At 45.4% G+C, this 50,471-nt stretch overlaps 1 protein-coding gene across 1 annotated transcript; it reads left to right on the top strand.

Annotated features, from left to right (window-relative positions):
• Window positions 1-8,224: 8,224 nt before the first annotated feature.
• CYSTM1 (cysteine rich transmembrane module containing 1) lies at window positions 8,225-46,133 on the top strand. The gene is made up of 3 exons (XM_033154184.1): window positions 8,225-8,307; window positions 25,211-25,461; window positions 45,556-46,133. Exons 2-3 carry the CDS (start codon window positions 25,230-25,232, stop codon window positions 45,660-45,662), a joined length of 339 nt encoding a protein of 112 aa, XP_033010075.1. The 5' UTR covers window positions 8,225-8,307; window positions 25,211-25,229; the 3' UTR covers window positions 45,663-46,133.
• The last annotated feature ends 4,338 nt before the right edge of the window (window positions 46,134-50,471 follow it).

Genomic DNA, 50,471 nt, shown 5'->3' on the forward strand with positions numbered 1-50,471 from the left:
GCTAGCACATATTCTTGTCTCTATCTGCCTTTTTCTTTTAGAAAAGGGGGAGCCTGGCTCCGACCTGGCTGAGGTCCTTGGTGCTTTGCAGTTTTTCGTACTTCTTGCACGTACTGTGGTGGGGGCCAAGTATTCCTTTCACCCTCCTAGGAAGGTTTTTGGCTCTTTTTGCCATGTTCACAATCTGCGGAGCATAAATTTTAAGTCAAATCTTAGACTACTGCAGGGTGAGGAAGACCCCGGAAGATGATGAAGAACCACTGATCTGCAATCTCGACATTCTCCTTGTTAGAGATGGCAGATTTTTCAAAAGAAGTTCAGACTGCAATTTTATCCAGTTATTACACCACACTTTTGTCCCCATGTATTAACCTCACAAAAGCCCTTTGACATAGGCTAGACTGAGGAAAATTGATTGAATCAAGCTCATGCAGTGCATTTGGCAACATAATGAGAATTTGAACCTGGGGTTTCCATATTCAAACTCAAAACGCTTTAGATAATGTGTCACACTGGCCTTAAAAAAGAAAGAGTGCAATATAAACTCCACTTCTCACCTTTTAGGATAATATCCTGGATAGAATTTGTATCATAGCCTGTCTGAAAACCCGACTAGCAGGATTCAATGTGTTCTGCAATCTTGCCTGGGAATGGAATATCAGATTTGAGAGAGCAACTTACTACAAAATAAGCATCAGGATTTGCTTTTTGGTTATCAGCCTCACTGGAAAAGGCATGGGTCCCTGCTTTCTCTGAAAAATGCATGAACTAACCTGCTGTCTGTCCCCATCAATTTAATTATTCAGGAAGAGCATCCTGGGCACTCTCCAATGTAGCCATCAGATTAACTATAGAATCATAGAATCATAGAGTTGGAAGAGACCACAAGGGCCATCCAGTCCAACCCCCTGCCAAGCAGGAAACACCATCAAAGCATTCCTGACAGATGGCTGTCAAGCCTCCGCTTAAAGACCTCCAAAGAAGGAGACTCCACCACACTCCTTGGCAGCAAATTCCACTGTTCAACAGCTCTTACTGTCAGGAAGTTCTTCCTGATGTTTAGGTGGAATCTTCTTTCTTGTAGTTTGAATCCATTGCCCCGTGTCCGCTTCTCTGGAGCAGCAGAAAACAACCTTTCTCCCTCCTCTATATGACATCCTTTTATATATTTGAACATGGCTATCATATCACCCCTTAACCTTCTCTTCTCCAGGCTAAACATACCCAGCTCCCTAAGCCGTTCCTCATAAGGCATCGTTTCCAGTCCTTTGACCATTTTTGGTTGCCCTCCTCTGGACACGTTCCAGCTTGTCAGTATCCTTCTTGAACTGTGGTGCCCAGAACTGGACACAGTATTCCAGGTGAGGTCTGACCAGAGCAGAATATAGTGGTACTATTACTTCCCTTGATCTAGACACTATACTCCTATTGATGCAGCCCAGAATTGCAAAACTATCCTTTGCAACATAACTTATTAAATCGTGTGCCCTCACTTTTCACAAACCACCACCACCAATCATCAGATGAGTTGTTCTTGGCCATTCATGTCCACTTTAAAGGAACTAAATGGAAGATTGACCACGGTGAATTGAAGGTGGGTAGAAAATTAATATCTGCTCATATCACTTCATTGCTGCTAAAGTTTTTACAGGTGATTACCGGTATAGCGTTTCACCTGGAGAAGGAACTGGCAAACCACTCCAGTATTTTGCCAAGAAAACGCTTGCCAAGGAGAAGCTTTGAGAAGAAAGTGAGAGTTTCCAAGGCATGCTCTGGTTCATGGGGTCATAGAGAGTCGAACACAACTAAGACGACGAAACAACAAAAACAGTAGTGTTTCGCAGACCTGCAAAAGTAGCCAGAGTTGACCAGAAAAATGTATGTATGCATGCTATGAAAAGCAAAGCCTCTCGAGTCAGTTACAGCCCTCTTAAAACTGTTGTCTCTCTCCACCCTTAATGTGTCTTATTGCCTTCTACAAAAGCTGAGGTGGCTGCATGCCCTATTTTTAGGAGACCTGCTCCATCCAGGCACTTCGAAATCAGACCAGTCAGAAAAGCAGAGTTTGGTGGCCTCCCACAAAGAGTAGCAGCAGGTCACTCTGCGCAAGGACTGTGCCGTTCTAAGGAAGCCACAGCTACCTTCATGATTTAAATGTGATTATGGTGATGTGGGGGAAGCTTGTATCTCCTGGTTTTTATTATGGTGAAAATTGAATAAATGTTTTCCAAATGTCATGAAAATATAACTCCCATTTTCAGTCGCTGGAAACAGCAGGAATGTTTGTCCCAGGAAGTGGTGTTTTCAAAGGAGAGATGGGAGGCAGCTTGGATCCTCAGAGGGAAATACCATCAGCAGAAAATGTGTCATGAGCCCTGGCCAAGTTTTTCTCTGAGTAGACCCATTGAAATGAACATGACTAACTTAGGTTCATTCATTTCAATAGGTCTGGGTTTTAATTTTACCATCTGAAAATGCCAGTTAATGCTAAATAATAATAACAAAAATAAATACATAAATTTTATATAACTTCAAGTACTTGCCAATCATTTTTAACAATTTCTATGTAATTTTACACACAGTTTACATACGAAGCAAAACTAAATCATATTAATTTAACCATAATATCTTTTGAAACCCCAAGTCACGTTACAACATTTTAGCGCCTCTCATTTTTGGAATTTGAAAGTTGAAAAATTCAAACGCCCTGCTGGCCTGTAGTCTAAAAACTCACAAATTCTCTTCACAAGTTAATCCCAAAAAATAAAAAAGAGATAAATCCAACTACAATATATATACTTTATTGATTTTGGCCACTGCCTCCAAGGAGTCTGTTACTGGTTAGGCAGCCTTTTATAACAAAGAATAATATCTTGTCACCATATAAGAATGTAATGTCAGAAACACACTGACTGGTGTAATTTGCTTCCATATTATTTCCTGCAGTGGAAAGATGATTTCACCCCATGTTGTAAGAACAGAAACAAATCCACTCTACGTTGTAACAAAACTTTTCCAGTACTGTATCTGTTCCAGTATCTGCATGCAGACTAATAACCAGTGACTTTGTTGTTTTCAGTTACAGGTAGGTAGCTGTGTTGGTCTGCTGTAGTCGAAACAAAATTAAAAAAAAAAAATCCTTCCAGTAGCACCTTAGAGACCAACTAAGTTTGTTCTTGGTATGAGCTTTCGTATCTGAAGAAGTGTGCATGCACACAAAAGCTTATACCAAGAACAAACTTAGTTGGTCTCTAAGGTGCTACTGGAAGGAATTTTTTAATTTTGCATTTTGTTGTTTTCAGATTGTTCTTGTTGTAATAGGTTAAAGATTAGAGAGGGAGGATCACCCAAGAAGGGGGTGATGTTCCAAGCCAAGAAGCTCCTGGGATAAGGAATGTGACCCAGACTTACTGTAAACGGGCCAAAAGAATGAAATCGAAAGTTGGTGATAATATACAAGAGGAGCTGCTACAAACCCAAGCCAAGAAGAAGAAGAAGAAGAAAAAGAAGAAGGAACATTCTGGCAGCATCAATCCCAGCAGCTAAGAAGACAAACTGTGAATGCACATCTGTGTCTACAAAACATGGATCAAAGTCAAACTCACCTTCCTAGTTACCCTTTAACGTCTGTTGAGATTGACACCTGAAGTATTCCATAATTCAACCAGGAAGATTCCCTCGGCAATTCTGAGGACACACACGAACTGCCCCTGACCCTGAACATACAAAATAAGGAAGATCAGGTGAAGGAGGAGGGGGTGTCGAAAGTGAATAGCAATCTAAGGGGCAAAAATACAAAGTGTACGGCAACTCATAAAATGACCTTGTCTTGCACTTGTGGCAAAAAGGCTCACTGTGAATGACCAAGGTGAGGGAGAGAAGGCAGAGAGTGAGCCCCGGTTCACACATAACTGACCTCCACTCTTTCCCCTCCAAAAATGCTTGAACTAAGTCCTCTTACATAATGATGGCTAATACAGAGGCCCAACCCATGCAATTTAATTTCTCCATCAAGTGTTGCAAATAAAACCAGGTGCCTGGCTCACATATTCTTCCAGGCACATGGCAGGGAGGGGGGGCACCCACCTCCTCCTCTGTTTTTTGAAGGTCCCACCACCGCTAACCAGCAGAAGCAAGCAAGATTTTTTGTGTGCACTGAGGATGGGGGAGGAAGTTGACTCCAGTCTGCCGACGGGGCTTCCATGGATCAAAATTAACCAGCCAAACGTCGCCTGCAGGTCTCAAAGTGGAACATGTACATAACTAACAATGCAAGACATTTGGTTTGTCATACATTCGCCATCATCTTGAGATTATTCAAAATAAATAAATAAATAAATGTTTGTCTAAATTTAAATGAAAAAATAGACTAAAAAGCAATGGTCATGTGTGCATTGCAATTCATTTTCCTCATCCATTAAAAGTGTGTGCACATCTCTTGTGGAAGAAGACCCTGTTTAAAATTCAGAGCAAAGGTGCATATCACGGACTTTGCTGGCACGACCCAGACATACTGGTTGTTTTCAAGGCTGAGGGGACATCACATGAACCCAGTGATCAAATTGCTGTCATCTGAGCAATAGAAGCAGTCCATGTGGAGGAAGCAGAAAAAAAACACAGCAACTCTTCTAGGTCTGCTGAGTTTCCCTAATCGCAGCTGAAATCCAATAACTGCTTAATTTCCTTTAAAAAACAAACAAACCACCCAGTGATTTTGAAGACCCAATGCACCATGGTGTAAGAATAGAAAAACGCGGTGGCAAGATTAAAATTGAGGCATGAACTTTAAGCATCCAGGCTTGCAATAACTGCATTGTCTTTCTTATGTGTCCACCCAATATTCCTACTGAACAGAATTGCTGTCTGCATTTAGGACAATGTTTTCCAAACTTCTGATAACTGAGATGCATCTTTTTTTTAACCACTCAATTTAGGGTTGTTGCCAGACCAGTTAAGAAACTGTATTGCACAATGCAGTCAGGCTGAGCTCTCCCCAAAAGCAACTTCCAGTTTTGGTTTAGAAAGCTATCCATTTAGGATTGATTTACATCATAAGCCTTCTCTTATCTTCGCGGGTGGGACTAGAGTGGGCACTGCCACCTTGTGGCCATTTCCTCTCTCCACAACCACCTGAAACCAAGCAGGGGGAAAAAAGGGAGCGCTTTGGGAGAGTGCATGTTGTTGTTGCTGTTCAGTCGTTCACTTCAGTCGTGTCCAACTCTTCGTGACCCCATGGACCAGAGCACGCCAGGCACACCTATCCTTCACTGCCTCTCGCAGTTTGGCCAAACTCATGTTAGTAGCTTCAAGAACACTGTCTAACCATCTCATCCTCTGTCGTCCCCTTCTCCTTGTGCCCTCCATCTTTCCCAACATTAGGGTCTATTCCAGGGAGTCTTCTCTTCTCATGAGGTGGCCAAAGTACTGGAGCCTCAGCTTCAGGATCTGTCCTTCCAGTGAGCACTCAGGGCTGATTTGTTTAAGAATGGATAGGTTTGATCTTCTTGCAGTCCATGGGACTCTCAAGAGTCTCCTCCAGCACCATAATTCAAAAGCATCAATTCTCCGGTGATCAGCCTTCTTTATGGTCCAGCTCTCACTTCCATACATTACTACTGGGAAAACCATAGCTTTAACTATACGGACCTTTGTTGGCAAGGTGATGTCTCTGCTTTTGAAGATGCTGTCTAGGTTTGTCATTGCTTTTCTCCCAAGAAGCAGGCGTCTTCTAATTTCGTGACTGCTGTCACCATCTGCAGTGATCATGGAACCCAAGAAAGTGAAATCTCTCACTGCCTCCATTTCTTCCCCTTCTATTTGCCAGGAGGTGATGGGACCAGTGGGAGAGTGCATAGTCCTGCCTAACAATGTTTGTAATACTGTATAATATAATAAAGCCTGGGAGTTGTAACCCATCAACATCTAGGGACCTAAGGCTGAGAAAAGCTGATCTAAACTCTCATATCCCAGCTCAGTCCCTGAGATCATCTGCAGGTTGTCCTCTGAATTGGTGAGGCTCATTTGACATCAACATAAAATAGAGCCATTTGTGTCATCACCCCAGTCTTGTGGAATGCTGTGCCAATAGAGATTTAGCATGTGCCTGCTGTTTTACCTTTTAAACACCTGCTGAAAACTTTTTTTTTTATTCTGCCAGCTTCACGCAGGAAATTAAGAATGCATCTTCCCATAATAATTGGTCGGTGGTCTCTCATTTTAAATTTGTAGTGTGTTTTTATTATGTATATAAATTATTGTAAACCGCTTTGATATTTTTTAATGATATAGCATTGCATAATTTTAAACATAAATGAATGAATGCTGGGGAAAGACCTCAAGTGCTGATTTCTGCCTGTTTTGCAGAAAGTGGTGCCTGGAAGTGGACATACAAGCTAAATTTGAATCCAGCCAAGATGGAGGTGAAGCTACTGAGATATCCCAGTGGTCTTGGATTTATGAATTTGCCTGCCACCATTGACTGTGTGACCAGATGCAAAAGAGGGCCAAGCTCCTGCATGCACCTTTAATAGTTATCCAGAAGAGGAAATTTCTGCAGGTGTAGCTTGCAGAAGTTTGCAACACCCAAGATAGGAACAGGTTTTCAAACAGCGTCTCGAGTGTTGTAGTCCCAAAGAATACTTAGATTATGTAATTTCAGCCCCAAATACCCACCCAAACGCTGCCTCCTGCACCTTTTTCATGTTTTGGCAGCTCTTTTGTAACACTCCTTGGTTAGAGGGAACTTGCTTGCTACTCTAACCATCTGTGCTGCAGAAATAAACACGATGGGGGGGGGGATAAGATTCAGCTCCCATTTAATCTATCAAATCCACACATTCCACAACAATACAAGAACTGAAAACACAGCCAGCCTTCAAGATTCAGGATGATCCAAACTTTGTTTTGCTGTTGTCACGGTCCGTAAGGAAGAAGCACCCACCTGATAGTTAACCCTATCAGGAAGAGAAACAATTAACAACAGTTTCTGCAGTGCTCACACACACGCTTTGAGCCTCTCTAGACAGCTGTCCGAGCTGGACCATCAAGATACTGTCTAGGTTTGTCATTGCTTTCCTCCCAAGAAGCAGGCGCCTTTTAATTTCGTGACTCCTGTCACCATCTGTTAGTTCTGAGTAAAAATGCTCAGGATTGCAGTGTAAGGTTGCACAGTTACCTGGGAGTAAACTCCATGGAATACAGTGGGGCTTACTTCTGAGTAGACATGTAAAGACTTGCAGTGCAAGACTCCATTTACAACAAAGGAATCAACAGTCCCTGCGTTTCTTAGGAAATGGTTGGCTGCTGAAGCATTGCAATTAAATAATTTAAAACGGATTGGTGCGCTTTTCCTTTCAAAATTATAGGAAGGACTTCATATGCCAGGGCGACTGTTTCCTTCATTTGGTGCAGGTATTTTATTTTCAGGTTAAATGGACTCGATGTTTTTGCACCCACACCCCTTTTAATTGTTCTCCAAGACGTGGAGGCGAGGAGGAAAATTGGGACACTTGGGAGGGTCTGTATTGAAGGCAGTTGGACTAGATGACCCTTGGGATCCCTTCAAACTCAATAATGCAGTGGTTCTCAAAGGGTGTGGCAGGAGAGGATGGTGGGAAGGTTCAAGGACAATCAAAGAAACAGTTAAACATTTCAGGGTGGTATAGTACTGTATAGTATAAAAATATTTTTATCTGCAGGCAGCATATGGGTGAGAAGATGAACTTGCTTGCCTCAAATTAAACCTAATATAAATGAGATCACCCGGCAAAAGCAAGCTTAGAAGCCTCACTGAGTTTGTATAATAGTGTACCTAAGAGGCTTGATTATAGTTATATTTTGGGAATGATTCGTGTTCTTATGTGGCTGCGTTGTTTTATACTTTCTGGATGTCCCATCATGATCATGTTCTAAATGCTAGAGGTCTCTTCTTTTTGCTTCCCAGTGTATTTCTTTGGAATAAAGTATTAGCAAACTTGGCGTGGGAGCCAGCCAGCGAGCAACTTTTTTATCCTGAAAGAAAGCGAGAGGACCAGAGCGAAAAGTCTGCGCGAAGGGCTGCTCTTTTCTGCGCGTGCTCGCGGCGGCCGTGCGCCTGCCGTGACGCAACAGCAGCCCCCGCCCTCCTGGGCGGTCGGGTGACTTCGCGGCGGCGCGCACAGACTCTGCGGCTCTAGAAGGCGCTGCTGCCCATCGCGCGCCCACTTGCCGTCGAGCGAAGTCGCAGCAACAACAGCAGCAGCAGCAGCAGCACCCGGAGGAGGCGGCGGCGAGGAGAGCGGGCAGCGGACGAGCCTTTGCGCGGGGCAGGTATGGCCGCGGCTGGCTGCTCTTCGCGGGGGGCGGCGGGCGGAGCTCGGGCGCGGCTCTTGGGAGACCCTCGGCGTCCCTCCCCGGGCGGGCGCTGCTGGCGGCGGCGGAGGAGCCTCCTCCTCGACGGCAGCCGCGCTCCGCCAAGCCGTGGGTTGGACGGGGCTGGCGGGCGCCAAGCGAGCCCGGCTCCGGGGGCGCCTTTTCGGGGAAGGTGGGCGGGTTTTGGGTGGCGCGCCTTTGCGCAGGCCCCGCCGCGACGTGGAGACGGACGCCGCCCCCCTGGCCGAGCAACGCGCCCCCGAGACTCGCGCGCTTCTCCGGCCGGGCAGCCTCTGCTTCCCGGCAGGTGCATCTTCTCCTCCTCGCTCGCTGCTCTTGGCTCAGGGCCTCTCGGGGTTAATGGGTCTCTTTGGATCAGCTGCTAGGCGATCCTAGCCTGCCCGAGCCTTTGTTCCTTAGGGGCCTGGGAGGCGGTGGAAAAGGTGGGCGAGGTTATCCAAAGCAGGCCGGGCAGGTGGGTCCCGGAAATGCAGGTCTTAGCCAGTTCTCGCCTTAAGCTGGAGAGGAAAATATATCCCCACATTACAGCTCTTACTATGAAGCTCACTGGGTCATCTTGACCTAGTCAAGTCCTCTCAGTCCTCATGACCCCCCTGTATGGGAGTTTGGGCTGAGAGGAGGAGGAGGAGGAGGTTGGGAAACCTATACTGTATGTTGCCCTGAGGTCTCTGGGTTGGAAAAAACGACTACAGTTTTATTCAAAATAGACCTTTGACTGCAGCATGTTAATCGATGTCTTGCTAACTTTGGCAATAGTAGGACGATTTTTTTTTGTAGCAACAAATTAACATTTCAAGAATGTCTTAGAATCTACCGTAGGGAAGTCCATGCTGGTCCCGCTTCATTATTATCCACCTGTCTGAAAGTATGGCGCTTGTTGCAAATATGTCGATACCGTGCATTGCCCATAGAATGGGGGCAGGTTCTTGGATTAAAGGCCATTTTGCACTCGCTCCTCTCTGTCTCCATCCCTTTTCTGGTATTGGGCTATAGTTTATTTATTTTTTCCTCCCCACATGCTCTTGAAATTTATTTGATTTGATTTACATTCCACCTTTCTTCCAATGAGCTGAAGTGCATAGTTCTCCCCCGCCCCATTTTATCCTCGCATCAACCCTTTGAGGTAGGTTAGGCAGAGAGGTGTCACCCAGTGAGCTTCATGGCCGGGTGAGGAGGCCAGAGTGAGGCCCTAGGCTAGCACTCTTAACCACAGCAGCACGCTGGCTCTCTTTAGGCAGTTTCACATTAGCTTTGACGTCACGTACAGTTTCTGATTGATGAAGATTGTCTGACGCCTCCTTTCCCATTAACTCTTGAGTAAAGTTTCACTTCCTGATACACTTCTTGGGCCATGTGGAAGATGCTCACCTGTTAAATATAGTGTCTTGGGTGCTTCCATGATTTGCAGTAATTGTGTGAGTAATCTGTGAGTGCTCCAGTCCTGCCTCTCTTAACCCACTTAAAGGTTTATTTGTAGGCAGCTGCACTGAAAGTTTTCCACTGTAATTGAGTAGAGATGCACATTGCTGGTTGGCATTATCACGTGCCACAGTTGTCACACTGTCAGCCTTCCCCTTCGGAAGGTGCAGAGTGCTTCCTCTTCCCTTCCTTCCAGTTTCTCCAGTTCATTTCAAAAAGTTTGTGCAGGAGACATTACTTATTCCCAACATTCATTGCCTGCTTTTTAGCCGTTTCGCTTTCTGTGTGGTTCACGTTAAGATAAAGCAATCAAATTACAGCAGTTAAATAACACATTTAAAACCACATGGAATATGAAATAAGGCCCATGGATAAAAATAGTAAATTCAGCAATAGGTGAAATAGAACAGTATAAAACAGCAGGGGCAAAATAAAGATATCATGTGGGGTTTTTCCCACCTTGGGCACCGAATTGTGCCCTGGTGACTTTCAGGATTGGAACAAAAGTTTATGAAAGCAATATAAGTGCAGTATGGCCAGAGCCCTATTTGGGCATTCAACCATCATGCGGGGGTGGGGAGTGTGTAGGGGCATTCAGGTAGGGAGTGTGCTAGACCTGCCTTCAAAGCCCCTTCCACCCCACCTGGAATAGGAGGGTCTGGGCAGGGACGTAGCAAGGGGGGCGTAGCAAGGGGGACGTAGGGGGCGGTCCACCCCACATTCCATAATGGAGGGGGTGACAAATTATCAAGGAACAATTACTGCCCTACTAGGGCAGTTAATAAAAAACTTTTTTTTAAAAAAAAAACAACGCCTGCTCCGAAGGTCTTATCTTACTATACTAGGGATTATATAGCTATATATGAAATTTCATGCATATCGGTTAATATCTTGACCCTCCTCCACCAAAATAGCTGTTTATTTGGCTGTTTTCCTATGCCGCGAAGGCTGAAATTTCCCAACCCTAACCCTGTGGAAAGCCATCTAATTAGACTTTAATTTGATTTTGAGATGTTTTTAGGAGGTAATTTAATTATTGTTTGATTTTATACCAGTGTTATGTATCTGATGTTAGCCACCCTGAGCCTGACTTCGGCTGGGGAGGGCGGGATATAAATAAAAGTTTATTATTATTATTATTATTAATTGTTATTACTCCTTTGTAAGAAAATATGAAATAACGTAAAACCATTTTTGCAGGGGGGGGGAATCAATGGGGGGGTGACAAGAAATTTTCCGCACCGGGTACCACCTGACCTTCCTACGCCTCGGGGTGTGTGACAAAAATGTTTTTGCCCCCGGGTACCATATTACCTTGCTACGCCCCTGGGTCTGGGGGAGGCTGCTAGGTGTGTTTAGACTGTTGCACTGATAAGGCGGGGGGTTTGCCAGTACATGAAGACTGAATTCATTTAGAATCCCCCTTTGCAGACCTTCCTGTTGAATGTGGGAAGGTCTCCTGGGCAGGCCCCAGCCCGTGTTCCCTTTGAACTGCCTGAAGAAGGTTTGGTCGTTTTGTAGTTTTTCTTGGGTCCTCTTTCAGCTTACTCTTGAGAATCTCCTTAGCGATATGCTTATCTGCATGTTGATAGCTGCTGAAATGACACAGAACTGAAATCTGATCAGATTACCACTGTAAGCAAATGAGGTCATCTTATTTTCAGGAGAATTCTGAATGACTAAGAAGTTTCCTGTTATGCACTAAACTAAAGGTTGAGGCCCGGTGTGGAGGCAAATATGAAATGCTTGCTGGAAGAGTGCAAAGGATAACTGAGTTTGGAAAGTTCAGCCTCGGGGAAATAACTGTAAGAAGAAAAAGAATCTTGGCTAACTTGAAAAAGGAAAATGGCTGTGTTCATGATGGATATAGTTCTGTCTTCATGGCATAAGACTTCAAATATTAATGTGTGTGCAGGGATTGAATGATGCTGCCAAACTATTTAACATATTATTTAACACTAACGTTATTTATGACTCTGATGGGCTTGAACAAATGACTTAGAACTTGCTTACTGTAAGCTGAATTCCATAGGCCTTGTGGATCCCGTCCAGAGGCACAGCCCATCTAGTCCAGCAGTGCTGGGGGTGTTACCTGGTGATGTGAATAGAATCATAGAATCATAAGAGTTGGAAGAGACCCCAAGGGCCATCCAGTCCAACCCCCTGCCAAGCAGGAAACACCATCAAAGCATTCCTGACAGATGGCTGTCAAGCTTCCGCTTAAAGACCTCCAAAGAAGGAGACTCCACCACACTCCTTGGCAGCAAATTCCACTGGAATAGGGCTGGGCAACATCAGCTTTTCAACATCGTGATCTGGCAATAATGCACTGCCGCGTTGAAACGGAAAGTGGAACAAGCTGTGTTGGCCGGGAGCTGAGGTCAGCACAGCTTGTTCCTCCCACAGGGTGCTGGGGTCGGAGGAAGTCAGCCGGGCTGTGGTAGAGTCCGTCAGGCTCTCTTTGCAAGACTGCCTCTATCTACCCTTGCTTGGCGGGGCAGGCAGAGAGAAAGAGGTAGCCTGCCCAACACACACCCCATGCCAAGGTGGTGGTGGGTGAGGCAAGAGCATGTGGGCCTGCCTCAGCCTCCACTGCCTTGGTACGGATGGGGGGGGGAGTCTAACTGAGCCCCCCCCCCCCAAAAAATCTCTGCTTTGCTTGAACTGGAGGTGAGTTAGGGGCTCCGTTAGACTTCTCCATTGAGGGGCAGGCAGCCGTGCACCCCTCAACAGAGGAATTAAAATGAGCCACCTGCCCTCCCCGGCGATGTAGCTTGTTCCTCCCTCTGTGGTAGGGGGGCCAGAGTGAGGTGTCAGTTTCACCCGGCGGTATATTGCAAGTGAAACCGCCATTGCTCCTGAGTCCCTCTGCCTCCAGCGCCCGGCTGCATCTTGTTTCTGCTTCGGTGTGCTGGGCACTGGTGGCAGAGGGACTCGGGAGCAATGGCGGCACTGTCCCTTGCGATGTACTGCCGGGTGAAACTGCCATCGCGGTCTGGCCCTCGTACCGATGTACAGTATTGATACACCGCCCAGGCCTAGTTGTGAAGAGTGGTTTCAACCAGGCCTGGATCCTGGATTATTCTTACTAATCAGAGTTTAAACAAACCATAGTACCTAAATTCAGACATCAGTGTGAACTGTTGCTGGCTTCATTCCTTCATGGTTAACCTTCCAGGAACCTCCTGATGCTGCTGTTGTTGTTCAGTCGTGTCCGACTCTGTGACCCCATGGACCAGAGTACGCCAGGCACCCCTATCCTCCACTGCCTCCCTCAGTTTGGCCAAACTCATGCTAGTCGCTTCGAGAACACTGTCCAACCATCTCATCCTCTGTCGTCCCCTTCTCCTTGTGCCCTCCATCTTTCCCAACATCAGGGTCTTTTCCAGGGAGTCTTCTCTTCTCATGAGGTGGCCAAAGTACTGGAGCCTCAACTTCAGGATCTGTCCTTCTAGTGAGCACTCAGGGCCGATTTCCTTGAGAATGGATAGGTTTGGTCTTCTTGCAGTCCATGGGACTCTCAAGAGTCTCCTCCAGCACCATAATTCAAAAGCATCAATTCTTCGGCGATCAGCCTTCTTGATGGTCCAGCTCTCACTGATGCTAGGGAAGATCAAATGTGAAAGCGACTTCAGCAATGGATGTACAGTAGGCTACACTGGGTATTGGTATCTGCCCCTCTGTCCAGGCAAGCAAGCAGGCAGTATCACAGTGCAATGGCATATTTTGGCCCTGCAAAAGCACTCAAGCAGGTCTGGTGAGGGGCATGGCTTGGTGAGGGTCCTGCGGGCTAGTAGCCATGCTTAAGCCATGCACTGAAGGTTCCCCATCCCTGGTCTAGGCATGTAATAAAAAGGCAGTGAATTGGAGAAGTCCTGTGCTGTATTGTGGTTTCCCCTTTGCTCTGGGTTAGCCTCACGGCCTCTTTTCTCCTTAGAGCCTTTGTGAGGTTGGTTTCCCAACCAAGTTGACTTTCCCTCACAGCCGTTGAGGTGTAATGGATGCCACAGGGGGATTAGAGTTGCACAGTGGTCAAGGGCCTGCAGACAGGTGGCCGTCCAGGGCTAGCCCTAATGCTTCCCCAGCAAGGTAAGCTTCCGCTCCCATCATTGCTTACCACTGGCTGCAACTGGTGGGAGTGGTACTCTGAAACATCTGGTGGACACTAGGCTGATCTCTGGTGGGTTAGGGATAGAGGTGAAAGCTATTTCCTGGTTCTGCTGAATCTCTCGGCGACTTTTGATACCGTCAACCATGGTCTCCTTCTGGACCATCTCGGAGGGCTGGGAGTTGGGGCATTGTTATGCAGTGGCTCTGCTCCTTCCTCCTGCATCGTGCCCAAAAAGTAGTAGTGGGGGATGAGTGCTTGGACCCCTGGGCGCTCACTTGTGAGGTGCCTCAGGCCTCCATCCTCTCCCTCTTCATAGAAATGCTTTTTAGCATCTATATGGAACCGCTGGGAGAGATAATCAGGGAGGCCGGGTTTTCACCGATATGCAGATGATACCCAACTCTACCAATCCTTTAAATCAGAACCAGGAAAGCAGTGAATGTGGGTGTCTGGATGCTTTTTTGGGGGGATGGGTGGGATGGGGGGGGGTCAACAGATTGAGGTTGAATCCCGACAAGACAGAAGTACTGTTTCTGGAGGACAGGGCAGGCAGGTGTGGGGGATTCTCTGGTTCTGAGTGGGGCAACTGTGCCCCTGGGAGTCATTTTGGAATTGCAGCTGTCCATAGTGTCGGTAGGGGAGTCCTTAACTTATGACACACCCAACTCAAATCCCCCCCTCCCTCCAGAATATTCTGTTTAAACTCTTACAGGCCTGAACAGGTCAATTTCCCCCTCTCCTCCGACCACCATTTTCCTTGGGGGTGGGGGGCTTGTTTTCAAGCGACCTCTTAAGCTTCATGTCTCAATTGCCCAAGTTCTCATTCTTTTCAACTCCTTTCTCTCCCCCCACAGCATAGAGATAGGAAACGCCGATAGAAAACAGGACAAATCTAGGATTTTAGTTTTCCCATGATTGGGTAGAAGCAAGTGGTAGACTCCTAATCTGGGGAACCGGGTTCGCGTCTCCGCTCCTCCACATGCAGCTGCTGGGTGACCTTGGGCTAGTCACACTTCTTTGAAGTCTCTCAGCCCCACTCACCTCACAGAGTGTTTGTTGTGGGGGAGGAAGAAGGGAAAGGAGAATGTGAGCCGCTTTGAGACTCCTTCAGGTAGCGATAAAGCGGGATATCAAATCCAAACTCCTCCTCTTCTTCTTCTTCTTCTTCTTCTTCTTCTTCTTCTTCTTACCTCCCTGAACACAAAGATAGCAGCAGCGATGGTTGCTCCTGTCTCTGACAGCCCCTTGTATTAGGTAAGCCCTCAAGACTTTTCCTGTTGCACATTGACTCTGAAGTAACATATCAGTAGCCATTCCTCCTCTTTTTCTCCCAGTTCAGTTTCTGGTTGTTTTACACCTCTCTTGCTTCCTTTCCCATATTAATTTTGTGCTTCTCCTGTCTTGCCTCATTCCCATTCCTTCCCCTCCCACAGCCTGATCTTACGCATTGCTACTTGGAAGTAAGTCCTAGTAAGTGGGACTGGTACTCAAATAAGTCTGCATGGTATCAGTGTGGGGACTGGGGTGTGGGGTGGGGGTGGAGTTCGCACTTAATTTTATATTGGTTGCGATTTCCGTTCCACTTTGTCCTTTCCCAGAGCTGCCTCTCCAATTTTCTGCTGTTAGAGCAGTGCTCTGGTCTTCCCTACAGAATAATAACAGGCATCTGGGATTCCTTGTGTTGTAGTTACCAAATGCCAAGAGAAAGGCACTCTGCATGTGCTTAGGTATAAACATGACCTGGATCCCTCCCTCTTTTCCACTAATACTAGCAGGTGGCTAAAGGGAGCTAACAGGACACCATGCCTTGGAAGCTCAAGAGGAAAACTGAGCAGAAAGTTGTACTTTCTAATGGGAATGGAGAATGCTTGTCATTGATAACAAATGGTGTGGGGAAGACAACCTATCCCTGTTTAGAGGAACCACTTTTATTTTCATTTACCGTATTTTTCGCTCCATAAGACGCACTCCTAAGACGCACTCCATAAGACGCACTTTTTCCTCCTAAAAAGTAAGGGGAAATATTTGTGCGTCTTATGGAGCGAATGGTGGTCCCTGGAGCTGAATTTCCCAGGGGCCAAAAGTGGATCATGCTTTTTATTTTACAAAGAGAAAAGGGGGTGTTGAAAGGACCCCGCTCAGCAGCTGATCAGCAAGAGATCGGGAGAGAGATAAGAGTCCCTGGCTCCCTTTCAGCCCCGCCCTCCTTTGTTGAATGTGCTTCAGAGGGAGGTTGTTTGTTTCCCCAGCTTACATGTGTCTGGCTGATTAGATTTATCTGCCTGGAAACTGTAGAAAAGGCTCCCTTTCCTTTAGAAGCTGCAGAAATGTGAGTTGAAGCCCATAAAAACAGAGCTTTTCCTCTTTGCTTTTCCCCCTTTGCAAAAGGAGCTTTGCTTTTCCTCCTTTGCAAAAAAAAAAGCTGCAGAACTTTTAGCTGATTCTCAAAAAAACAGGGCTTTTAGAGGAGGAAAACCAGAAAAATATTTTTTTGGTTTCCTCCTCTAAAAACAAGGTGTGCCCTATGGTCCGGTGCGCCCTATGGAGCGAAAATACAGTAGGCCATGCTCATTGAGAATTCCAGACACACCTGAGAAGGTAGCAGAAGGAGGTAGCACAGCTGTCACCAAAAATAATTGCTGGCAACCAAGCCTAGTCACAGTTTGTCCAACTCTGTTTCTTCCAGGGGTTAGCAACTGGTCCAAATCAGGCCCTCAGAGGGGTGCTTCCTAGTCATCATTCCCCCCCCCCCAAGTTAATGGTGAAATGTGGATGGATGGGGGAATGGCAGAATGGCACAGGTGGAGCCCAGCTGTGGATCTTGCCTGCTGGGAAATCTCACTGGTCTTGCTAGTGTCACCTGCCTGTGGAATGTCCTCTTGGAGCTTCTCCCTATTGAGTTCTCAATAGCATCCTAAAACGCATCTCTTCACACAGGTTTTGGGTTTTTGTAAAAAGGTAAATTGCCTAGGATCTTAACCAGTGAAGGATGGTTTGAAAATAATAAAGTATTGCTGTGGCGAAACTAGATTTTTTTAGTTGAGGCAATACCTGTATCCTGCTGTTATATAAAGCAGGATGACTTAGTTGAGACGAGCAAAGCTGGGATCCGGTGGCTGCTGAATTAAGTGGCAGCGTCTTTCCACAGCGCTAAGGTCAGTAACAAAAATTCCTATGAGGTTATTAGGGAAGGTGTGGCTTGTGGAGAGCACTTCTTCCTGAAATGCGTTTTGGTCAATGGAGATGCTACTCCCATAAGTTGCTAAATATAATAAGTGTGTAGGAAAGTCATTGGTTGTGCTTAAGCCACTCAATTGCAACACGTTTTAAGGAAACAGAACACGGAGAGATAAAAGTAACTTGGCACGCCATAAATATACAAGCATTTCTGTTTTGCAGCTTTAAATTTGATAAGGAAGGGAGGTTAAAAAAAATTGTATGTGTAGAGAGCAGCACTGATAATGGGCCATTCACAAGGAGAAGAAGAAGAAGAGTTTGGATTTGATATCCCGCTTTATCACTACCCGAAGGAGTCTCAAAGCGGCTAACATTCTCCTTTCCCTTCCTCCCCCGTAACAAACACTCTGTGAGGTGAGTGGGGCTGAGAGACTTCAAAGAAGTGTGACTAGCCCAAGGTCACCCAGCAGCTGCATGTGGAGGAGCGGGGAATCAACCCGGTTCACCAGATTACAAGTCTACCGCTCTTAACCACTACACCACACTGGCAGCAAATGGTTTGTACATTTTATGCAATGCTTGGTAGTGCTTCGTAGTGTTCACATCATGTCTCATCTCTGCAAATGCTTGATGTTTACTAAAATGCAGCACTCCACACTCGTGGTTGGGGCTGGGGACATAGTCAGTTTCTTCCTGTGCCTTTTCCTGCAGTAGTCAGGCTACTCCAAGATGGGATACTCTTAACACGCTCTTCTTCTTCTCTGCTCCATGATCAGGGACATCTGCTCAGTGTGTCCATTGCCATCTCAAGTCCAGTGAGCCTCCTCAGTTTGGCCTGGTGAAGTGCTGGTTTGGGACTGAAATCTGCTGTACTGCTTTGGATAGAGTTCTGTATCCAAGTATTCCCAGTTAATTGAGGGAAAGTATTTAGAAAAAGTTATTTTTAAGATAAGCACTTAATTTAAAGTGAGGGGAAGGGCCATAACTCAGTGTCTGCCTTCAAAGCAGAAGGTCCCATGTTCAATCTGGCATCTCCAGGTGTGGACAGAACTGAGCTGGATTTACCAGTGGTCTGACTCTGTATAAATAAATAAATAAATAAAAATCCTTCCAGTAGCACCTTAGAGACCAACTAAGTTTGTTCTTGGTGTGAGCTTTCATGTGCATGCACACTTCTTCAGAATAAGGTATCTGAAGAAATGTGCATGCACACGAAAGCTCATACCAATAACAAACTTAGTTGGTCTCTAAGGTGCTACTAGAAGGATTTTTTTATTTTATTTTGTTTTGACTATGGCAGACCAACACGGCTACCTACCTGTATCTGTATAAAATGGTTTCCTTTGTTCCTACATACTGGGCACCATCTTGGAGGCAATTCCCCCTTTACTCTCACACAGGAGAGAATGCCTGATACGATATACGCATGTTCCATCTCAAAACGGTGGGTGCCCGTTTTATTCTTCTTCTCAACTGTCTCTTTATTCATATGCAGTATTTTATTCAGCTTTAATTTATTATCAAATAAATTGATGAATATTTTTTAATTGCATCACAACTATTGAGAAAACTCTCTGGGCTAGGACAGACATTTGAAGAAAGGGAATAAAATGATGGAATGAACCTGCTTTTCCAAAACTCACCCAGAATAAATTCTGCAGTCCACTCCTGACATACATATGTAGAGCTATCTTATCCCTATTTGAGATATAAACACATTTAAATAAATAAATCCAGCAGAATAAATACATTTGTCCAGTTCTGAGGCCCGGCATCCCCTTTGTTAGATCCCCAGAGGATTCCCAGCACAGCTTGATCCCTATAGCTGACCATTAATGTTTCTGGAAGAGGCCCAAAATTTGTTTTTGCCGGGAACTCATTCTTGCTCTCAAAACTACTTCGCATTTAGCCACTCCCTTATTCGGTGAGGACCGTTTTAAAAGCTTGACTAGAGGCTTCAAAAACTAAAAGCTACATTCCTGGTCTTGTATCTGCCAGCAGTTCTCATGGGCGTTGGACATAAATTAGTAGCTGAAATTTCTTGAAGAAAGTGTGCAATGCCTCAAAGATGGCCTCTCTCCATATGAACCTGCCTGGACCCTGTGGTCACCTGAGGCCCTTCTTCATGTGCCTCTTCCACAGGTGCCCTTTTAGATGTGTGGAGGAAGGGGGGTCATTGGTTTGTTTTGTTCTTGTTTTTATTATGTCTTTTGTGTTTTTATATTGTAGTTTTATGCTGTGAACTGCCCTGAAAGCTACGGGTGAAGGGCAGAATAAAAAAATTAATAAATAACAATGCTAATAATAAGAGTAGCTCAAGGGTGAGTTGAGAAAGAAGTCCCCTTGTTCACATCTCATGTCTGTTGTGACCTCACTGGAGAGCCCTCAGGCAAGAGGAGAGAAAACTCCCCTCATGAATATAGGAAGGTGCTGTGTCAGACCACTGGCACATCTATTGTCCAAGCTGACTCCCAGTGGGGCTCCAGGGTTTCCGGCACGAAGCTGTCTCAGCCCTACCTGGAGATGCCAGGAATTGACCATGCTCTTGTCACTGAGCTACGGCCACATGCTCCCAAGCTGCCAAGAGATGGAACCAGGCAGCTTCTTGCCAATATCTCCCTCTCTCCGTAACAGCCGTGTAACATGGTCTGTGTAGCTTTCCTGCCCCAGCCGGTGAGGTGGAGTGGAGAAATGGCCAACATGCACAGCACACAACACTTTGGCATAGGTTTTGTTGTGTATTGATTCAAGGGTTTAGTCTTCCTAAACATGGATGGGAGAAGGGGGAAATGCCAAACTGGGATGAGCTCCTGTTGATGGTTCATCAATCAATCAATCAATCATCTTCAGTCTACTAGAACATTCCCTGGCCTCTTGGCTACTGCAATTGTGATGTATTGGCTTGTTTTTAATAGCACGTTGAAATGTCTTGTATTGGATTGTTTCATTGTACATTGTCTTGGTATTGTTTTGATTAGGTGGCCTATCAGTGTTTTAAATAAATAGATAAACTTGATTCTGCAGCCCCATATCTGTGGCTGTGGTGCTGCTCTTGGAAGTTATTGTGAAATATTCCTGAAGAGTGTTCCAGTTTGAAAGGGGTCAGACTCAGTTACTATTTCTGTCACTTTAAGCCAGGCTGCCTCGCTTGTCTATTCCCAATATTAATTTGTTACAGGGATCTCGGTACAAGTGGAGAGCAACAGCATTTTATTTTAGTGTAAGCCACAACTCAGTTGGCCTGTCTGCTTTGTGGTGGATCAGGCTGCTTTTACACTGCATTGGCGTTGGATGGATTAAACGTAGCCAGAATTTATTTGTGGTTGAGTTTGGCAATTGCTTCAGGTTCTGGGGCTTTTGAGAAAATCAGATTAGCCGCACAAAAGCAAAGTGTCACGAACACCAGCAGGAGGCATGTGGAAAAAATCAACTCATACTGATGACTAGCTAAGCCAGGTTGACATGTAAATAAGCGGAGGAACCATGGATTGCACCTTGGGGGATGACACAAGCACATCCTCTCGAGATGTCGAACTAAAGAGTGTGTAAACAAAGGCACTGAGAGTGCCTCTTTCAGCACATCGAAGTGGGAGGGCCAAAGCTCACTAGTGGAGAAGGCAGAAAAGACAGGAATGGGGAGGGGGCCCTGGAGAACCATTCTTCTGTCTCCTGCAGCTTGTTCTTTCAGGAGGTTGACCATGCCTTGGAAGGGGCACTGAGCCAAGTGGCTTTTGAGACCCCCACAGTTGTCTCATGTCTAATAAGAAACACAGGACCTGCTGCCTTTTTTCCCAATGGCAGTTACTTTTCTGAATGCTGAAATGGCCCAGCGTAGTCGTGAAGCTGCCTTGCTGCTAACTGTAAGGAGCCAGTCTCAGCGGCATAGGCTCCCTCCGTCCCTGTCAGCTGAGGGTGCCTGAAGACGGCGATTCCCTGAGGCTGTGTGGCCAAACAAGCTACTTTTGTGAAATGCAGCAGGACAAACACGCCTGACTGCTTTGGATATCATCAGACTTAAAGATCACATGGTCACAAGAGTGACGTGGACACACAGGGCTGCAGGCTGAGTTACTAAAGGGATCTACTGCGTACTACTATGCAGGGCGTTCTGGGCTGGTACGGGCGCAGGGCCGGCGGCCTGGTATCTGTTGTTCAGAAACCGAGAGCCAACCTTGTCCTGCCCTGTCTGTCCTTGGATCGGCAGCTCTCCTCAACAGCTGATTAGCATCTGGGATGGTAAACAGGTTTGTTGTGTTAAGGCTAATCGGGGACAAAACTGGTTCAAGGCAACTGTTTTATCCAGAGAGGTGAAAAAAAATCTAGAAAAAACAGGGTTGTTTTTTTAAAAAAACTGAGGGGTGCAGAATGGTTTGGGGGGTTGAAGATGCCCTCCTTACAGGGGTGTAGTGGCACGTTTTTCTAAGTGCAGGAGCACATTTTGACAGCCCTCATAGCTTATCTGTGACCCCAGTGGAATCCAAAATATGCAGGCAGATATGTTGATCCACTATGTAGCTATATAATAAATACCTCCCCCCCCCAAAAAAACAGCTTTACATAGCATAATTGCCTTTTGATCAGGGTCATCTGGTGGTAATAGAATAGTGAGCTAGCAGAGGTGATCTGGTGGTCAGCCTTTGGGGAATTTGGCTGGGGAGTTTTTTTTTGGGGGGGGTCATCCCTAATCAGACATGACAGAATTACAAGCCTGGTAGATGAAGGGAACGCTGTGGATGTAGCCTATCTTGATTTCAGCAAGGCCTTTGACAAGGTGCCCCATGATATTCTTGTAAAGAAGCTGGTAAAATGCGGGCTAGACAATGCTACCATTCAGTGGATTTGTAACTGGCTGACTGACCGAACCCAAAGGGTACTCATTAACGGCTCCTCTTCATCCTGGAGAGAAGTGACTAGTGGGGTGCCACAGGGTTCTGTCTTGGGCCCAGTCTTATTCAACATTTTCATCAATGACTTGGATGATGGGCTTGAGGGCATCCTGATCAAGTTTGCAGATGACACCAAATTGAGAGGGGTGGCTAATACCCCAGAGGACAGGATCACACTTCAAAATGACCTTAACAGATTAGAGAACTGGGCCAAAGCAAACAAGATGAATTTTAACAGGGAGAAATGTAAAGTACTACACTTGGGCAAAAAAAATGAAAGGCACAAATACAGGATGGGTGACACTTGGCTTCAGAGCAGTACAAGTGAAAAGGATCTAGGAGTCTTGGTAGACCATAAACTTGACATGAGTCAACAGTGTGATGCAGCAGCTAGAAAAGCCAATGCAATTCTGGGCTGCATCAATAGGAGTATAGAATCTAGATCAAGGGAAGTAATAGTACCACTGTATTCTGCTCTGGTCAGACCTCACCTGGAATACTGTGTCCAGTTCTGGGCACCACAGTTCAAGAATGATACTGACAAGCTGGAACGTGTCCAGAGGAGGGCAAGCAAAATGGTCCAAGGCCTGGAAACAATGCCTTATGAGAAACGGCTTAGGAAGCTGGGTATGTTTAGACTGGAGAAGAGAAGGTTAAGGGGTGATACGATAGCCATGTTCAAATATATAAAAGGATGTCATATAGGGGAGGGAGAAAGGTGGTTTTCTGCTGCTCCAGAGAAGCGGACACGGAGCAATGGATTCAAACTACAAGAAAGAAGATTCCACCTAAACATTAGGAAGAACGTCCTGACAGCAAGAGCTGTTTGACAGTGGAATTTGCTGCCAAGGAGTATGGTGGAGTCTCCTTCTTTGGAGGTCTTTAAGCAGAGGCTTGACAGCCATCTGTCAGGAATGCTTTGATGGTGTTTTCTGCTTGGCAGGGGGTTGGACTGGATGGCCCTTGTGGTCTCTTCCAACTCTATGATTCTATGTGTTGTAACTGCAGTCCTGGACATACTGTTGAGGGAGGGGGTGCCCCTGAACTTAGTGATGCTCGGCTTCTGACCACATCACTCCAGCTTGTAAATATTTCAGCCTGCTGAAATGCAGCCTTCATCTTTCAAAACCAGAAATGCAAACAATCGTTCAAAGATTTTTATCTGCTAGCGTGAAGCGGGAAGCCTGCCATCAGAGAAGAGCAGCTTCTGCTTCAACATTTTCCTCCTATGCTCATCTGCCACACACAGAAATACTAAAAGCTGCTTGCCTTAAGAGCCTCTTGATCTTGAGGTTTGCATTGCATGCAGCACAGCCACGCCCAGCCCTGGATCTCTTATCAAAGTCCAGTTCCAAATCCATGCAGCTCGGGTCGGTGTTTGCTCAATAGCGATATGCGCATAGTCCAGGCACACCGTGACCATTTGCAAGTCTGCATTAAGAGAGGACGCAGAGCCCTTGCAAGAGGAGCAGGGAAGTTGCAGCTTTCCAGGAGGCCGCTTGGCCCCTGTGCAGGAAGCCATTCATCTGAGGGGAGTAGATCTGGGCAGCTGGATTGTGCCCTGGGGAGTTGCAGTGCGACAGGCATGAGCCCAGGACTCGCCGCACTCTCTTCTCTTCTCTATGACTTGACAGGCGAGAGGACGAGGGAGGGTCCTGGGCCTGAGAAGGATAGTCAGCTGAAGGCTGGATTAAGTTACAGTGCTTCCCATTTTGAAACTCCCAAGTTTTCTGAGCAGGCAGGAATATCCTAACTTTGCCATAATGGAAAAATGCTGGTTCATATAACGAAAGAGATGGCTTATACAAAACATTGGAACATAGCCCACCAGTACTGCAGAATTTTGTTGCTTAGAGACAAGACACAGATTTCTGCTTGTTTTCTTGTAGGGATGATGTTGTGTACAATTAGTTGAAAGCATTTTATTTATTTATTTATTTGTGGGCTGTTCAAGTGGGGGGGGGTGGAGGCCTGGAATGTAAATAGTGCTTGTTTGCTTACCTGCATTCCTGTGCATAAATGTATTTAAAGCAATTCCCATTGATCAAAAAGCTGAGTTTAGTCCTAAGCAAACATGCGAAGGATCATGCCCGAGTGTTCAGAAATGTTCACAAGCAAGGGCTGTTAGGCACCAGGCAAAATAGTGTTTCTCCATGAGATGAGATGAAATGTAAATGCTTGTGCTGACAGTTTAGTTATTCATAATTTGCGAACGGAACATATTGCAGAGCTTGGAGGCTTTCAGATAGCATGCGGTCATCTTCACAGCTGTGTGGGTGATCCTGGTGAGATTCAGGGTAGCATCTTCTAGATCAGGCATAGGCAAACAGCCCTACAGATGTTTTGGGACTACAACTCCCATCATCCCTGACCACTGGTCCTGTTAGCTAGGGATGATGGGAGTTGTAGTCCCAAAACATCTCTAGGGCCGAGTTGGCCTATGCCTGTTCTGGATCCTTGCTGATCTCTGCATCCACTAGAAAAACATAAGAAGTATTTGACTTATTTATGGGGGGCATATCTTCCCATGTCCATGATGCGTGTGAATGTATATTTGTATAAAGATGTATACCCGTTGATTTAAAAATAGTTAAATGTGTAACTTTGGGTTGCTGCTTTGAAATCAAACTGGAATATTTCCTGAAAGAGTGCTAGCAATTAAAACACAGATCTAATGGCTCCTGGAGTCTGGCCTAGTTTGGGCTGTGTACGTTTTATGCTTTATCATAATACTCAAAATCCTGTGCTTGACAAAGCTTAATTCTGTGACTTCTATGTATCAGCAAAACAGCAGTATTTACTTTCTGCAAAATGTGCTTGTTGTCGTGGTTGCAGAATTCTGTACGAAGCATTCATGCACTACATCTGATCACTGGACGCATGAAGCCTTGTCAGTCATGGTCTGAATATTTCTTGAGCCCTGTTTGTACAACCTTAGTGGGTAGGAATTTGTTCCAATTTAAAAAGAAAAGCAGAGACCCTCAGCATGCCTCCTTCTGTGTGCATAACCCTGGGCATCGATCATGTGTTGATGTTGTGTGTCTCTCTAGACACCTGCACGTCTAAGCCACCGCTCTGCTTGGGGAAATGTACTGTGTAAAACCTATGACTGACTAGACTGACTTAGAAACCCTTATGGTAGGAGATCAGTTTGTGAGGGACATCACGGTTAAGTATTTTGTATGCAAAAGTTGTTATTACGCCTGTTCCTTGTGTAAGTCGAAGTAAAATCTGTCTCTGTCCTTAGGAAACACTTGGCATTCTACATGAACTACGAAAACCCTCCACCATATCCTGGCCCGGGCCCAACTGCCCCATACCCACCTTACACCCACCAACCGGGTGGGCCACCTGTTCCTGGTCCCTATCCTGGCTATGCACCAGAGCCCGCAGGGCCATATCCAGTAGGACAGCCAGGCTACCAGGGCTACCCAGCCTATGGATGGCAGAATGCTCCACCTCCGGGACCAGTCTATGCAGATGGACCTAAGAATACAGGTAATATTGTCTGCTGTACGCATGGAGCTGCACTGCTTCGTGGTTTTTCATGAAGGTTTCCCCCTTCGGTTACAGATCTGAAGCAATGTGTATGTTTGTTCCAGTCCTCTTTTGGTAACAACGTGAACTTGGGAGGAGGGTACTTATTAATATTCCATGTGCTGTGCTCCATCTTGTTTGTTCTTTTGAAAGAGGAAGGTGTTTCTGTTAGGGTTCTCCGTATTGGAGAATAAGTTGGTGGCCACTGGCTTCGCTTTGGCTGTAGTTGCATCTCCGGCTTTCTTGGTAAAATGTGTGACTTTCTGACCATAGGAATTTGCTATCCTTCTGTAAATTAAGTTCCAGCCCCTTTTTATAATAGGTACCATCGACACCTATTTTAATGGCTGTTACCTGTCCTGGACTGGCAGATACTATCTTGAGATACTGTAGTACCTTCCTGTTTTCTTTGGGCCCTGTGGCAGTAGATGTCGACACAAACAGGAATAAACATTCCTTGAGAGGAAATCATGGCCAGATATGGGAATGTCTCTAGGAGACCTTTGCATGGTCAGGCATTTGCCAGGATCCACCACCAACTGAAGCCCTTGAAAAATGGCTGCCAGAGTCTTGCTAAACAGAGGGAAGTTGTGCTGGTGGGTAGGGAGCAGTGGGTTAGGCTAGCCTTCGCCTTCTCAGTGCCCTCCAGGCCTCTTGGACAGCAATTCTCATCAGTCCCACTGGCTACACTATTAGGGATGCCTTCCTTACCTGTCGATCAGGGTCACTGCAGAGAATGCTGAAGAGCAAACCCATTGCTGTTTGCACAGTTGCAGCCTAATCCACATTCCATGGGTGTTTTTGAGGATGGGCTTTGCTTTAAAACAAACCCAAATTCAGTGGCTATTAAATTATAGAAGATAAGGCAGATGAATCTCAAAAAATACAGATGAATCTCAAAAAATTGGAATATCGTGGAAAAGTTAATTTATGTAAGCAGTTGTTTTCATTAGCAACTGGAGTTTAATATATGAGATAGACTCATGACATGCAAAGCAAGATATTTCAAGCCTTTATTTGTTATAATTGCGATGATTATGGCATACAGCTGATGAAAACCCCAAAGTTGAGATTGTTAATTTGGGGTTCTCATCAGCTGTACGCAAATAATGATCACAATTATAACAAATAAAAGCTTGACATATCTCGCTTTGCATGTCATGGGTCTATCTCATGTATTAGTTTCACCTTTTAAGTTGAATTACTGAAAGAAATGAACCTTTCCACGATACTCTAATTTTTCAAGTTTCACCTGTATATGAAGATTAAAGGTAAAGGGACCTCTTACCATTACTCAAAACAAAATAAAATAAAAAATTCCTTCCAGTAGAAGGATTTTTTATTATATTTTGTTTTGACAATGCAGACCAACACCTACCTGTAACCCTTACCATTAGGTCTAGTAGTGTCCGACTCTGGGTTGCAGCGCTCATCTCGTGGTACTGGCTGAGGGAGTCGGCGTACAGCTTCCGGGTCTTGTGGCCAGCATGACTAAGCCACTTCTGGTGAACCAGAGCAGCACATGGAAATGCTGTTTACCTTCCTGCTGGCGTGGTACCTATTTATCTACTTGCACTTTGACATGCTTTTGAACTGCTAGGTTGGCAGGAGCAGGGACCGAGCAACGGGAGCTCACCCCGTCAAGGGGATTTGAACTGCCGACCTTCTGATCAGCATGCCCTACGCTCTGTGGTTTAACCCACAGCGCCACCCACGTCCCATATGAAGATTAGGCAACTTTTAAAATTAGTTCATGTGACTTGCAAATGCTACACAAATCTTTCCTGAAACAAATGGAGGCTGCGTAATATTGGGACTTCCAGGGTTGTGTCATCCCTCAGCTGAGGGTGTTTTGCATATAGAGGGAAATAAGTCACTCTCCTGTGTGAAATCCCAGGTAGCCATTACTGTCACTTCATGTGTGAGGCTTGAAGAAAAGGCTCCTCCCTTCTCTGTGGGGGTTCCTTGGGGCTCCTTCCTAGGCCTTTTCTCCACATTGTCTCTTCTCTGATGAGCTGAGGACACCCGGTGCTATGCTACCTCTCAAACCGGACACTCCTGCTCAATAGATCCTGCTGTTCCTCTCTTCCTCTTTCATCACGCATTACCTTGACTTCTGCAACCTTCTCCGCTGGCTTCCTGTGTCCCCACCTAGATCTTTGTACACCTATCTCAAACTCTGCTGGCTAAGCTGTTGACTTTTTCTGTCCCTTTCATTCATATCCAGCATAAACTTCTTGTCCTTTGAACATGGTCCTGCCTTTCCCACTCTTTTCTGTCTTCTGAATGTGTCCTGCTCTTCCAGACATCCCTCAGAGTTATTTCCCTGAGCAAAAGTGTGATTCTTCCATCTTTAAAAAGCTCCTTTAACTCACCTTCTCAAGAACACAGCACACCTTTAAGCACATCCTTTACCTCAATGAATTCTGGGCACTGTCGTTGGTTAGGGGTTTCTTGGAATTGTAACTCTGCAGGGGCAAAACTACAGTGTCCAGAATTCTTTGAGGGAAATGATGAGTTTTAAATGTATAGCGTGTTCACAGGCTTTTTATCACTTAATCCTCATGCCAAGCCTAAGAATGTGTGATTGCATTTGCTTGCATGTGCAAACTGCCTTTATTTATCCCTTCTCCTCCCTCTGTTTTTCCTGCTGTCAAAATGCAGGTTGTCAACACATGGGAGAGCAACATGTTTTTGTCACATCTTCCCCCCCCACTGCTAAATTTCAGTTACTGCTGTGTATGTTGATGACATTGCATTAATCTTCCCTCTAGATTTTGAGGGGTGGGGTGGGGAGGTAGGAGGTGACTGCTGGCACGACAGAGTGCCTGAACTTGGGCAGTGCATCAAAAAAATGAGCCCAGGCACTGTGTTGAACGCAAAAATGTGCATTTTCGTTTCAGTGGGTGGCCTGCCTGCTCTGCTTGTCATCTGCCAGCCCCACTTTCTTCCCCCCATACTGCACATTCTGTCGCTGTCTGTAGGTCTGGACTCTTGAGTTCTCCCTCCTCTGCAGCTGAATGTTTACCTGAGACAGTCCTGCCCTTAAGGCTCCACTGTAAAAAAATCTGTGCCGGCCTCTTTACATCCCTTCCGATATAAAAACAGCAACGTGCTCTTCAAAGTTCCGTGAATGAAAGCCACATACTGTATTCCTGCAGCTGCACTGATTTTCCGGGGGGCAACTCATACACCAACCCCACCCCCCAGGTAACTAGGCAAGTACAAAGGTTCGGGAGAAGAGTGTAGAGAACCCAGAGGAGGCGATTGTCTAAATACCAGTTGCAGCATCAGGTCTTGGCATGCATATGTGAAAAAAGTAGAGTCAGCCAGCACACAGAGCCATAGACTGTGCGCACACTGAATGTTAATGTGGATATGGCTTGCACAGTTCCAGTGTTTCCAGTGTGGTGTGTGTGTGTGGGTGTGTTGCATGTTCATCCACACATGAGGGCTATCAATCGAACTCTCTCAGTGTTTCCCATCCACACTAGTGGGCAATTACTGATGGGATGTATTCATACTGTGTAATACTGTCCCTTCACCTCAATCACTACCTCCACACCCTCCCTGTGTTCCTGATGCCTGAAGTCCATTGTGTCATCTGCCAGCTGTGGCCCAATGGCAATACCTGCAGTTGTTCAATGACTTTATAAATAGCTTGGATGTAGAGTTGCAGATGACACTAAATTGGGAGAGGTAGCCAAAATCGCCAAATACAGAACCAGCATTCAAGATGACCGTAACTGATTGGAGAAACTGGGCCCAAACTAACAAAATGAATTTCAGTAGGGACAGATGTAAGAGTCTACACTTAGGCAGGAAGGACCAACAGCACAAATATAAGATGAGAGGGGACAACGACACCTGGCTTACTAGTAGTAGTACACGTGAAAAGGATCCAGGGCTATTGGTGGAACACAAGCTTAACATGAGTCAGCAATGTGATGCAGCAGCAAAAAAGGCTAATGCTATTCTAGGCTGCATCAACAGAAGTATAGTGTCCAGATTCGTTCTGGAGGTCCGTTCTTAACCTGAAACTGTTCTTAACCTGAAGTACCACGTTAGCTAATGGGACCTCCCGCTGCCGCTGCACCGCCAGAGCACGATTTCTGTTCTTATCCTGAAGCAAAGTTCTTAACCTGAAGCGTTGTTTCTGGGTTAGCGGAGTCTGTAACCTGAAGCGTATGTAACCCGAGGCACCACTGTACCACTCTTTTCTATGTCTTCCATTCACGAGTGGTTCCGCCAGTGTATTTATTGGCCACCCATAGCCCAGCAGGAAGAGAGTTCAGTTGGGGCAGAGCCAGTGAGGAGCCCATTTGAGCCCTTGGGACCCTTGGCCGGGGCCCAGCCTGGATGACCGCTTGCACAGGACCTGACAGAACGGACTCTTTTTCCTTTCTATATCTGTGTGGCATTAAGAGAAGAATTCCAGTATTTCATGGATTATTAATTACAAAATTATACGTGTTGTTGCTGTTGCAGTAACACATTCCGAAGCCTCTCTGTCCCACATGTCCTTAAAGCTTGTTTTCATTTTATTGCAGTCTCAGGTTATAAACTGAGTGCAGGGAAACGAGAGGTTCAATAATTCATAGAAAGATAATCTTCCTGCAGTGACAGAGAAGGGGTGGAGTTGGGGTGGAGTTAGCAAATATATCGGCACAACAGTTTCTCATAGTAGAAAGTCATGTAAGTTAGAGCAACTTTTTAAATTTAGAAAACAGTTCAAGATTGGGGCTAGTTAAAGGTGTTGTGCTTAAGGATGAATAGCCACGCTTAAAATGCTTTTGTATTGCTTAACAGGTTTGGTATCTTATTCTATGTTTTAATCAATGTGAATAGATCGATGTGGCAGAAATATGATCAGGTAGATGAGAACAGGTGTCCCATTTACACTTTTGATTGTCTGCTGGTAGCGTCATGGTCTTGCTTGGTAGTAATCCTAATTTCACTAACTTTACTATATTATTGTCACGTCTTTGTCATTTTGGCAGCCTTGGAATAGAAAAGCAGCACAGAAGTAATTTGAAATGTACCGACCTTGTGATTCATGAGGTATCAGAGGCCAGCGCTTCACCTTGATTTGACGCCTCATGAGTCACAAAAGGTATGCACGTTAATTCATGAAAGGTTTTGGAAATTTGCAAAGTATATTTGCATCAGTTGAAAACAGATTCCCCCCCCCCCCACCGGAAATCCTATATATCTCTTACTTTTTGAATTTATGCAGCAACTAATTATGGAAGTAATGAACTCTCCTACGTCGATGTGTTTTGGGGGGAGTTATATAAAATAGCTGAAATTCTAGTTACCAAATGTATATTGGAGTAAAATGGACAACAAATATAGTATAAAATTCTATTGAACACTGAATCTGAAGAAGTGTGCATGCACACGAAAGCTCATATCAAGAACAAACTCATATCAAGTGCTACTGGAAGGAATTTTTTTATTTTATTTTGTTTTGACTATTGAACACTGAGTTTATTTACTGTGATGTAAGTCATTTTATAGTGTTTCTGTATTAAAATAATTTTAAATATGCATACAGTCAGTCAGTGAAGGTATTTAGTAAAGGGAATGTTGTCTTGGCATCGGATAATCCGTTGGCTGGAAAATTGGTTCTCACTGGTGCCGGGGCACCCAGGATTTCCTTCCCTAGTGCCCTGAGCAAAAGGTCCTGGACTCTGAACTTGCATTTGAGAAAGCAAGCTCCCAGCCCTCGTAAGGAGAAATGGATGAAGCAAAATGTACAGGTTCCAGGCCTTCTCAGTGTTCTCTGTGAATTGAGTCAACCTGGCTGCTCCCTCCGGTCAGTATTTTTAGCCAGTGAATGATAAGTAAGTTGTTTGAACACCAGGCGAAAGGAATCCCTGTTTTCCCCTCTCCTTTAGCATAATTTCCCACTTCTGCCTTACTTCTCTGTAGCTTGCCTTTCCCTTTTTTCCTGTTCACCCGGATGCTTCTTTCCTGTGGTGGGTTCATTTGAAAATAGGTACTCTCCAGAAATTTTCTGTAAATACTACTGCATAATAAGTGTTGGTGGATTTTAAATCATTCCCCCAGCCTCCAAAAGGGCAAACATGAAAATTTTGCAGAGAATCTTAAGCACTCATTGAGAATTCACTTGGCACACCTGTCAACTCAGAATTAAGTCCTTTTTTGTATTTAATGGGCATTTAAAGGGTACAGGATGGCAGCCTAGGGTTTGATTTAGGATTGGTGTTGTGGGAAAACAGTTTCTGGGCGTGTGGCAGACATAAATTCAACAGGTCAAGTCTTTCATTGTATGAGAATACAATTATGGGGAAAGCTTGTAATTACAATGATCCTTGCTTTCAAGATGGGAATGGGCCACATCGTGATTTTTATCCAGCCTTGGAAGAGTTAGTTCATTAGACACGTGGGCTGTGTTTTTTAAAACAACACTTGCATCTCTTCTTTGAAAGGAAAAGGTTCTGGCTGCCTGCACTCCATGCTGGCTTCATACAGGTTGCATTTTAAGTGACTTTTGTGTGGTCAAACGGGCACAGAGGAATTAAGACACCTGGGATTGCCGTCTCTTCTCCCTTGCCCCTTCAACCTGCTGTATTTTTCATTTTCATGAAACAGAAACTTACGTAATCTGCATAACATTTTAACTGGCTCCAACCAGATTATGCAATTTGAGGAATTATGCAACCCTGGATTGATCTCAAGTTTAAAGGAAATGAATTGCTGGCAATTCAGGACTGCTGGTTCACTACTCTGCCTTTTCCAACAAGAAACGGAGACCAATCAGTGTGAGAAACTGGGATAGAAAAGCTCTTTGCCACATGGCTCCTGGAACCCGGGTTACAGAAACAGAATGGCTAGTTGCCTCTCCCCATGCAGTTGCACTTTCTATTTATTTTGTCAAAATATGTGAACTCATGCACAATTCACATCAGTGGCGCATTGATAATATCACAATTTTTAATAACAATTCGTAATTGGACACCACAAACATAAATGTGGCTCATCCCTGCAGTTGTCACCAAAGCTAGACATCATTTGAAGAATAAATATTAACAAGTACCTGTGTGTGTGTGTGTGTGTGTGTATAACACATATGTGTAATGTAAAGTATTGTGCTAGATTTGCACTCTCCCTGAAAGAACAAGTTCAGAGCTGCTTGTTTCCTGGATCTGTTTTTGTGCTGGAGGCAAAGGTTGGTTTTTGCCACTTTAGGCCAAGACAATCTAGCCCTGGACAACTTACAGATGTGGGAGTAGTTTACCATTGTGGACTTTTTTCTTGTAGAATCTTGCACAAAACAACTTGTCAGGTTGCTCTGTCAACATTCACTCGGCGTTTGTAAGTTTTCTACCTCGCTAAGCCAAATAAGATGCTTTTATAATTGAGAAGGACCTCCACTCCTGTCATATATTTGGTTTTTCCTTATAATAATGGGCATGCCATTTTGTCTTAACGAGTCAGTCAACTGAAATAATCAGCCATTACAAAACTAGAAATAACCAAGTTGACATGGGTGATCCCCAGCACATTTTGTGCAATAAATGTTGGATCTGTTAGGCTGCTAGAGGAAACAGAAATCTTATACAGTACAGGCAGCAGTCATTTTAGGCTCGCCCGATATGTGCACGACCAGGCACATGGGCATTGCGCCGAACCTGGAAGTGACCCAAAAAGGTCAGAAAAGGGGTGGGGGGGGAACGGGGTGTTTGCAAGCTTTTTCAGTGTTGTTTCAGATATACATAATTTCACTTGAATGTGCGGTGCCTTGTGTAAATTGAACGTGCGTTGTCCCCTGTGTAAATTGGAAGTTGCCTGTATGTACCATATTTACTGTATATTCTGACGTATAAGACTACTTTTTAATCCAGGAAAATCTTCTCAAAAGTCGGGGGTCGTCTTATACGCCGGGTGGAGAATCTGCGGTTGAGTATATCTCAAACTCTTTATTTTAACTGGAAAAGTTGGGGGTCGTCTTATATGCCCAGTCGTCTTATACGCCGGAAAATACAGTATCTTTATTAACCAGTAAATAACAGGTTTTCTTGCTATAGTCCAAAAAGGAAACTGTCTGAAAAAACCTGCTCCTAGGGGAATTATACATTCCAGGGGGAATATAAACTGTAGCTACAAATGCATAAATTCATTGCATTTCCCCTCCAAATATATTTGCCCCATTCAACCACATTTTTTCTTAAACCATGGTTAAATATTGAACATGCCTCTCCGCTGCCCTCTGCGTGCCCTTTTGGTTTCTCACCCTCCTGGTGCAGCTGAAGCAAGCCTTGCCATCCATCCATAGACCTGAGTCAGCCAGAACAAACCTTTGCAAGTGGCAGAAGCCGCATGGCCTGCTCAAGGCATGGCCATGATTAAACCATGATTTAAGACGAACCGAGTTGTGCTGTGTGAACCAGACCACTGTGGGCGTAGCATGGAAGCTCAAAGCTGTAAATGCTTTCCTTTTTGCACCAGTAGATAATTCAGAAAAGTAGACCATGGAAGACCAGATTCAGTAGAAAAAAGGAATGGTGGAAACTATATAGTTTGAAGATAACATCTAGTTAACAGAAGATTCTCCCCCCCTTTAATACCCATTTGTAGCTATAGGGGCAACAACCCTAAGAACTTCTGAAATCAGGACATACATATAAGGAAGGGTTTCACATTGATTATCCCAACTTTATAAATTAGCCCCAAATACCATTGGGGGGCTGATCGCCGAAGAATTGATGCTTTTGAATTATGGTGCTGGAGGAGACTCTTGAGAGTCCCATGGACTGCAAGAAGATCAAACCTATCCATTCTTAAAGAAATCAGCCCTGAGTGCTCACTAGAAGGACAGATCCTGAAGCTGAGGCTCCAAGACTTTGGCCACCTCATGAGAGGAGAAGACTCCCTGGAAAAGACCCTGATGTTGGGAAAGATGGAGGGCACAAGGAGAAGGGGAAGACAGAGGATGAGATGGTTGGACAGTGTTCTCAAAGCAACTGGCATGAGTTTGGTCAAACTGCGGGAGCCAGTGGAGGATAGGGGTGCCTGGTGTGCTCTGGACCCTGATGTTGGGAAAGATGGAGGGCACAAGGAGAAGGGGAAGACAGAGGATGAGATGGTTGGACAGTGTTCTCGAAGCTACTAACATGAGTTTGGCAGTGAAGGATAGGCGTGCCTGGCGTGCTCTGGTCCATGGGGTCACGAAGAGTCAGACACGACTGAACGACAACAACAACCATTGGGGGGGGGGCGACTGTGTATGCCATATGCTCCAAATCCCTTGTTCTTCCTTTCTACCTTAATATTTAAAGGCACATGGCCCCACCTTGCTGTAATTTCAACTAGTACAGAAGCAAGGCAGTTTGCACCCTGGACAGTACTGCAGAAATAATAATAGTAATACCGGTAATAATAATAATAATAATAATAATAATAATAATAATAATAATAATAATTTTATTATTTATACCCCGCCCATCTGGCTGGGTCTCCCCGGCCACTCTGGGCGGCTTCCAACAAATATTAAAATACAATACAAAGTCACAAATTAAAAACTTCCCTAAACAGGGCTGCCTTCAGGTATTTTCTAAATGACAGGTAGTTGTTTATCTCTCTGACCCCTGATGGGAGGGTGTTCCACAGGGCGGGCGCCACTACCGAGAAGTCCCTCTGCCTGGTTCCCTGTAGCTTTGCTTCTCGCAGTGAGGGAACTGACAGAAGGCCCTGAACGATGGGGGTGGAGACGCTCCTTCAGAAAACACAGCTTCATATCTCCTGGTTGCAATTGGAGTCCCACATGGTAGGTTCAAGGGTGACCCAAGAATGGAATTGTGCATTTATAAAGAAAATTCCTGGAGTGTGTGCTTGTTAAACAGGTGTTTGTTGATAGAGGAGACAGTAATCTCTTCCCCCCCCCCAATACGTTATTATTTTCTGGTAGCTAAGGGGGAGCTTTGACTCCCCATTGAGCAAGGGGCCTTGCCTTGCTTGGAAAGGATCAGCTTGGCGAGTAAAAAGGCTTAGTAATCTGAGTGTTCCTTCCCGAGAGCTTTCTACTGTAGGTAAACAAAGCAGATGTTCAATGCCAGTCCTATAATTAGGCTGGCCCATAAAGTTGAGAATTATTTATTATTTATTTTTATTTTATTCGGACAAATGGCTATTTCCTGCTTTAGGTAAGCAGAGCCCTAAACGGCCTTGGTCCTGTATACCTGAAGGAGCGTCTCCACCCCCTTGGTTCTGCCCGGACCCTGAGGTCCAGCGCCGAGGGCCTTCTGGCGGTTCCCTCACTGAGAGAAGCAAAGCTACAGGGAACCAGGCAGAGGGCCTTCTCGGTAGTGGCACCCACCCTGTGGAACGCCCTCCCATCAGAGGTCAAAGAGATAAGCAACTACTTGACATTCAGAAAATACCTGAAGGCAGCCCTGTTTAGGGAAGTTTTTAATCTATGATATTTTAATATTTGCTGGAAGCCGCCCAGAGTGGCTGGTCAGATGGGCGGGGTACAAATAACAAAATAATTATTATTATTATTATTATTATTATTATTATTATTTATTAGATAGTTTTGTTCCAAGAGCCTCTTTTCTTGCTACTTGCATTGGATAAGCTGATCCAGCTTCCCAAGTGCATCTGACTTTTCACAGTACAAGGGAACATTTCTTTAAAAAATCCGTTTTCTTAGGTTAATCATTAGCTAATCATGCAGTATGGGCAGAAACCAAATGTGTGTACCCAAGATAAAGGTCTCTGCAGGTAAGGCAAAGGTAATGCAGTTTTTTAAATTAAAGAAAAAACCCAACCATGAATATTGTTTACATTGTGTGGACTGGTACCTGGTGTATGTCTCAACACCCAGAGACGATGAAGCATAGCTCTTTTCTCTGCATCTGATTAGATAATGAACTTACAAGGTGGTGGGAGTGGCAGTGGTTCGGATTCAGAAGTGTTTTTTTCCTGCCCTTAGGACTCCAGGTAGGAAGTTTTTAACTATGTCCGCTGCCAGGTGAGTTTATAGAAAGAACCTGCTTTATTGGTTGTAGAAAAGTAACTGATTCTAGAATGGTGGTTCTGAGCTTTGGGAATGGCTACAAAGGGCTGCACGGCTTACAAATTTCAATTCTCGGGATTCTCACAGGTGGGGAGAGATCCTTGCGATTCACAGAGGTAAATGCCGTCCACTTTCATGGAGGTAGTCTTTTGCCTTGGGCCTGGTCCAAAACATAAATGTGTTACTTTTATAATTAAAAACATTCATGAGTATTTCTTGACTGCCTCATCCTGAATTCTCTAGATCAGTGGTATCCAAACCTTTTTCAAAGAGGGCCAGATTTGATGAAGTGAAGGGCCGTGAGGGCCGACCGAAGAGCCGCCCAAAGTTGTTGACCTTTTTTTAGGGTTGAAGTTGTTGAGCAGGGACCGAGCAACAGAAGCTCACCCCGTTGAGGGGATTCAAACCACCGACCTTCTGATCGGCAAGCCCTAGGCTTTTTAGACCACAGCGCCACCCGCGTCCCTGCTTCCTTCTCTTATGAGGGCCAAATACAGCCAATCAGAAGGCACAAAGTGAGGTTCTGTTGCTTTCAGCTCACCCTGTGGCTTTGTCAGCGTCCCAAAATGATCCTCTGCCTGCCAACCTACCCCTTCTCTTCCCATGGTCTGTTTTCCTGCAGCCCAGATTAAGCAGCCTTGAAGATTACAACTGCCTAGCCCAATAGGTGGGGTGTTGTGTTGAAAGATCCATAGTTTAGCCAATGTTTAAAAGGGGGGACGACGACCAGGTAGGGGCTTGACACTGGAGATGGACCAGAGGGACAGTGCAGATGGTGGCAGTTGGAGAATATGGTTAGAACGATCTATGCAATATATTTTTTTGACCTATGGAAAGAAGCAGCTCTCCTTCTCCAGATGTCCTCAAGTTGTTTCGGAGCATGTGAGCGGAGCTCTTGTTACAGTGGCTGTTGGCACAGGATCACGTTACGCTTGCTTCCAGCTTCATGGGCTGAGCCGCACACTCTGCCTTTTTATTTCGGGGGGTGCGGCAAGTGTAAAGTTTTTGACGGGGCTTTGGAGCAGAATTAGCTGCAGGTGACTGATAGGCCTTGCAAGTTTTATCAACAACTTTTGGCCAGCAAAGTGTGTGCTCAAAAGTCTTGCTTTTGTGTATTTTAACAACTTACTAGTTCACTTGTTGGCTTCTGCTACTATTTTAATGTACAGTGGTGCCTCGCAAGACAAAATTAATTTGTTCCGCGAGTCGTTTGGTATTGTGAAAATTTCGTCTTGCGGGGGGGGGGGATTGCAAAATGTTTTCGTTTTGCGAAGCACGACCATAAAAAAATTGTCTTGCGAGTCACCTAAAAAACCGCAAAACACTTTCGTCTAGCAAGTTTTTCGTTGTGCGAGGCATTCGTCTTGTGAGGTACCACTGTATTGGTGTGGTGAGATGGTTTGGAACAGGTCACACATTTTAATTCCGGGTGTTTATTTTAATGCAATTGGTGCAATTGTTTTAGAGTGCATGCTAGCAATGAGTACTTGTGTTTCTTTTTGCAATCGTTTTTATGCTTGTAAACAGCTTAGAATCCACTTTGGCAATTCAACAGTATATAAACTGATAACAGTTGGGAAGGGCAGAGAAGAAGGAACCCGAACAAATGATTTTAGGTAGGGAGAGAGGTTGAAATGGGGCAAGAGCTGGTGTTGAGTTCCCAGGGGAAGGAAAGGGCAGGTCAGACACTTGATGCCTGTTCCGTCTTCTGGACTTGCCCTCAGCCACAGTATCCCTGAGTTCTACCAGCTTGCCCTAAGTCAGCTGGTGGTGCTATTAAATGCCCGGTCAGTCCACAATGAGGTCTTGCTCGCACATATTTCAATCCAAGACCACCCCATCCCACCAGGCGTAACCAGCTTGCGTTACTGAGACCTGGGCACATGGGCTGGGACACTTGGGTCACTCTTTCTGGCTCAGCAAAAGCAAAGGGCCAGGTGGTGACCCAAAAGGAGTCCATCTTTGCTCTCCAGGATCCCTTGTCTACTTTGGCACCTTGTGATGGATACTTGTGGCGGATCGTGGGTTCTGATGGTGCACTTTCCTCCCCTGCTACTGAGCGGGCTTCCTCCCTTAACTGACTGGGATAGTCCCAGAATTTATGTTGAGGATTTTAGCAGTAAAGGCTCTGGGAGGCCTCAGCATTCCTGTCTCAACCGGAGGGTATCAATCAGGGTGGATTTGATTTAAATCAAACTGATTTAAATCACGATTTAAATCACTAGTCAGCAAGGCTTGATTTAAATCACAGTTTTCTACATAAAGACTAATTCTTGCTGGTATAACTTTAATATGCAAGTAGATGAAGATTTTTAGAATAACAACTTTTCATATTAGTGTTTTTATCCCCAGTTTAATAGGTTAATCTTTCATATTTGGACAACTTTTCTGTTGTACTTAGGAAGGAGAAAAATAATCATTACCTTAATAATAGCAATTTAAATAGATTTATTAGATCCATTCCACTCCAAACAATCAGAAAAATATTGTTTCTATTCTATTCACTGAACTTCTTGAAACTTAACACTGAAGGGGTTGATTCTGTATTCATAGGTTTGTAGAACAATATGATTAAGGTCTTTTTCTCAACTCTGTTCATGTTATAACATTTTTGCTGTGAAGAAGAGGCATGTGATCTCTGCTGAGTCAAATTCAGTTTTGGGAACTGCAAAAGTAAACCAAGCATCTGTGATAATATCTTGTAGGCAGAGAAACTGCCCAATAATCATACAAAAACCTCTGGAAGAGCATATATGACATTGTGAATGGATTAATGGAATTTATTTACCAAAAAAAAATAAACATATACAGCCTTATTCTACATAATTAAAAAACTAATCTTTATTTCATGATTGAATAACCTTTGGATGGTAATATATTTTCCTCAAAAAGCATTTTATTTTTAAAAAATCTGATTTAAGTAAAAAAAACCGATTTAAATAAAAAAAATGATTTTTTTATTTTTTAAAAAAATAATTGGTTTTTATCCACCCTGGTATCAATACTTCATGGTTGTCATGGCAACCGTAGGTGCTCAACATTGTCACGAAACCGTTGGGATGGGGTGGTCCGAAGATTCGAGCTATGAGAGTCAGCATGCCAGTGACACCCAGGTTTATATCTAGAGAGCCAGTGTGGTGATGTGGTTAAGAGCGGTAGACTCGTAATCTGGTGAACCGGGTTTGCGTCTCCGCTCCTCCACATGCAGCTGCTGGGTGACCTTGGGCTAGTCACACTTCTTTGAAGTCTCTCAGCCTCACTCACCTCACAGAGTGTTTGTTGTGGGGGAGGAAGGGAAAGGAGAATGTTAGCCGCTTTGAGACTCCTTCGGGTAGTGATAAAACGGGATATCAAATCCAAACTTCTTCTTCTTCTTCTAGTAAGTGGGGAGTCGGCAAGGTAAGAATAAGGAGAACTGCATAGAAGGGAGAAACGGTTCGGGGGGGGCAGCCTATCAAAATGATTTTTTTGGTGGGTCTTTCGTTTTTGTTTCATATTTAAGATGCAATTTCTTAAATGTTCACTCAGATTAAGAAAAAGTGTTCCCTCTCAGGAACCTCTAACCGATGGTTACTGTATGTTTCTGCAGCCTCCACCTCACCTCGTGGGGCAAATGGCGAGTTTGGGGGTGCTGACTTGCACCCCGAGGGCTCCTTGAATCCTTTTCAGATTTTCTACCTGCTTTACAGGAGAGTGAAACCTAAGTGGCAGATTGCAGAGTCTCAGCGCCCAGAGTGACACCACTTGTGGGCAGGGAGAGAAGAGAGCAGCAACTCCCCTTTGTCTCCAGTGTGTGATCTTGCAAAATGCTCCCATTGGAAATGGAGCCGGCTATCAGCTTGCGTTCTGCAATGAAGTTTTACTGCCTGTTGTATCTAGGAATCCTTCAGCCTCCTGGCCTTAGATCAAAGATCTCTGTAAGCTGTTATTGTCTTTGTGCGAGGCTTGAATCTCTCGACTGCCTTCCCGCCCCCTGCTGACTTTACAAAGATCAAAATGCTGCAGACCCACCCAACATACTTTTTTCCCAATCCGGAATGCTCCCTTACTTATTTCTAAATGGAGTTGTGTCTAATTGTGGAACTAGTTAGTCACACTTTGAGTCTATTTTTATCTTCTTCTCCCCTAAGAGCCAAGAGGCAGCCAGAGTGTCCAGGGTGCCTGTTCTTCCCCTGGTCAGCGAGGCACTTAAATGAGCCCCCGGCACAAGTGCTGCCCTAGAATTGCAATTTTTATTTTCTTTGCAAGCACTGAGAAGCCCTGGACTGTGCATCTTCCCTACATGCCTAGCTGTGCTGCCACCAATCTCCTGATTCAGCTTGTGTGCTGTCGCGCACTCCATAGTGAGCAGTTGTGGCGTATGGGGTGGGTATTTTACCACAGGAAGTTGGAAAGGGATGGCCCACTTCATCTTTAGGGAGAAAATAGCTGTTCTGTAAATGTATTTCCATATCTCAAAGCTTGCTTCTGCTGGCAGTTTGTCCAAACTCAGTTGTTGTTCAGTCGTGTCCGACTCTTCGTGACCCCATGGACCAGGGCACGCCTATCCTTCACTGCCTCCCGCAGTTTGGCCAAACTCATGTTAGTAGCTTCGAGAACACTGTCCAACCATCTCATCCTCTGTCGTCCCCTTCTCCTTGTGCCCTCCATCTTTCCCAACATCAGGGTCTTTTCCAGGGAGTCTTCTCTTCTCATGAGGTGGCCAAAGTACTGGAGCCTCAACTTCAGGATCTGTCCTTCCAGTGAGCACTCAGGGCTGATTTCCTTCAGAATGGATAGGTTTGATCTTCTTGCAGTCCATGGGACTCTCAAGAGTCTCCTCCAGCACCATAATTCAAAAGCATCAATTCTTCGGCGATCAGCCTTCTTGACTCAGTTACAGTATTCCAAATTGGAGATTGTGGGACATTAATATTTATTAAATAAAACAATGTCCAGGACAGCTTCCAAAATAGTTTGAAGTAGGGGGGGCAATTATGAGGCCCTTTTTGCTGTGGTGAGTGAATGAGGTGGTAACAAGGCTTTCAAGTTTTACCTTTGTAAGGGATTAGCCTCCGAAGGTATTAAGATAAGAGGAAGCCAAGCAGTCACTGAGAATGTTTGCTCAGGTACCTTATCTATGCTAATCAATTGGCGCAAGCCAAGAGCCCAGTTTAAAATCAAGGCTGAGGGGGTGGAGTTTGACTGACTTTGCAGTTCCTGAGAGAGTTATGAAAGCTTTTCTTCGATTCCAACTGTGAGGAACTAAATAGCAATGGTGGTCAAAGCAGGAGGGTCCACCAGGGTGGGTCTGTGGGCTGCAGTATTCAAGAAGCAGCATTTTAAAGGCTTAAAAAAATATTTTTGTATCCTACGTTGTTAACAGAAGCACAAACATTTGTTTGTGTATTTAATTTGTTTAATAATTGACTATATTAAATTATTAATTGTGCATTTAATGATACAGGGTAAAGGTAAACAGACCCATGACCATCAGGTCCAGTCGTGTCCGACTTTGGGGTTGCGGCGCTCATCTCGCTTTACTGGCTGAGGGAGCCGGCGTTTTTCCGCAGACAGCTTCCGGGTCATGTGGCCGGCATGACTAAGCCACTTCTGGTGAATCAGAGCAGCACACGGAAACGCTGTTTACCTTCCCGCTGGAGTGTTCCCTATTTATCTACTTGCACTTGACGTACTTTCGAACTGCTAGGTTGGCAGGAGCAGGGACCGCACAACGGGAGCTCACTCCATCGCGGGGATTCGAACCTCCGACCTTCTGATCAGCAAGCCCTAGGCTCTGTGGTTTAACCCACAGCGCCACCCGCGTCCCTCATATTTAATGATATATATGTAGTTAAATAAATTGATTGTGGATATTAAATAATATTAAACATATTGCGAACACTTTCAATTTACGATATGGAAATTCTATTCAGCAGTTTAAATGGTACCTCTTTGCGAGATGATTTGCAATGTCAAACTCCTCAGCTAAGATTGTCAAAGCTTGCTGAAAAAGAGATATATCACCTAGTTGTGGGGGGGGGGCGCCAATTCTCCCAGTCTCCCTTGACTCCCTTGTTTGTTGGAGGCCGCCCAGAGCGGCCGGGGAGACCCAGCCAGATGGGTGGGGTATAAATAATAAATTATTATTATTATTATTATTATTATTGACTGAGAGATTGATAGTCTTAGTGTGACCACAAATAAAGTCCTGTCTCGCATGCCAGCTAGGTGGGAGAGACTTCCTTGCAGGTCCCAATGGGCTGGCAAACTCAGTTGGGGGTAGCAGAGCTGTAGCAATGGGGGGGGGGAGCCAGGTTTTTTTGTCCCGGGTGAAGCCTCCAGTGGGGCGCTATTGAAGCTCCCAGCCTGTGTGTGCCCGTGCAAACGCATTGGGGGTGTGTGCCAAACTCGATCTTAAACCTTGATGAAATAAAGCCTAGTAGAGAGAGAGGGAGATCCACCCATGCAGGCCTCAAACACCTGTCCGCACCCCTGTGCCATTGGGCATCTTGCAGGAGGGAGGGAGGAGTGGCATGTTGGGATGGACTGGGGGGAAAGCTTTGAATCCCAAGTCCTCTTGTTCCATGACACTCCCTCAGGTGTGTGGGGGGGGCAGAGCCAGGGGCGTCGCAGGGGGGGCGGGGGGGCCCCGGGCAGCACCCCTGCTGGGGGTGACACATGGGGGGCTGCCCCGCCCACTGGGCTTTTTTCCTACAATTTTTTTTTTAAAAATTCTTTTTAGGCTATTTTCGGCACTGCCGGGGTGGAGCCGCAGGGGCCGCCAGCGAGTCGGGGTGTCACTCCCCTCGCTGGCCGCTCCTGCGGCTCTGCCCCGGCAGCACCCAAAATAGCCCCCGCCCTCCAGCGGCTTTTCGCGGGCTGCAGAGGCTCCAAAAGCCTGCGCCCGGCACCCCCCGGGGGCGGGGCGTCGCCGTGTGTGCGTGCGTCATGACGCACACGCCGCGATGCCCCGACCCCGGGGATGCCGGGCGGGAGCTTGGGGAGCGTTTTTGGGCTGCAAAGAGTCCTGAAGCCGCTGCTGTAGCACCCCCTTTGTGCTACAGCAGCGGCTTCAGGACTCTTTGCAGCCCAAAAACGCTCCAAAAGCCCCCGCCCGGCACCCCGCCCCCAGGGGTGCCTCTTGGCTTCCCGCCCCGGGCAGCCAAGGGGCTAGGAACGCCCCTGGGCAGAGCACACCAGTCGATGTGGAAGATGCTGCCCCAACCTCCTGCCCAGTTGGCACAAGCCTGGCTGTGTGTTGTGCAGCGTAGCTTCTCTACCTTGAGTTCTCTCTCTCTCCCCCCCCTCCTTTGCCTTTCTTTGCCCAGTGTAGTTCTGAAAGGCCTAGGAGCAGGGGTCAGCAAACGTTTTCATCAGGGGGCTGGTCCACTGTCCCTCAGACAGTGCGGGGGGGGGGCGGACTATATTTTGAAAAACATAAATACCCTGCAAGCCGGTCCCGCAGCTGCCCCCGGAGCTGGAGCCAATCCAAAGCTGCGCCAGCGTCACCGCCTGCCCAGAAGCTGTGCCAGCGTTGCGGAAGTCGGTCTCCGTGCGGCGAGGCCTCCGCAGCGCACGGGAACTAACCGAGCAGGTGGCAGGGTCCGCGGGCTGGATTTACGAGCCTGGGGCACCGCATCCAGCCCCCGGGCCTTAGTTTGTCTACCCCTGGCTTAGGAGGGTAAAAAGTACTTTGCTTTCACCTGGTACCCAAAGGATATTAAGCATAGGTGCTGGGTGAGTCTCATTGGGAAGCATTTTCTGTAATCTAGGAGCTGTTTTTGGAAAAACCCTCTCCCCTCTCTGCCCAGGGGACCTGAAGGAAAGGTAATACACTCCATTAAATCCTTCAGATAACTGGTCCCAATTTTAAAGATGTTGCACACCTTTAAAGATGTTGTGAAATAGCTTCCATTCACAGATGGGAAGAGAGTAGGGGGTGGATATTCTTTCGCACACCCAAGGGAGGACTATGTGGAATGTCCTACAGTAACACTGAGGTGTCAGTGGCCGTGTGGGCAAGAAGCAATGGGGGTGTCGAGAATGGAGCCATTGTCGGGTCGGCTGATGCTGGAGCCTAGCAAAACAGTGTGTTCTCTGTGTGCAGACAAACACAAAACGGCATTTGCTAGACTCTCCTCATTCATTCAGGCTAGCAACACAAAGCAAGGTCCAGATAGATTTCAAGACAAACCGGTTTGGTTAGTTTCAGCCTGCCCTGATCGAGATCGCCTTCCTCCAGGCATTTGCCAAACTCAAGAAGGCCCCCGCAGAGACAAAGGCAGAAATGTTTTTTGGGAAATGATCCTTAGCACAAAAGGGTGATCAGTACAGAATAAAAAGTCTCTAGTGCAGGTAGTTTTATGTTAAATTGTTTATTATTTGTATTAGTTTTAGTGGAATGGTTTTTAAGAATACCCAGGTGCCTATCAGTTATTCCAGCACCTTTTGCTTTCATTGGTTTGAATTCTGCAACGCAAGAGAAGGGTTACTTTCTGCTATTTAATTGGGTAGAGTACCACCTTTCTACATTAGTAAAAGAGTGAGATACTTGAACCTTCTAGGCTTATCTGTGTATATATCTCCTTCCACATGTTAGCTGCAAGCGGCACGTCAAATTCATGTTGGGCAAAACTGAGCCCCACGACCCTCTGAGCATCATTAGCCATGGGAGAACAGTTGTGTACAGGTGAAACTCGAAAAATTAGAATATCGTGGAAAAGTTCATTTATTTCAGTAATTCAACTTAAAAGATGAAACTAATATATGAGATAGACTCATGACATGCAAAGCGAGATATGTTAAGCCTTTGTTATAACTGTGATGATTATGGCGGTATCTCACATATTAGTTCCACCTTTTAAGTTAAATCACTGAAATAAATGAACTTTTCCACGATATTCTAATTTTTCGAGTTTCACCTGTAAATGAAGTCTTAAGTTGGCCACAGGCCTCTTTTTGCGTTGTGGGCGATATGTTACAACTGGGTGCAGCTCCTCTGATGTGTTTTTCCCCCCTCTTCTTTCCAGTGTATGTTGTGGAAGAGCAGCGAAGGGATAACTCTGCCGAAAGTACCTGCCTGACGGCGTGTTGGACTGCGCTGTGCTGCTGCTGCCTTTGGGACATGCTGACCTGAGTGCCCTGAGAAGCCAAGCCTCAGTACCTCTGACTTGGAGTGCTATGCATTCTTCTTCTTCTTCTTCTTCTTCTCCTTCTCCTTCTCTTCCTCCTCTCCCTCTGATCTTCTCAACTGCTTTTTTAGTACTGTAATGAAAAATCTGCTTTGCACAGGCGACAGTAGCACCTGCCTGCCTTAGAGATAGCACCGTGATGTTGGTTATGCACTTTTTAGTTTTAGTGGAGGAAAACCTCCCTTTCCCCATGTCTTTATAGCATTGTTTCTACAACTTTGTGATTCTTTAAAGAATGTGCTAAATATTTTTTTTGGCAAAAAGGCTTTTACTACAAATTATGTATTTATAATTTTTACCATTCTTAGAAATGGAATAATATGCAATAATTTAAGCCAATCATTGTTTGTTTTTCTTACTTGCTTCCACTTCTGGTTTAACAAATTGGGCTCAATAAAGATTTGGGTCCAGTAATATGAAGAGTATCGGTCAGTTTTTGTTATTCTGTGTGTGTTTAGAGGTCACCCAAAGATAGATATGCCTGTTTGTTCCCCAAAAGCTCTTTTGGAAGCTAGCCTCTGCTTAAGCTGCTTCAGATGTATTGAACCGAATAGCAGGGCTACATACTGTGAAGAACTTAGCACCCTTTCCTCACCTTAAGAGAGCCAGTGTGGTGTAGTGGTTAAGAGTGGTAGACTCATAATCTGGTGAACCGGGTTCGCGTCTCCACTCCTCCACATGCAGCTGCTGGGTGACCTTGGGCTAGTCACACTTCTCTGAAGTCTCTCAGCCCCACTCACCTCACAAAGTGTTTGTTATGGGGGAGGAAGGGAAAGGAGAATGTTAGCCGCCTTGAGACTCCTTCGGGTATAGATAAAAGCGGGATATCAAATCCAAACTCTTCTTCTTCTACTCTTCTTAAGCTTGCTGGAAAAATATTTGAAAAGCTGGTGCTGAATCTACCAAATAATCAAGGAAGATTCCCTTCCTTTCTCCCAGTTTAAACTTCCTTGCCAAATACATTCTCAAGTCCAATGGACATTAAATGTTTTTGCTATCAAGCTGCAGATCTTGCAGATTCATTTTTCTAGCCTGCAGAAAATGTTCTTAAGCCTGCTGTGGGCTAGAGGAGGAGTGGAGAGCTCTAGCAAAAGAGGAGAGGGTGTCCTTCCCATGGCAGCTGGCTTACCTTCTGTGCCAAGCACAGAACGTCCAGCCCAATGTCCCCACCAGCACGGAGTTCCTCGTCACAGCTACCAAGCAAGCACTTAAAGGCAAGGTTGAGCTAAAGTATGCCACCAAAATACATTATGCCTGTATGTAATATGTATTTGAAATAATCAGGGGTGGGGGTAGCTCAGCCATTTGGCATTGAAAGACTATGCCTTTGAAATAGTTTATGGATACTTGGGAGTGGGCATTTTTCAAAAAACTCATCTAGCAGGTAATGGAGCATCTAAATTAATTTAGCCAAGTAAGGGGGGGAAATGAACTAGATTATGGTGGCTTTGTCATATTGCTCAACATGCTCTCAGATGTTTCCCAGGAATCTTTCAACTGCCACAGATGATGTTGGGCAAAGTGGCTGCGGCGTGGCCTAATCTTTTTAGGGAAGGAGCAGGGATTAGAAACAGACTACTCGCTATTGTAAATTCTTGGAATGGCATCACAGCCAGTTTTATCTGCTTCGTGCTTATACTCGTGTTAAGCTGCTTTGTGGATCATAATATTAGCATGGAATCGTAGAATATGAATATTTAAAGCACCATAAATATGTCAGACTTTCTGCTGAGAAGAGCAGCTAGAGGACGGTTGGGCAATGAAGTTACAGTGAGGTCTATGGCTATTGGACAGACATTACTTTAGTCCTGGCACTGCTTGCCCAGGTGTGTGTGTGCCTGCTTACCTGCTCCACCTGTGCCTTGTGTCAAATAGGCCACTGCAAAGAAAACCTTCGATGTATTGTTTTCCAAAAGAAAACAAGGCTGCACAGAGTCCCTCACTCTTACCAAAGGTGGAAGAAATAAAATCTAAATTGGTGTGAACACTTGTACAGTAAATACACCCCCATGTCTTTCTCACACAGAGAAAAAAACACGGGGTGCCAACCTACAGCTCCCTCTTGGTTATAGACATAGTTTTTATATATATATATACATTTAAATTATATTAAATTTTCATATATACATTTAAATTATATTAAATTTTACCTTCCCAGGAAGCAAACTGAAAATATCTGAGCAGTTTTGCAGTCTCTCAGTCAAGATTTCAGAAGATGTAGATGTTGGACACCTAGAGAATAAGGAGCTAAGGAGAGTTTAAGTACTAACTAGACAACAGAGAGGGACACGGGTTGCGCTGTGGGTTAAACCACAGAGCCTAGGGCTTGCCGATCAGAAGGTCAGCGGTTTGAATCCCCGCAATGACGGGGTGAGCTCCCGTTGCTCGGTCCCTGCTCCTGCCCACCTAGCAGTTCAAAAGCATGCAGTGCAAGTAGGTAGGGTAAGTACCTTACCTGCGGGAAGGTAAACGGCGTTTCTGTGCGCTGCTCTGGTTTTGCCAGAAGCGGCTTAGTCATGCTGGCCACATGACCCGGAAGCTGTACGCCGGCTCCCTCAGCCAGTAAAGCGAGATGAGCGCCGCAACCTCAGAGTCGTCCGCGACTTGACCTAATGGTCAGGGGTCCCTTTACCTTTACCTAGCCAACAGAGATGCAACAAAAGTGCTGCTAACAGATAGCTGCCACCAGAGGGAGCTAGCAGTCTCTGAGATGGCAACCCAACACCTACTGGTATCAGAAGGAAGGAAAAACTTCCATGGCACCATTGCCAGGGATTCGGCAGGCTCTCCGTTCGTTCTCCCGCTCCGGCCCACTCATGAATGGGAGCACAACACTTCAGCTTTTACTAGCCTCTTTTGAAATGAAAATTCCTCAGAAGCATTGTGCTGCATTTGATGACAAGAGGAACAAGGATAGGATTTGGGTTTTTTAAACAAGTGTTCCCAGAATCTGTTTGGAGCACCGAGAAGGGTTGACAACATCTGGTCCATGCCTTCTGTGTACACTAATATCTCATGACCAAGGCCTGATGCTCAGTAATGCACTTCCAGGTGTTCCCCTGTGTGCAGCAACTGAGCGAAAGGATGGAGCCAGTCCTGTTCCACCGGTGCCTCCAACAAGCTTCTCTACCCAAAGTGTCGAAGGCCAGGAGCTTCTGTTATGACCTGTTGGCTACAACCCTCAAGGAAGGGCACAGATGGCACTGTAGTAGTGGAATCTTTAAATTCTTCTGCAATATCTGAATTCTAATTACAGATAATTCAGATATTGCACAATAATAATTTAAATACTTTCCCCATTCTGCTATGTCAAGTATCATACATACAGGCAACCCCCATTTTTGCACAGGGGTTTGGTTCCGGGTCATTCTGTTAGTGGAGTGTGCTGTTATGCCCACAACACTCCCATGCCTCCCTCTTCTGGGTCCGAAGATGATGTTGAACTAAAACTCTCATCATCCCTAGCTAGCAGAACCAGTGGTCAGGGATGATGGGAGTTGTAGTCCAACCATGTTTGGAAGGGACCGGCTGGTACAGGCTAGAGGGTTGTCTGAATAGGATTGTCAGTGTTTACCTTGCCTAGACTTGGTAAGTACAGCCAGAATCTATTAACTGGATTAAAACTGGGTTTATACCAGAAGATGGCAGCATCAGATGTCTCTACACAGACAATATTTCTGTTTAGTGATCTGTTAGCTGCAGCCTGTAACTGGATAAATTCTAGTTCCTGCAGAGAAGTAAGCAAAAGGCAGCTTGACTCAAGAACGTGAACCTCAGCAGGGAGACTGAAAGGGATTCAGATTACAGTAGCTCTTCCCAAGTTCTGACTATAACTTGTTTTCTTCCCAGAACAGACTAGATTTAGCACAATCCAATTTAACTCTGAATAAAAGCCTGATAAGCAATGAGGTGTATAATGATGGTCGGTGCAGTACCTTAGGTGAGATTTTTGCCAGGACCAGACAAGATTGTAGGTGCTATACCTACTCAGAGCAGACCCACTGAAAATAATGAGAGAGACTAAGTTGGGCCAGTTAAGTTCAACAGGTCTACTTAAAGTGAAACTTGGCTGAATACCACCCTATGAGCCCAATCTTCCCATCTCCCCAGAAGTGAGGGCTCATTATCCCTGCCATTTACAGATGGACAAATACTGTCCTCAACTGGTCTCTTCTATCGAAACAAAATAGAAAATTCTTTCCAGTAGCACCTTAGAGACCAACTGAGTTTGTTCTTGGTATGAGCTTTCGTGTGCATGCACACTTCTTCAGATACCTGAAGATATTACAGATATCTGAAGAAGTGTGCATGCACACGAAAGCTCATACCAAGAACAAACTCAGTTGGTCTCTAAGGTGCTACTGGAAAGAATTTTCTATTTTGTTTCGACTATGGCAGACCAGCACGGCTACCCACCTGTAACTGGTCTCTTTTATGTTAATTCAAGCTTGGAGCAGGGGCATTTTCAATGGGCACTGTCCACATGGATAAAAACATTAGCTGTATCAGATTAGCACAGCTAGGAGGCAGTATTTCTCTGGGTCTCTGTCTCTTAGCCTAATCTAACCCAAGTTGTTGTGAGGATAAAATGGGGGAAGCAGGCATCATGGTACAGATATCGGCCACAAGGTGGCAGCGGCACAACATCCTCCTCTTACCCTTTAAGGGCTGCGAATGTTACGAGTCCTGGTATATTTTTGGCAACGGTTTATGGGCGTCTTTCACAGCAACAAGCTGCTTGTTTGCCCACTGAA

Source organism: Lacerta agilis, chromosome 7 (genome assembly GCF_009819535.1).
Source record: "Lacerta agilis isolate rLacAgi1 chromosome 7, rLacAgi1.pri, whole genome shotgun sequence".
Taxonomy (NCBI): Eukaryota; Metazoa; Chordata; class Lepidosauria; order Squamata; family Lacertidae; genus Lacerta; species Lacerta agilis.

Excerpts from the sequence above, each read along its gene's own strand:
- CYSTM1 (XM_033154184.1), top strand. The coding sequence starts at position 25,230 with ATGAACTACGAAAACCCTCCACCATATCCTGGCCCGGGCCCAACTGCC. Across the intron at positions 25,462-45,555 it reads AGATGGACCTAAGAATACAG|TGTATGTTGTGGAAGAGCAG; the intron begins GTAATATTGTCT and ends TCTTCTTTCCAG.